This window comes from Gossypium raimondii, chromosome 6, assembly GCF_025698545.1.
Source record: "Gossypium raimondii isolate GPD5lz chromosome 6, ASM2569854v1, whole genome shotgun sequence".
Lineage (NCBI taxonomy): Eukaryota > Viridiplantae > Streptophyta > Magnoliopsida > Malvales > Malvaceae > Gossypium > Gossypium raimondii.
In genome coordinates this window covers 49,688,612-49,760,700 of record NC_068570.1, presented here as the reverse complement: position 1 = coordinate 49,760,700, position 72,089 = coordinate 49,688,612, and the positions used below count along the sequence as shown (strand labels likewise).

General features: G+C 34.3%; 2 protein-coding genes across 3 annotated transcripts; both read left to right on the top strand.

The window, feature by feature from the left end:
- Positions 1-27,157: 27,157 nt before the first annotated feature.
- Positions 27,158-41,010, top strand: LOC105772935 (cullin-associated NEDD8-dissociated protein 1). Of its 2 annotated transcripts, none has more exons than XM_012594448.2 (29): positions 27,158-27,252; positions 27,756-27,848; positions 28,011-28,180; positions 28,340-28,550; positions 28,918-29,083; positions 29,629-29,758; positions 30,772-30,886; positions 31,009-31,166; positions 31,257-31,380; positions 31,462-31,512; positions 31,586-31,668; positions 33,631-33,715; positions 33,790-33,891; positions 33,979-34,077; positions 34,831-34,941; positions 35,093-35,176; positions 35,293-35,433; positions 37,094-37,186; positions 37,283-37,404; positions 37,490-37,652; positions 37,737-37,976; positions 38,266-38,505; positions 38,591-38,767; positions 38,878-39,024; positions 39,139-39,255; positions 39,766-39,934; positions 40,241-40,318; positions 40,403-40,541; positions 40,717-41,010. In XM_012594448.2, exons 2-29 carry the CDS (start codon positions 27,813-27,815, stop codon positions 40,811-40,813), a joined length of 3,648 nt encoding a protein of 1,215 aa, XP_012449902.1. In that variant the 5' UTR covers positions 27,158-27,252; positions 27,756-27,812; the 3' UTR covers positions 40,814-41,010. The 2 variants fall into 2 exon arrangements, with proteins under 2 accessions (XP_012449902.1, XP_012449901.1); XM_012594447.2 differs by having other exon boundaries at positions 27,167-27,252; positions 27,751-27,848.
- Positions 41,011-46,295: 5,285 nt separating this feature from the next.
- LOC105772046 (uncharacterized) lies at positions 46,296-47,285 on the top strand. The gene is made up of 2 exons (XM_012593393.1): positions 46,296-46,649; positions 46,755-47,285. The coding sequence occupies exons 1-2, from the start codon at positions 46,296-46,298 to the stop codon at positions 47,283-47,285; spliced, it is 885 nt and encodes a 294-aa protein (XP_012448847.1).
- Positions 47,286-72,089: the final 24,804 nt, after the last annotated feature.

Sequence of the window (72,089 nt, the reverse complement as noted above, 5' to 3'; positions counted from 1 at the left end):
TCCAAAAAAAAAGTAAATAACTCTTTAGAGTTTAAGTCTTCTAGCTCTAAGATGATAAATGATGAGTTAATGGATAAGGGGATTCAAGAAGAAATTCAAGAGTTGGGTGAGGAAAAATTAGAAATCCCTTGGGAATTAATGAGGTCATAGAGGAGCTCATCCCCTTAAGTACAACCTAAATGTTTTAAGGGATGTAGATGTAAGAGAAGTTGATAGTGGGAATGTGACTGTTAATAGGATCGAATATTGCATAGGCGAAAGTATGAGGGAGCCCATCCAAGGATAGATGAGAAAAGTAAGAAACATTTAACTAAGGCTCAATTACCTTTGTGTTACTCTAGAATATGAAGTGATACCTCCAAAAGTAGTAAACAAAACCCCACCATTTCCGTCTAGACTAGAAGATAAGGAGTTTAGTAAGTATGCTAGGTCTTTTGAGATATTCCAATATTTAATGTTAATTTGTTGTTAGTTAAGGTATTGGAAACAATTTCTAATTATGCAATTTTTTTAGAGATCTTACTTATAAGAAGAAGTTGTAGGGGATACTTATAACAATCTTAATCAAGAATATAGTGTCATTAATAGTATAAATATTCTGCCTAAGCTGTATGATCCAAGTAGCTGTTGTTCTACTACTTACGATTAGGGAAGTTGATTTAGGAAAGGCCTTAGGAAATTTAGGGTCCAGTCTAAAGTTAATGCCCCTTTTCCACATGCAAACGGCTAAGGTTGGATAATTTAAGGGCCTTTTTTATAATTTTACAATTAGATGATAAATCAATTTTCTGTCCATGTGTTGTCTTGGAAGATGTTACAACGAAAGTACAACACTTCATTTTACTTGTTGATTTCATTGTGTTAGATTTAATGAATACCTTGAAATGCTCATTATCCTAAAGAGACCTTTCCTTGCCACTACCAAGTGCTAAATTAATGTAGAGAATGGGGAGTTGATTCTTAGGATAAAGTGGACCAATTAGTCTTCTTTAGATATAAAAATGCCTAAAACCATGAAATTAAGTGAGCAGTTTATAGAGAAAGACCCCTATTAGCTAGCTAATAAACCCAAGGTTAAAAAAACGAGAGATTGAGAAATGGTTTTGTTGCTAGGAGCTTTGGATGGACATTGTGAACTCTAGGAAATCTGATCATACTTGTGGGAAGCATGTAACTTTTTTAGGTTTTTAGGAATTTTTTCTATTGAGCAACAAAAGACGTATCAAGTTCTCGGGGACTAAACTTTGTTTTTTTTATAGAGGTGATATAGATCTCTCTAAGTTTGTAGCATACTCTTGATTATTTCTTTTAGTTTAGGACTTGGTGTAGATTTATTTTCGTGAGTATTTTTATTTCTTTTTCTTATTTTGCAACAATAAAGGAGACAAGTGAGGAAAGGGTAGAGGAAAATCACATGGCTAATAACATAGCCTTGGACAACGTGATGCATAAAGATTTAGGTTATGAAATGCAACACTAATTGAGACCCATTATGGCATTATAGTATCTCATTTGTAATGTAGTTATGGATAACATTGTGTCACTTTATAAAGGTAAACACTACTATGACTGTAGTCAACATTGCGATGTCAAGGTAAGTTATCATGCGACCGTGGTAAAATTTTAAATTTTGATAAAATAGTGGTAAGTGTTCTGACACTCTAGAAAGGAGCATTACAACAGTGCCATGATGTTACAAGGGAAATTTGGAAAAAAAATACTATTACAACATCACGTGTAGCAACATAAGGAGTCAATCGTTGCGATGCAGCAATGGTGAAATGCTAAAAAGGCCAAAAAATAGGCCTTGAAATATTTTATTTTCTTCATTCCTCTTTTTCTATTCATTCTTAATCTTTTCTTCACTATTTCTGCTATACTTCCTATTTTCTTTTGTGTACAACCAGCAACAAGTCGTTGATTTCAAAAGGTATTTGATTGTTCATCAATTTTCATATATTTTCTTTCCTTGAATAATGTGTATAAGTTTATTATTTGTTGTGGCACCTAAAAAGGCCACAAATTTTAAGAAGATAAAAGCTTCTGAGAGCTCGAAAAAGCACATGTAAGATACATTTAGGCCTTTCAACCCTAAGAAATTTACAACCCTTAGAGCCCAAAACCATTTTATAATAATTTCAATATAAAGCATGGCATACCCTAACATGGGTTCAATCTTACTTCTATTACATTGATCCCATTTTAAAGTGAGTGAGAAATAATTACTGTGTCAAGTTTTGTACACACCCTAAGGAAAATACAATTCTTCCATTGGTGAGGGAATTTTACTTGACTCTCCATTTTTCTAAGAACAATAAGATAATGGTAAAGGAAAAAATAGTATATGCTTCTCCCAAGGCTATTATTAAAAAAAGATGTGTACGAAACCTTTAAGGAAGAAGAGTTTGATTACGAGATGCTTATTAATTACCTCACGGAAGATAGGGAAATGGGTTGCATATAACTATGGTAAACCTAAAAAATTAAACAATCATCTTGGTGCTTGCCAAAATATGGATGTAACTTGTTTACTCGAGTATTACCGACCTTAAACATTCTGATGTCATAAGAAACCAAGTGTTCCTCTATTACCACATTTTGCAATAAGAGAAAATCAAGTTTGAGACAATGCATCAATGAGAAAATGGAGTTATGCGCTATTGGAAAGACTGCAATATTATTGTAACTCCTCAAACTTGACCTAGATGTTATGGTTGAATTTCGAAGATCACATTGGCCATATTGATGGCGCACAAAATAATTTAGCCATTTTCTCTTAAAAATCATCGTTGCTAAAAACGTCCTTGTTAAGAAAATCAAATTTTGTTTGAAATTTTTATCTTTAGAAAACTCAAGTTTTGATATTTTTTTTTCAAATTGTGTTGTACATCAATTAAAACATCACAGTAGATAATTTGCATATCTAAAACTCGTTTGTCATTTTCAAAACGTCGATTTAATATATATCTCATAAAATTTCAATTTTGTGAGCAGATAGTGTTGAGTTTCAAAAGCAAAGTATTGGATTTTGAAAACACCCTTGTTGGGCCTTATTTGACTTAGTTATGAAAAATCCATAAAAAATTGTCAATTCCACAATCTCTTAAATGATAATTTTAACACCTAAATCATGCTGACAAATCCAAAATCAAAATAATCCAAAGTCCAAAAGAAAATCCTAAGCAAAAGTCCACTGTAATAAAAACACATCCCCAAAATATTGAGTACCAAAATAATATATTTTTCTAAAAATGACCGAGAGCACCTCTATAAGCTGAGCCCGTCCAAACCTCGATTATTATCTGAAAAGTTAGAACTAAAAAGGGGTGAGCTTTAAAAGCCTAGTGTGAGATCAACACAAATATAATCACATACGTATCAAAATATCAATCTCATCATATCAATCATCATAATAATCACAAGTTCTAATACTAATACTTATGCATGAACATTTAGATGCATACTTTAAAAACGATGCACATTTTATAAAATTTCCTACCCATCTCTGCTACACACCATATATCGAGTTCCCCAGAACTCGTCCATCCAAAACACCGTTTGTAGACAAGCCACCACTGATTTGCAGAAAAAGTGCTACTGATTTGCAGATAAACTGCCACTAATTTGCAGATAAAAGGCCACTGATAACACTGATGTGGACAAGCCACCACTGAATTGCAAATATACTGCCACTACTTCCACCTTTCACAAAATCCCACCCCATGCATGTGATATGACAAATTTTCACTTATAACAAATGTAGATCACTTATACACTTATGCATGTAAACATGCTATCATAATCACTTAACACATAATCATCACTTTTAACATGTTTAATATGCTTTTCACATTAGATCATAGCTCTTGATTTATCATACACATATACATAAATTGCACATGTTTAAAGCATCACATATAACACATAAGTCATATATCACATATCATCAGCCTGAAATCTACACATACATCATAATCATAATCAAAAACATAAACATATCGATTGTCATGCGTTTCACAGAAACACTTGGTTAGAATCACTTACTTGGTATCCATCTCGATAAGTTATACAACTCTTCATGAATATTTAGATTATTCATATTTTTAATATAATTAAATTATTAATAATAAAATATCGATGTCACACAAATAAATGGTATCGATCCCACACCTTAGATTGTAGATCCGATTAGCCTCAACCCTTATTAATGGTTTCACTCGATCTATCTCACAAGACGATCTATCACATAAGTAACATGTATTACTATGGATCTTTGAAAATATTTTGTCACTTAAGAGTTCTATCACATATAGGCTCAACATAACTTACCCCACGATCGAAGACTCTCGAAAGGAGAATAATTTTTTATGCGAAGTTATGGGTCTCCCCTACGATTATTGTTCAGCCCCTCAAAGAGATACGAAGTAATCTTAGTGCCATAGTACATAAATAAATAATAAAGTATAACTATGACTTATGGAACTATACCATTCTGCCATGTTAAGGAAACACTGGGAAAAGGGTTTTTACGACCCAAAATGATCTTTACTTACACTTGATTAAGTCAAATTGATCAATGAATCGAGAAGGAGTGTTATCGAAAAGTCGAGCAATCTAAAAAGAATTATTACAATGAAAGAAAGAGTTTGATTAAATTAAAAAGACAAACGACACAAGGAGAGGGAAAAGAAAAGAAAGATTTTTGGTCAGCAGCGGCGGCGGCTATGGTCTAGTAATAGAGGAACTATGTTCGACGGTGGCTAAGTGGCGGTCCAACAGTGGTGGAGTTATGTGGTACCACGGCGGTGATGGCAGAAGAGAGATGAGAAGAGTGGATGTGTAGTGACCACAAGAGGTGGTGATTAGTGGAAGGAGGTTTAGGTCACGGTAGGGGAAGAAAAAGATTATTAAAGGAGTAGTGGTGGTAGTTGGCAAAAATAGAGAGAAAAAGTTGAGGAAAGAAATGAAAAATGGAAGAAAGTGAGAGGGAGAGGGAGTATGGACGATAATGGAAAGGTGGAATGCTTGGTCAACCTTGGCCAGGTTTAATATATCTTGCAAATTGGTAAGATGTGAGGTTATGGCAAGAGAGGGGGACATGGAGTAAAAAAGGGATCGCGTACCCCCTAACTATGGCAAGTTTGACCTTCAATGGAGGAAACAAATCCTCCTAATTATAGTGGTAGAGGAGGATGGCAATGCTCATTAAACATGAGGAAAAATTGTCAAAAAAAGTTAATTGAAGAGTGTGAACAATAAGGCTTGAACCTTGAACCACTAAGATATATAAGTAGCTACTAAACCGCTAGGCCATTATTTCCCTAGATCTCAAACTTTCGCAAATAAAAAAAATATGAGATGAAATTTGCTAAGGGTTTGAAACAAATTTGCACCAAATAGAAATTAAGGAGAGCGAAGCGGTTCGAACTCAAATCATCAAGGACAGCTCCACCACTACTCAATCACTATAATTGATATTTATTTATTATCAAACGAGTAAAAGATTTTCTAAATAAAAATTTAGTCGTGACCACTCTCAGTTCATTAACTCAATTTAACTAACCCAGTTTTTAGGATGTGACAATTATGTTTCCCACACACCATTATCACCTTGTCCAAGAAGAAAAGAGTCGAGATAAAGTTTGGTGAGTCATAATTAAAGTCGAAGGTAATCATAGATGTCAAAATTTACAATTCCTATATTGAGATGTATCGGGAGCAAATGGATAAGCAAACCAAATTGAAGAAAAAGCTAGAAAGGGGAAAGAAGAGTTGCAATTAAAGGGTTTTGGGATTCTTACTACTCATTGGCCACCTTCGTTACGAATTCTTCTACCGAAACTGAGATATCAAAGGCCTGCCCAAAAGAAGGAAGCTCAAGAGGCGATCATCAATGTCAATTTCCAATACTATGCCTAAGTGGTGTCCATCCTTGAAGCCATAACCAACCAGTACATCCATTTTTACAATGTAACATCCCCAATACTCCTTGAGTCGTGAACAATGTCAAATCGAGAGTAAATATATTAGAATTTGAAAAGGTCATAAAGATAATTGAAAAGGCTTGTATGTTATGAGAAAAAAAATCTGAGGTAGTGATTAAATTGGAAAAAGTGAAAAGTATTGGGGCAAAATGAGAAAATTAAATGATGAAATGATTAGATTGAATTGAAGGGAAAAAATGAGAAGGCATTAGAGGTGAAATTTTACCAAAAGAGAGTATGACTCACGAATGGTATTATAGAGAAAGTTGAGGGACTAAATTATCAATATTTAATTTAGATAATTATGACATGAATAATGATTAAGGACTAAATTGTGTGAAATTGTGATTGGTTAGAATATTTTAGAATGATTTTATTTGTACTTGATGGTTAAGTTTATAAAGAATGAAAAGAAAAAAATGGTTATCATCATCCTTTGTGTCGTCACCTCTAGGATTATGAAAACAAACTTTTAAAAATTTTACATTCTGGTCATTTTCCACCATTTCCAAGCCTTTCAAGCTTAATTCCTTTGGTTTCCTTCATGAAATTTTAGTGAAATCAATAGGGGAGCCTAGTAATTATCTTAGTTTCATGGTAAGTGTATCCATAGTTTTCTTGGAGGAGTGAGAATATAAGAATTAGGCTTTGATTACAAAAGATTAAGGTAAGTATGATAAGTTCTTTATGAATTTCATATTAGATTTTTAAAAAAGTATATATATGTTAGTTGATTATAATTTTGATGAGCAAATATTGTATATATTTTTTATGGAATGAATAAAAGAGAAGAGAAGTGAACAAGAAGTTGGTGACAAAGGAAAAGAGATAGCTAAGGAGTGAAGGAAGAAGAAGGAAGTATTTCTCAAGTCTTTGGTTGTAAGTACAACTAGAATTTTACTTAACCTAAATAGTTTTGATTAGTATGTTTAACTAGATATATTAATATTTACATGTTTTTAATAACTAACTATTGTGTTATGCATAAATAAGAATTTTTTTAAGAATGATGGAATTAATGATTTAATTCCATTTATTAAGTGAATTGTTATAGTAAAATGAAATAATAATGAGGAAAAGACTTAACTGTAAAATGTGTAAAAATGCTATGCGAAATATAATTGTATTCGATAGTGAATATGAAATATTATAAGATAGTTTGATATATGTTATATGTTATATGTCAAAGAAATATTATTATAGTGTTTATTGAATTTTTATGACAATGACTAAATTGAAAATAATTCAAAAGTATGTAAATTTTGTTTTGAAATGTAAAAATAAAGTTGATTCTATTATATTTACCCATGTAGACAAGATATGAACTAGTAGGATATAAATGACATGCCATTAGGAAACATTCAGCATGCTCTTTGTTTTGTTGAAGCACTTTGATGCCATTTTGCTCCGCTAAAGCACTTTAGTGCTATTATGTTATGATACTGCACTTCAGTGCTACTTTGTTTTGCTATTGCACACCGGTGCATCTATAAATTATTTTTGTATATCATGCATGTTCTGTTATGTCTACATTGGACATTTTTTTAATATTAAAGACAAGATAAAGTTATGGTTAACATATCATGTTCATGTATTAGTGAAGGGAATGATAGTGAATTGAATCATATTGAATGAGTTAAAATATGAAATTCTAGTTCAATTAAGTTCTAAACTGAGATGGCATAATATTTTTGTACTTTTTTTACATTTATTTAATAAAAAGGTAACTTTAATTCTTGTTATACTTATTAAGCTTTCACAAGCTTCCCATGTTATTTTCAATGCGTAGGTAAAGTCGTGAAGTGAAGACTTGTCGAGGATCAGTCTTTTCATATCTTATCACATCTTAAAGGCTTGGAGAAGAGTATGAAATCTCCTCTATTTTGATCTAAGTAAATGGCATGTACATAGGTTAAACCATAGAGTAATAGAGTGACTAGATTTCTTAATATTTGTGTAACTTGTGTTTTGGATGGAAAATATAATGTATTATATAGTTTATGAGTTCTGGTTAATGTTTGGACTGATTATAAACAAATTTGATATGGTTTAGAAGTGTTTGAAAGTAGAAATTTCAAGTCGCTTGTCCCAAGTCTCGAAACATGGGAACTGTGTCTCAAGACATAAAAACTTTGAACCTAAAAATGTAATACCCTTTGCCCGACTCGATTGTCAAGTCCGAATTACGGGATGCTATAGTCACTGTCGTAGCCATCAAGCATACTATAATTATATCATTTACACAAACATCCATGTCTTAAACATATTTATAATATAACATATAATTAAATTCGAGCCTTAATCAAGCTTACGAAAGCTCTTTTATTGACCTAAGCACGAAATAGGACCAAATTGTAAAGTTTTGAAAATTTATGGCCGACGTCAAATTGTCATGCCATGACATCAAGCCACTCGATGTCATGATGTTACATACTGTCAATTGATGTTGTGACCACATCCCAACATGCGAATGTCGAGAGTGTAAATTTGTACAAAAATATAAAGATAAGAGTTAATTACGGTATCTGCAAGCGAATAGATCAAATTGTGATATACTTTAAGTGTTACAACGGAATACTGGTAAGTATTCCAAGGATCGTACCTAAGGGATTGCAGATTAGAGAAAATCATTATTAAAATAATCACCCAAAATAATTACTAATCTAATTAAGTCATGAATTAGTAGTGCCGATTTAGAATAAAATAAAGATAATAATTAAATTAAACTAAATTAAAAGCTACTCATAGGTTAAGTTATTGGATTTTCCTAGTCCTAGTGTCGATAATGCGAACTCTCCAGCCTAGAATCCATTAAAACCCTAATTATTGATTGAGTCAATAGTTACTCTTGATTTAAGTACTTACCATCCTTAGCTACGAATACCCTCTAGGTCTCATCTTCACTAAGGATTACCATTTAAGATACCCTCTCGGTCTCACCTAGGCATACGGATACCCTCTCGGTCTCACCTGTCTAAATCTTCTACTAGGGGTGTCACTTCCTATTAGATTAAGTTCTCTTGAATAAATACTTAATCTTAGATGATCATTTACTTAGCTAATTAAATAGTTTAAGAATTGAATCATACGAGATATTGATGAAGAACAAGTTATTCTAATATTTATACAAACATTTGATCAAGAATAGCAATGAAAGAGAAATAAATAAGAGAAAAGGAAAAAGAGAATGACCATTAATAGATCAATAAAAGCACGATTCCAGAATAATCTTCCCTTGCAATTGTCTCTCCACCAGAATAGAAATCTTTGATTAAGCGAACATAAAATAGACTAAGTAAAAGCTAAAAACTAATAAAAACCTAAAGAATAATTTTTGTTAAACTATTTTTTATAGATTACATGCATTATGACCTAATTAGGTCAAGTAAAGATGGCTAAGCATATTAATTAAGGTTGTGCAAACAAAAACACCCTCAGCTAATATTTGGCCTCATCGTAGTGGTATCGCAACACCCTCAAGCCTATGTCGCGACATCAAAGGTAGTATACTCTTTTTGGCACGTTCAGGTCGGTGTTTTAACATCCTATAGTGTGTCGTAACATAGCAGATAGAATGCTCTTTAAGTAGTCTGGAGACAACTTAGGTGTTGCAACATTGGAGGCAGTCCACTAGCTCTTTAACCTGAATTTATGTCCTACACACTTAATCAACATGTTCGTCTTCCTTTAGGCCTAAATTGGCCCAGAAGGTAACCTCCTCCAAACGTGCAAACGTTTAGAGTAAAAATCGTGCAAATAAAATAAATATAATGAACTGCGGTATTTGCAAGCAAACATGTTAAATTGTAATATAGAAGTGGTACAATGAAACACTCGTAAGTGTTCCGAGGATTGCAACCAAAGGAGGTTGAATTAAATCTAAAATGATAGTAGGTCTAAACCATAATCACTAAAAATTATATTACGATAATTGATACTAAAAATTAAGTTCATAAATAAAAACAAAATTATTAAAATAAAGTTGACAAATGAAAAACTCTCAAATAACAAGTAGAAGATTAACTCACTTTAGTGGTTGTAGCTAACTTCAAAATTCAGGTTTTATTAGTGAACTAGTAATTAACTAACTAGTATTACCTCTCGGCCTCTACTATTAATTAATCAACCAGTACCCATTTATATCTTGACCTCACTTTCCTAACTGGGATAAATCACGATTTACTTGGCAAACTTATCTCTCAACCTTGTTTAACCTAGATTACTTCCTAGGGTCTTCAATTACTCGGCAAACTTATCTCTCGACCTCATTTAACCTAGATTACTTCCTGGAATCGTCAATCTTAGGGTTTAAGCACACATAAATTTATACCAACTAATTCATATGGGAAACCCTCATTCTTCCGTTAATCACTTCCACATCCGCTTGTTAGTCTCCCTAAAGGACTTAGCTACTCATGAACACAATTTCTACATTCTCTAAGTTTAAATCAATCATGCACAAACATACAAATAAATTAAAACAATATAAGGATAGAAATTGCTTCGTTTGATAATCTAAATGTGCTTAGATCCACGAAATCCTTTAACAACTAACAAGAGATTGTCGTTGACAAGAAAGAGGTGAAAGAAAAATAGAAAAATACTTAAAACATAATCTTGGACTCAAATAGAATCCAAGTTGAAGAAAAAGAAAATAAACTATTTTGAAAATAAAATAAAATAAAACCTAATTTAAAACTTGATTAAAACTAAATCTAATAACTAAACCCTAAAAATTGGCCTCCAACTGACAACCCTTTTGATTGAGCATAAGCCTCCTATTTATAGGCAAAGGTAGTTGCTTAATTAGGTTTAATACAAACCTTAATTACAGTAAATATTGATTGAGCGGATGGGAACACCTTTCATTAATTTTTTCCCCTCCATCAGCCCTGTGTTGCGACACACAACTTCAAATGTTAATTTTGAAATTGGCTCAGTTGTTTTGTGACCCCGGAAGTTTGTGTTGTAACTCGACTATCATTCTTGATGCTGTTGGGAATAAAAATAGGTTTCATGCGCAGTCAATGGAGCTCATTGAGACCACTTTAAGGCTGAGATTGGCCCAATAGGTCAACTAACTCGAAATATTGAGTAAAAAAGCTAATTTTAGAATAATTTAACTTTAAGCTAGGAAAACTAAAAATGCAATAAATGATACCAAAATATCTAGAAAACAAGCTCATTAAGTGTCAAAAAGTACCTAAACTACCACTATGATTTGTGGTAGGTGAAATAACCCCACACTTCAGTCGTTGTTTGTTCTCAAGCAAACAGAAAAGAAAACAAAAATAGATAGAAAAGAAACCACATAACTTAAACAAAAGTACTTGAGCATGTTTAGTACACAAGATTGGAACGGAGTGATGACAATAGGAAAATTTGGTAAACAAATAATTTTAGCTAGATGTTTAAACGAGTTACAATTTTCACATTAAAAAATGCTAGTTCAATATATTACAACGCAAAAAAGTCGAAGTAAGTCAAACATATCTTTTGATGAAACCATATGTTTGACTTACTTTGACTTTTTGTGTTGTAATATATTGAATTAACATGTTTGTTGGAATTACTAATACAACATTTATAAGTACAAGCTAGAATTTGTACCACGTTTTGAACTCTAATACAATATTTATAAGTACAATCAATTCACGAGTATTTGTGCCAATATGAGTGAGATTTTCTCAATTTCTCATATTTTCAATTTAATTCACTGTGATCACTCTCACTCTCTTGGCTTTTATTTGTTCTATACTTTTATCACATTTGCTTTGCTTTTAACCTTTACAATGCTTTTGTTCACACATTAATTTTTATTTTAAGGCACACACTCGTAAGGATTTTATACCGTTTCAATAATCATGGATTTAATTACTAATTATTCGAATTTAAACAAGCTAGAAGTCAACAAACATATATACCTACCCGTAAATACCTATGTCATTTGGTACATTTAACTCATTTTCCTATTCACAGTTTAACAAATTGAACTAACTAGTTCAAATGCAAACAACATAAAATTGTTTATTCTCAGGCTAAATTTACAATTTAAGCAAACAAACTATATACATGCTTCTAACCAATTACTTGTATTTCTACGAGCTCAAGCATAGACAAAACATAAAAAAAACAAGTCTAAAAGTTTCTAAAATTAAACATAAATAATAATAATTGAAAATGAAAATTCTATGTCAGCCCTACACTTTACTTAGCACATTGTCCGTATTGTGCTCAAAATAAAATTAAGGAACGAAATTACCCATTTTGGCGTGTTAGTGTTGCGATTGTTGTTGGTTCGTCTTGCCCTTTCTGGTTCAGTTTCGAAATTTTGTGGCATCAAATGTAGGGTTCTACATAGAAAACACATTTTTTTTCTTTTTTTCTTTTTCGTTAATTAAAATAAATAAAAATAAAATCTAATTAACAGCAGAAAAATAAAAATCATCCAAGTTTAAATATTTACAACTCCTAGGAAATAATAAGAATTTCATTTTTAGTCGAAATTAGGTTTCGGCTCCTTCACCACCTTTTCCTTGCCTCAATTTCGACCCGTAAATGTTTTAGTATCCCTCTTACTCAAAAATTGGTTGGCCTTTATCTTCTTAGATTGCGCATTATGACTCATTTTGTCGATTGCCTTCCAAATTAGAACACCTGATCGAAGTCATATGTTGGGAAAGGGGCATCATCATCGTCGCATCTCTGGTCGTCGTTATTGGCTTCCTCTTCCTCCCCTTGAGACTCATCAGATGGTGGGAAGGGAACATATTTGTTAGGTAGTGGATTTGACACTCGCATAAGAAACCTGTGTACGTATTCAATCCCCAATGGGGTCATTTCCTACATCTATCGAAACTCCCACTCCATATCTAACAAATTTGTTAGGTTTGTCAACTGAGACATTTTTTCTTTGCTCTTTCTCTTTAGGGATGGTGGGACATCCATCTTTTGCTTACGATGTTTGTTCTAGTCAGCTATCTGTATTCGCTAAAGTTCCACGAATTGCCAAGTGCTCCCTTCGTTAGTTTTACAAACTATTCTGTTGTTAACATAGGAACCTTTGCCCGTTTGCATAAGGTAGTCATAAGATGTGGGAAGTATATTCCCCATTTCTGTCCACTAATGTAAGCTAGCAACGCCTAATAAATCAAACGTCTCACGCATACCTGTCTTTTCTGTAAAATAGCATTAAGCAAAATTGCTCGAAAGGCGGTGATGTTATAGATTTTATGTTAGGGAGATGTAGGTGCAAATTAATTGTGTCCACATCTTGGTCATCAAGAGCATACTGGCTTGATGAAATGTAATGGGGATATTCGTGCTAGCCCCATTAGTAAGGTAATTTATTATGGAATCCATATCTATGCCTCTGTACATATTTAAATCAACACACATCCAATGCCAGTGTGAGATGTATCACTATACACCAGATAATCCTTACCCGATTTAGGCTGAATCAAAATTGATGCCTAAATCAACATAGACTTTAGCTTTTCAAAGCTAGCTTGTTGGTCATCAATCCACTTAAACGGAGAATTCTTCCTTAACAACTTCGTCAATGGAGCAACAATAAGAGAAAACCTCTCGACGAACCTTAGATAATATCCAACTAACCCTAAGAAAATCCAAATCTCAAAAACTTTCTTTGCTTTCCTCCACTCTAGAATAGTCTCAATCTTCTTCGGATGCACACGAATACCTTTCGTCAATACAACATGTCCCAAAAACATCACTTCCTTAACCCAGAACTCATATTTACTCAACTTTCAATAAAGCTTCTTTTATATGAGAATCTGCAGAACAACTCTCAGATGTTTATCATGTTGGAAAAAATCCAGATTGAAAACAGTTTTCTTGCACAGTGAAAAATCAAATTTTTGAAAACTGACCCGATTTTTGATATTTATAACAATAAACCTTAGACCGAGATCATACTTGTGCTTTCGGATAAGCGGATCCTTGAAGTTTTTCAATTTTCAACCAAACGATCTTCTCTACTATTATCATACCACGAATTGCTTCTAGTGTGGGCTCGAACCAATTGAATTAAAACGCAGAACTAGAAAAAGTTTTCTCTCCTTTTGGGGTGAAAATGAAAATTCTCTCTTCTTAATAGAAACTATTAAAATTGTTATTCTGGAAAAATATATTTAAAAGTTGAGAATAAGCTCTCTCTATTTCTTAGTAGAATAACAATCTTTTAAAAGTTGTGTTCATAGCTCTACCTATGACATCAATTTGTAAATAGAGAAATTATAACCCTTGTAGAGTTGTAAAGGTTTATTTTAAATAAAAAATAACATCCTACTTAGAGTAAGAGAGGGGTGAATGACTTACCCTTGTATTTCTACTAAGGTTGCTGCCTCTTCATGCTATATGAGAGGTTTTGGGTCTCTCTCACATCGGATCCAATTACAAGTACTTCTGAGACACTAGGGTTGGTAAGTTAATATTAGACGAATCCAGGGCCAAGACACTGGTAAGAATTTAAGCATATACTTAGGTATTTATGGAGAACGAGGGATTATATGCTTGTGTATTCCAAAGGAAATCTCACTCCTATCGGGTATATTGATTCTAACTTCCAAATGTGTTAGGATTCAAGAAAATTGACATTGGGTTGTTTTTTTCCTAAACAACGGGTCCATAGTCTGAATGAGTGTGAAGCAGGGTTAGACTGCTAACTTCACTATAGAGGGTCGAATATGAGGTATGAAAAAACTATGGAACTATAATAGTATGGATATAGCTAAATCCGAATTAACCACATAAGGACAAAAGACATAAGGAAGACAGTAGTGTTTGACGGAATGGTAGACATAGTCAAATATCACATTTGAGGAAAAACCCTTGGATTTTTTTGACCAAGCCTCTTATAGCTAGATAGCTCTTTAGGAAACATATAGAGGGGCACAAGAATGTGAAACATGACTTGTAACAACCCGGTTTTGACCCTAATCGGAATAGTGGTTTCGGGACCACAAATCTGAATTAGAAAAATATTATTAATATTATTTTGTGTGATTATTTTGTGTGCATTTGATTGTGTGAAATTTTCGTGTTTTAATTTCGTCGTCTAAGTGTCCGATTTGATAAAAGGGCTTAATCGCGTAAAATGAAAAATTAGGGGTTAATTATAAAAGTACCTAATTGTTGTTGTCTTTATAATTTAGAGGTTTTATTATGCAATTAGTCCACTATGAAAGTTAGTGGGTGGCAAAGGACTAATGTAACCTTATTATATATGTTTTATATATATATTAATAAAGGTTAATATAGTAAATTAATAATAAGATTAATATATGTTTAATATAACAAATTAAAAGGCCATATTCTTCATCTTTTGGCGAATTGAAGAGAAAATAAAAGGGTTTAAAGCTTGCTTCATTTCGCACTTTCAAGCTTTAATTAAGGTATGTTTTTGCTTGGTTTTGATGATTTTCACGTTTTTGATATCGTTGCTTTGAATACTACCCGACCCATGCTTGAATTTCTGATTTTGATGAATATTTTGAGTTATGCCATTGATGAATATTGTGATTTGTGATGTTGATGATGAATAATGGAAGATATGTCTTAGATTAACATGATTTGTCTTGGGATTTTTGATGAATTTGAGTATTTAGGGCTAAATTGTGAAATTAAATTTTTGGAGGACTAAAATGTGAAATAAATGAAATGCATGGACTTGTATGAATACAAGGAAGATTCGGCCTAACTATGGTGTTGTGAGATTTTGTGTAATTTGTGTTTTACGCAATAGGGACTAAATTGCAAAAGTGTAAAATGTCCTGGGCAAAATGGTAATTTGCCCATTTATGTGTTTTGGATAAAATTGAATGATTTGATGAATAAAAGGGTTAAATTTGAATATGTTTAGATCGCGAACTGAAGAAAACAGAATTAGATCGGGGAAAGTCGAAAGTAATCGAATAGTCGATCGTGTCTGCGGATATCCGAGGTAAGTCTATTAGCAACTGAAAGTTATTAAGTTAATATTTATACATGCATACTCATAGTATTTTATGTTGAGCTATAATTTAAAGTATATTAGTAGAATAAATTTTGAAGTGTGGATAATATATGTATATACTATGTTCGAATATACAAGTATGATCTTGTATAAATTCATGGTTTGAAATGAAGATATGAAATGTAATAAAAAATAGGTGATGTTCGAGAAAGCATGAATATAAATATGTAAATTTCTTTCTTGAAATTAGGTAAGAGAGATATATATACATACATACGATAGGTCAAATATATATATATATATAAGTTTTGGAGTTTAGTTAAAGTACAAATGTTGTATATGTATAAATTTGTGGTATAAATCAAAGGTATGTATAACATTTATATATATTAGGTTCGAATATATGTATATATATATACAAGTATATACAAGTATAAAGTTTTGGATTGGATTTAAAATACGTAACTTATAGTTGTATATATATAGTTTCGAATAGGTATATATATATATATGTGAGATATAATTTATAAGTAAATGCTATATTAGAATGAGCATGCTTACATATATGTATATGTTCTTTTATTGAACTTAAGTAGGACATTTATATAAGTTTATTTGAGGTTTGATTATGCAAGATTGTGTGTATTTGTTCTTGTAATGAATTTAAGTATGAAATTTTATATATGTATGTGAAAGTTTCGATTATGTATGTATATTCATGTAAAAGTTCTTGAATGGAAGTGATGATATGAAATTATTAGTTTGAATCATTATAAGGTGGTTGAATGTAATACAGACTTTACGTCTAGCAGGCTTGATGCCGGTGAAGTAATTCAGACTTTACGTCTAGCAGGCTTAATGCCGGTGATACATTTCGGACTAAATGTCTAGTAGGCTAAATGCCGGTGTACTGAATCAGGCTTTAAGCCTAGCAGGCTAAATGCCGGTGAATCTGTTTTTAAGCATGTGATTAAGTGTACAACTATATGATTTTGGATATATTTAATTGATAAGTATATTTATATATAAATTCGACTAAGTGTGTTGGATGATTATATATATATTCGGCTTACGCATTGGCAATATATATATATATATATATAAGCTTGGGAGAATGCATTTGTTCATATGTATTAGATTTGTATTGGTTTAAAGTTTATCATTAGTATACATACACATTCGGTTATGATAGGTGTATAATATATATATATGCTTGATTATATACATTCGGTTGAAATGTTGTTTGGTATAAACATATATTCAATTGATTGCATTCGATAGGTATACATATCTGACTATAAATAAAATGGTCTGAGTGCAATAATGTATGAATGTTAGTTAGTCGTATTGGTTGAAATCTCAGTGAAATAGATTAAAAGGTTATTTTATTTATATATTTATATACATCTATTTATGCTGTAGACTTACTAAGCTATAAAAGCTTACTTTGTTTGTTTTTGTCCATTTGCTTTTATAGATTTTGGAGACGCGTTACGAGCTCGGGGATTATCAGCATAGTCCATCACACTATCGACTTCTTTTGGTATTTTGTTAAATATTTGAACTCAATCTTATGGCATGTATAGGTTTGAGTACGATGTTAATTACATTTTGATTGTAAATTATAATAGCTATGCAAAAGTAATTAAATTTCCATGTTGTGATCAGTTTGGTTTTAAAAATGGTTGTGTTTGTTCGGTAATGCCTCAAAACCCTAATTCGACAACGGAGACGGGTTAGGGGTGTTACATTTTATTGGTATCAAAGCTACGGTTTAGTCGATTCTTGGACTAACGTAGTATGTATGAGTCTAGCTATACATGCCATAATTTTTATACCGGGATAGTGTGATGACTGTTGACATCTAAAAATGTGTTTTCGTATAGTAATGGATCCCGAACGAGCTGTAGCCGATGATGTTGAGAGTATAGCGCCTGCTCCCGCACAAGGGACAGAGCCGGTAGATTCTCGACCGACCTCGAGTAACCAGGAGGGAGAGGCTAAACAAGCCTTCTACCAAATGATGAATGACTGGTTTACTCAATATGTCCGAACTAATCCGGTTGCACAACAACCTCCACCCCCGACTAATCCACCTTCGATTCCTGTTATACCTCAAGTAAGTGATCCGATGAGATTACTTAAGCCTCCTGTTGACAAAATTCGAAAACACGGGGCCGAAGAGTTTAGAGCTACTGATGATGATGATCTTTGAGCGAAAAATTCGCTTGATAATACTATTCGAGTGTTTGATGAGTTATCTTGCACCTCGATGAGTGCTTGAAATGTGCCATATCTTTGCTACGGACACCGTGCATATCACCGGTGGAATACACTAGTATCGGTGGTTCCGAAAGAGCGAGTGACACAGGAATTCTTTGATTGAGTTCCGTAAGAAATACATCAGCCAGAGATTCATTGATCAGAAACGTAAGGAATTTCTTGAATTGAAACAGGGTCGTATGACAGTGACAGAATATGAGCGGAAATTTGTGAGACTCAGTAGATATGCTCGAGAATGTATTTCGACTGAAGCTATCATGTGTAAAAGATTTGAAGATGGGTTGAATGAAGATATTAAACTGTTAGTTGGTATACTTGAGATAAAAGAGTTCGTAGTACTTGTTGAACGAGCTTGTAAAGCTGAGGAGCTCGGAAAAGAGAAGAGGAAAGCTGACTATGAAGCGTAAAAGATCATTTAGTAAATCATTTCAGTCGACCTCAAGGAAATCCAGAGAGGATCATAGCCGATCTAAAGCTGCTGCAGGGTTTCCTAAGTATGATCGAGATCGACCCCCTGTGAGTTCACGAGCTACTTGATTACTAAGCGTTGGTAGTGTTCGACAAAATAGATCAGAGTGCAAGCATTGTGGGAAATGGCATCCTGGAGATTGCAGATTTCATGATCGGTCTTGCTTTAAGTGCAGTTCAAAGGATCATTTCATTCGAGAGTGTCCGATGGTAGCTGAGCAAAACACTGTGCAAAATACCAGACCGAGTAATATGCCAGTACGAGGTAGACCGCCGAGGCAATTGAGTAATGTAAGTGGTAGTCATAGAGGAACAAAGGACACGGCAGTTCGATCTGAGGCTCGTGCACCTGCCAGAGCATATGCCATCCGTGCTCGGGAGGAGGCTTCTTCTCCAGATGTTATTACCGGTACTTTCACTCTTTATGATACTAATGTTATTGCATTGATTGATCCTGGTTCGACTCATTCTTATGTGTGTGAGACTTTAGTATTCAGTAAGACTTTGCCTGTTGAGTCTACTGAGTTTGTAATTAAAGTATTGAACCCCCTGGGCCAAAGTGTGCAAGAATTGTCCGTTGATAAAATAAATTGCGTGTTTAAATAAAAATGAAGGGAATGAATAGAAAAAGAGAAATGGGAAACATTTAGGAATGATTATGGTTTTCTTTGAAATGGAGAAATGGAATCATTTGGAAATGAATGTAGGTTTCCAAAACAGGAAATGGAAATAGAAATTTGCAATCCTATATAGGATTACTTAAAAAATGATGGAAGAATAAGTTTATATTTTTGGACTGTTTTGCAGCCCAAAATGAAAATAAATTATTTAGTCATAATGAATATGTTAGCTTGAGACATAATGTATTTTCTCAAAATTTTAATAGGGTAAAATTAAGGTGAGAAATTTATTTAATATGTAGATATTAAAGTTTATTTTGGGAAATAAAAAAAATGAATCTGGTTGGATCATATTATAGAGTACTGGATCAAAAAGCACAGAAAGTACTCGTAATTAGGCCCGATGTGAGAGAGGCCCAAAACCCCTCATATAACATGAAGGAGGTGACAACCTTAATAGAAATATAAGGGTGAGTCGTTCACCCCTCTCCTACTCTAAGTAGGATGTTGTTTTTCTTTTTAAAATAAATTTTTACAACTCTACAAGGGTTCTACCTTCTCTTCCTATAAATAGATGGCATCAATATAGCTATTAACACAAGTTTGAGAGATTGTTATTCTGCAGAAAAATATAGAGAATTTATTCTCAACTATTACAAATATTTTTTAGAAATAATAATTTTACCGATTTCTATTAAAGAAGAGAGAATTTTCGTTTTCACCTAAAAAAGAAAACTTTTTCTAGTTTTGTGTTTTGGTTCAATCAGTTCGAGCCCACAATCGAAGTAGTTCGTGGTACGAGAATAGCAGAGAAGATCGTTTGGTTGAAAGTAAAAAAATATCAAGGATCTGCTTATCAGAAAACACATGTGTGTATTCGGTTAAGGTTTATTGATATAAATATTAGAAACCGGGTCGGTTTTCAAAATTTTAATTTTTCGCTGTGCAAGAAAACTATTTTCAAACCAGGTTTTTTCCAACACATTCATCAAACCAAGTGACAATACCAGGTACTCATAGTGCTTATATCGAGTCCTAAATGGACTCTTAGGCACATTCAACTCCTTTACCTTTAGTTGATAATACCCAGACCTCAAATCAATCTTAGAGAACATTGTTACTCCTCGGAACTGGTCGAACAATTCACCCATCCTTGGCAAAAGGGACTTGTTTTTAATGGTCAACTTGTTCAACTATCGATAATTGATGCACAACCTTAGTGTTTCATCCTTCTTCTTAACAAACAAGACCAAGGCTCCACAAGTTGCCATCCTGGGTCTTATGAACCCTTGATCCAAAAGCTCCTAAAGTTGAACTTTAAGTTATTGAGTTTTTCAGATGTTATGTGGTGGGGGGAAATAGACACTGGTGCAAGTCTAGGAAACACCTTAATTCTGAACTCAACCTCTCTATCAGGTTGTAATCCCGGTAATTCCTCGAGAAAAAAATCCTTAAAATCCTTTATAGTACGGATAGTATCCACAGCTGGATTACTCATACCTGCATCCAGAACATAAGCTAAATACATCTCACAACCCTTTCGAATCAGTTTCTCCACTACTATTTCCGAAATCACATTAGACAGATAATCTATCATTTCCACCACCATAACAATCTCTTTCCCATCAATTGCATTCAGAGTCACTCTCTTAGTGGCACAATCCAAACTCACACTACGCTTAACCAACCAGTTCATTACCAAAATCAAATCAAACTCCCCTAAGGGTAACTCCATCAAATCAGCCAGAAGCACCTCACCCTAAATCTCAAACGAACATCTCCTATAGATTTTATTAACTACTACAGATTGTCGCAACGGGCTCACGACAGTAACATCACTAACAATTTCCTCTACCCGAATTCCCAGTTTATCAAAACCATACTAGCAACTTAGGAATGAGTAGAACCTATATCAATCAAAGCAAAGTACGTCATAAAATAGATTATAAAGGTACTTGCTATGACATTAGATGTGTCGGATCCTCTTGATGTCTAACCACATAAACCAATGATGGTTGTCTAACTTCAGTCTTGGCCAGATTTTGACCTGGTGCTTTCTAAACTTGACCTATAATACTCGTCGCACCAGTTGCGACTCCAGTACCACTAATCCTACCTTGAACAGGATCCCACAAAGGTAACTGCCCAGAACCCTGAGCCATAACTTGCATATGATTAACCAGATGTGGAAAACCACGATCTAGATGAACTACCAACACCACTTCCTGCAACACTTTGTTGGAACCTGCCCTCCTTGCCCGTTTTATAGGTTGTGAAAAAGAGCCAGTAGGACCTAAATCCTTTTTACTCAGAGTCCTATCCTTATCACATTTTTCCTTCCCCTTTCGTTTAATCTCCTCTACAGTCTTAGTTTTCCAAACCAGAGTCTCAAACACCCTCTCCTGATGCGGTGCAACTTGGACCTTAAGACCATACCTTAGCCCATCCTCAAACCATACACACTTACTCTGCTCAGTAGCCTCCATACCTGTGGCATAACAGTTCAACCTCAGAAACTCAGCCTCACACTTGACCATTGTCCTATCACCCTATTTTAGCTCAATAAAATCCAGTTTTCGAGCCTCAACATACCTTGTACCAATGTACTTCTTTTAGAAGGCCTCCTAAAAATAGTCTAAAGTCAAACGTTCAGCTTGAGTACCTCTCACTACATACTGCCATCAATGGTATAACTCATCCCTTAGTAGAGATATTGTACCCTTCAGCTTTAGTTTTAGGGTACAATCCATATCCTCTAAGATCCTTTTTGTAGCCTCCATCCAATACTTGACCAAAATTGGGGTTGTTTCAGCTACACCCTTGAACAATTCGGCTCCATTAGCCCAAAGTCTCTCAATCACCGATCCACGATTACCTAATCAAGACTGGGTTCCAACAACATTATAAAGCACACTCAACATGGCATAAGACAATGCATCATCACCCCTATCATAATTTCCACCTCTAGTGGCAGATGAGTCCTCTCTATAATTGGCCTCTAAAATTTGAGTATCACTCTGAGCTGCAGGCGAGTCGACTAGAGCAGCTTGACGCAGCTTGCCTCGAGTTCGCCTACCACAGGTGCTCATAAAAAATCCTTGAATATCTAAAGTTTAGCATATATCTACAGTTTTTGAAAGTACAATAGTTAGTTAGGGACAACATTGGAGTCTCAGAATTATTCAAAAAACATTGTAAAAATTATATGTGGCATGGTACTCGACAAAACCTCTTTAAAAACATGCATGCAATCTTTACTAAACCAATTGTACTCTGATACCATCAAATGAACCTCCCTAACCCGACCCAGATGTTACAAGTGAATTGTGAAGATTATATTGGCCATCAAAATGGCCCAATAATCAATTTAGTTTCAAAAACACATATTTATTTACTTCATTTTATAAAAGCATAAGTTTTTAGTTGTTCTTTCATTCAATTTAAATTCTATATTATAAAATATTACTTATAATTATTTTAAAAACATTTGACAATCTTGAAATGAATATAAAAATTCAACTCATGGTTCTATTATAAAACAAGCACCACATGCATGTTTAAATAAAATATTCATTCTTGTTTGGTTTTAAAGTCACCGTTATTCATAGCAAAATCTCAAAAAAATAAACCATTATCCATACCCATGCCAGAGTTCTTTATAGAATAATTATACAGTCCCAAAATTGAGTTTATGAAATAAATTTAAATTATGTTTTCAAAATTGATAATAGTGCTCCGAATGCCGAGTTCGAACCCTAACCTCAAGAGTTATTTGAAAAGATAGGAAAACTAAAGGGTAAACTATAAAACATGTGCACTAGGCATATAAAGTAGTAATTAATAGAATACAAGCATGCAGTACAAAGTATAAAGCATAATCGCGATATTCACAATATAGCATACATAACAGTTTATTAGTTTCGCGGAGATCACATAATTCAATAGTATATATATGGATGACAATGCAGTTTCGTACCTAATCCATTCGCTACACACCAATAAGAGTTCTCCAGAACTCATCCAACCTTATACACCATAACAGTAGGAGCATAAACTTATGTAGATATACCACCAGTAGATATGCGAAAAAATTGATAGTAAATTTACAGATGAACTGCCAGTAGATATGTGGATAAACCGCCAATAGATTTGCAGATGAACTACCAGTAGATATGCGAATAAACTACTAGTAGCACTTCTTTCTTTAACAACCCAAACAACAATGCATAGTATGACAGATTATTAATGACAATAATGGTAACAATAGCAGTAGTAACAGTAACAGATTATTAGTTAAGCAATGACAGTATGTGGCACCCCAAACCACATACTGCAATCCAACACATTGCAATCCAACCATCACACCAATTTAAAATATGCTTAAATAAGTAATTTTAATCAAACAATCCTAAAACTTGCTTCGATCATCGTAATGCAACAAAAAAGGATTAAGGGTAAAAATGTCATTTTTACACAATGTAAATTTAAATATGTAAATAATAAATTTGGACCAACCTGTGTCCTAAGCATTTTATTTTAAAGTATTCGTAAAAATTTGATTCAAAACAATATTTAAAACTCACATAATTCTAAAACGAAGTTTAAGGACTAAATCGTAATTTTTTCAAAATATTTGAAAAAGTTATTTTGAGAAAATGAAGCTACCCTACTGAAATTCAAGGGATGAAAGTAGGATATGAAAATTCTAAAACATGTTTTTCTAATCACATCAACAAAAATCAATTTACACTAAGAAAAGAAGCAAACACGTAAACACATGTGAACCATTACTTAGAAACCCTAGCATGTAACTTGCGAACTCCTATCACCAGACACATGCGAACACCTATCACCACATACCTGCGAACCCCTATCACCAGACACATGCGAACCTCTATCACCAGATACCTGCGAACCCCTATCACTAGACATTTGCAAACCCCTATCATCAGATACATACGAACCCTATCACTAAATACCTACGAACCACTACCACCAAACACATGCATACCCCTATCACCAGACACATGTGAACCCCTATCACCAAATACCTACGAAACCCTATCACCAGACACCCTACGAACCCCTATCACTAGACACATGCGAACCTCTATCACTAGATATCTACAAACCCCTAAGGCGAACCCCTTAATATAGTTGATAGTTTAACATTTATCTACCACTTCTACATTTTCAAGCATATTTCAAGTTGTATAAACACACAAATAGTTATAAAAGTCCTTAAAAAGTTCATAGAAAGTCCAATAACAAATCCAGATCAAAAGTAAAATCTAGTCCCTCAAGTTTGCACTCTCATTGCCATTTTTATGAACCAAAAACCATATTACATGCACAAATAAAGATGCCTCTGCCTTTAGATCACCAACTTCTTCACTTCACCACTTCACTTCAATTGTGTCACTACAAAAATGTTCATAAAAGAGTGTGAGCTTAACCAAGCTTAGTGGGTATTCAAGAGGCTACAATAATCCACAAATACATGAGTTAAAAACAAGCATGCTAGACATAATTAACACATGGCATCATTAACATTATATCATATTGATACATTGGCTACTTGTGAAATGAAAATACATGTTAAAACAATCATTAGATACATGGATCTCCATTACCTCGTACTTGACTAATAAAGTCCATATCAGACCCATAAAGTGTAGCATGAATCTAGCACTCTCCTATATATCAACATGATCCATGAATGGATCAAGGCTCTATATTCCTTTATCTCTCCACATGTCACAACATCAAACTCATACATGAGTACTCAAGTCCTACGGCATGCCAACTATATCCAATGTTTTCACAGGTTCATAAGGCCATTATATCCCTTTCACACATTAATTTTTTGGTTTTTGCACACTCACACATCACACTCATATCACTTGTCACTTTCAGATAATGCACCTCATATGCAAACACTTTGCTCAATGAGCCAAATACACTTTCATTTCAAATGTGTGTGCATAAGACCAATTGTTCATAAGGCATATACAGTCATATATTCAACACACATATTCACATCATACACTTGCACATATAAAAACACATGTAAGCTTGCTTATAAAATAAAAAAGTTCAAGTAAGAACACTTACTCTTAGGACTTAGATTAGATGATTAGACCACCTAATCCCCATTTAACTCACTACTTTGCACATCAATTATAGCACACAATATCACTCACCTTAGCAACTTGTTTGCACAACAAAGCTCAAGTAAGCTTTTTGACTGCCTTCGGATGTACTAACATCCAGAGTGTGAGTATTGCTACAAAATAAATGAAATTGAGACGGTGTCTGAGTGCAATTCAAATAAATTTTAAAATTTCTTTATAGCTTATTTTTATTTGTTAAATTATTTTTATTTAATTAGTTTTATTTTTAAAATGTTATTATTGTTGATTATCTCAGCTTCCTTTTGAAATATTCTGGCTTTGCCCATGTGTGATAGAATTTCTAGTTATTAATAATTTGTTATGGGTGTAAAATCTATCTATTAGTTTTATATTCAAAATTTAATAAAAACACTATTAATAAAATAATTATTATCATATTTATAAATTTAATTTTTTATTATAAAAAAGATTTTAACTTGATAATGATTATCATATTTAAAATAAAATCATACTTATATATAAAAAGTTATATTTATTTAATTAAAATTTGTAACTAAAAAACTTTGGTTTTATAATTTTAATTTATCCAATTTATTCAATTTTATAGATTTACAATTTTATTAATTAATAATATATTATATTATTTTCTATGTAGAACTTTTAATAGATATGATCAAATTAATTAATTTCACATTAATATACTATTATATTAATTAATATTACTTTTATTATTATAAAATGATACTAATAAATTATCTTTAATGTCAACTAAGTAATATAATTAATAATAAAAGGTATTTTATTAGTTCAAAAGTTTTTCCAAACTTATATTTATATATTATAGATATAAATTATATGATTTATCAACTTTTTGGCGTAAAATGTTATTTGATTAATTCGCTACTTAAAAGGAAAAAATTAAAAGAAAAAACCTTAAGGATATTAATTTGGTTAAGAGTATGTACAATAACTTATTAACATATTTTATTTCATTGTTTCAATGAAAAAATATTAACTTATGAGTTAAGTGATCGAATTGTAAATTTATCCGTTTTATGTCTAATATCGATTAGAAACTTAATAGTTAGTGATCAATTTATAATTTTGAATAGTTTAATAATAAATTTGTAACATTTTGAAATTGAGTGACCAAAGTGTAAACTTACTAATAGTTGTTTGAATATAGATTACCTTAACTTTTTCTTATTTAAGATTAAGTTAAATATTTTAATTATATAAAATAAAAATATAAAATATCAAATGTAATTTCTTTTAGTCCCTTTAAAAATTTGAATATTGAAGTTAATATCATGACTAAATTTCACTTCAGCCCTAAGATGATAAAATTTCTTTATAGTCCATTTAAAAATTATGAAATAATATGTTAATATAGTGATAAAATTATACTTTTAACCTCACTTAAAAATATAATTTAATCTTGTTCCCTTGAGATAAATTTCTAGCTTTGTCCCTGGTTACTGTGAGTATTTTTTTATTTTAAAATGTCATACTAACAAATTAAAAAAATAGTATTAACAGTTTGATTTGAATTTTAAAATTTAAAAAGAGAAAGATAAAATTCCGAGAAATAAAAGGATAAGGACTAATATCCAAAATTTAGAAGAATACAGGGATCCATGAAATATTTTCACCTTAAAAAATACATAAAAATCGATTTTCACTAAACCCACTGGTTTTCATTAAATAGCGAAACAGATCAAACAAAATATAGAGGAGAACTCTCGTATCTTCGCTTCTGTTCTTTTTACTCTCTGTGCGTCGCTCTGGTACTTAATCTAACAATTACTTTTAATACTTTTCACCTGTGATTTCGTATTATCAGCCGAATCTACTGTTGATTTGTTTGTGCACTTATAGATTCTTGCTTGTGTTTAATTGACTAGGTTTTTCACTTTTCAAGAATTCAAACCCACACTTTAAGAAAAAAAATATATTTTTTGCATCACATTGTCTTTGCTATATCTTCTAGGTTTCTAATCGTTTTCAATAATCTCGTTTTTTGTTTATTTATTCATTTTTTTGTTTCCTTTACTCATTCTGTTTTAGTTGGTTGTCTTTCAATAATGCAGATTGAATATTGTTTTATTTTGTTTCAGTTGTGTTTGACAATTTAGGTTATAAACGTTTTACTTACTATTTTTTGGTCGAATTTGATCTGCTTCTTAATTCTTTTATTTTTAAATTTGTTTTTGCATATATAATATATTTTTTCTATGAAGCTCTTACCCGCTTTCATTTTATTTTTCTGATTTTTTCCATTTCAGTGCAGATTTCGGCGGAATAGTGTAAGTTGGCTTTGAGATTGTTGGAACTTTACATTGTAGAGATGGCAAATTTACAAATGACCGGTATTCTAGAAAAGGTATTATTATTTATATTCTGTTTTAATCTTTTTTTCCAGTGTCCTCTGTGCTTGCTTCATCTCTTACAGTTTGCTCAGCTTTATAGATGAAAGAAAAAAGAAAGAAAAAATGACAAAGGCTTATCTGATATTGGTTTGTAACTTATTAATCTCTTCCTATAGATGACTGGAAAGGATAAAGATTATAGATATATGGCTACTTCTGATTTATTAAATGAGCTAAACAAGGAGGGCTTTAAGGCTGATTCTGACCTTGAGATAAAGTTGTCAAACATTATCCTCCAACAACTTGATGATGTAGCTGGTGATGTTTCTGGATTGGCTGTCAAATGGTAAGCTTTTTGTTCTCTCGGGTAGTGTTTTGCATTAACAAGTTTGTATAATTTAGGCATCTTTGTACGCTATAATGCTAGACTAGTTTACATCATGATTTTTCCTGGTTCTTGTATTTCATTGTTTTGAGTTTACTCTGATTTTAACTTTTATTGCAGTCTTGCTCCATTGGTGAAGAAGGTTGGTGAACCAAGAGTTGTGGAAATGACCAATAAACTCTGTGAGAAATTGCTTAATGGCAAAGATCAGCACCGCGACATTGCAAGCATAGCTTTGAAGACAATCATTTCTGAAATCTCTACTCCATCTCTTGCACAATCTGTTTTAATTTCTCTGTCTCCTCAACTAATAAGAGGAATAACTGGCGGGGCAAGTTTCTGAACACAGCTTGTCAACGCTCTGTGATTTATATCTTCAATAAATTTCACTATGAAAGTGTTTCTTTTGAAGTACTGTTTTAGTTTCTTATTTCAGTTAAGTTCCAATGTGAAAGTTTAATTCCACAAAGATTTATGGACAATAATATTTGCTTGATAAATTTCTCAAAGATACTTCTTTTACAGTTTCATCATGCTAATCATATATAGGGCCTTGACTATGGGATGAACTTTAAGGCTGATATCAATTACTTTGGTACTGTTGTCCTTGTGCAATGAAAGAATATGAAAATTGTTTTTCTTCTGCTTGCTTTGAATATTTTGTATTCATAATTAACTTATTATTAATATTGTTGCAGGGGACTAGCACAGAAATTAAATGTGAATGTCTTGACATTTTATGCGATGTTCTTCACAAGTTTGGAAATCTAATGGCAACTGACCATGAGATACTTCTGAATGCATTGCTATCACAATTGAATTCCAATCAAGCTAGTGTTAGAAAGAAGACAGTTTCTTGTATTGGTAAGATGTGCTGAATTGAAACAAATTTGTTTGTTTGGCAATCCTTTTTGTTGACTTTTTGTTTCTTTAAACTTGGTTTTGATGTGCTCGAACTTATATTTCATTTTGGACTTTGGAGTCTTTTGTGGAGTAACAGTTCAATTAAAGCCCTCTCTTCATGTACTAATTCTGCTTCCTATGGAGAAGGCTAGATGCCTTCTATTTCTTGTTATTTAATACATGCATGCTAAAATGGAGCAATTAGTAGAGGTTTGACTTCCTTGATACTTAATATAATGTTTGGTATTTATGACAACTGTAAGGAATGAAGAAAAAAGAATTGATGAGTCTTTATATATGTCTTTTAGGATGTCTATCATATTTATTTAGTTTTGTACAAAGTATGCTAAGGACTGAGGGGAATCGGGGAAGGTGAATTTGCAAGTGTTGGGGATCGAAGCTCAGCATTGCTGGAATCCCAACTCCTAGAGGAGGTGGCAATATCATTTGGATAAGCTGACATTCTGTTTTTGTAAATTATTGACTAATCATTCTTTTGTTTTCAGCATCTCTTTCTTCAAGCTTGTCAGATGACTTGTTAGCGAAGACAACCATTGAAGTTGTACGAAATGTAGGAAGTAAGGGAACAAAATCAGAATTGATCCGCACGAACATTCAAATGATTGGTGCTTTGAGGTCATTACCTCTTTCGCCTCATACTGCTTATGAATGAAGTTGCTATTGTTTGAAATTTGTTAATAACAAGGATAATTTTTATTGGAAGAGTAAAATATTGAACCCTTCTTAAGGTTTGTAGAAAATATCTTTAATGCCCCATAGGTTTTGAAGAATACCTTCTTACTCCCCCTGTTTTTTACCAGAAAACAATATCATTGGGCTTCAAAAAGTAATATTGTTAATTATGAAGTTAAAATGAAAAGATAAACACACTCCTTTCACTTTTTCTTATCTTATTTATTTTAATTTATATTTTCTTTTCTCTTTTACCTAGATTTCTTTTTACAAAGTATAATATTTAGTTAATTCTAAAACCATCTTATTATCTTGTCCTATTTTAATAGAAGTTATATTCTAATTTAATTACATATTAAATATATTAACAATAATCTATAATTCAATTATATATTAACTTCATGAATGAATCGATATATCAATTATCTTCAGTTAAAATAAATTGATCCATTAATCTGGGAAAAAGAGTTGTGTTAAAGAAATTGATTAGAACCAAAAAGAAAAAATTGGAACAAGTAAAAGGAAAACGAAATGTTGGTATTTTCAGTATTTAAAGTGATTTTTGGACAAAAATTAGTTTGAATATTAGAATTCTTAGATCTCTAATTTTTAAAGAGAGATAAGGAGTATTTTCGTATCAATGGAGGTAAGCTTATTTTCAACAAAACTGCATGGATGGCATTTTTTTTTTCTAATTAAGTTATATATGAATATTTGTATGGATTTTTTCTAGGTTTGAATGTTGTAAATGCTCTACCCTCAAAGATTTAAATCTATAAAGACTCCATAAAAATAAAAATAGCAAGGGTGGCATGGTGCTAGAAGAACAACCATTTGCCACTATTGTTTTTATCTTTGTGGAGTCTTTATAGATTTAAATCATTGAGGGTAGGATTTCAGTGTTTTCTTATTGTTATATGTGTTGCTAATGAAATATATGTTATCATTGTATTCAGCCGTGCTGTTGGGTATCGTTTTGGACCTCATCTTGGAGACACTGTGCCAGTGCTTATTAATTACTGCACAACTGCATCAGAAAATGATGAGGAGCTAAGAGAGTATAGCTTGCAGGTGTTCTATATGGCTTTGTATCTTAGAGGGTGTACTGTGCTTTAGTGCTTGATAAATTCTTGCGGGGTGAAATTTATAATTTAATAATTGAGTTGCTCATAACGGTCAAGTTTTGCTTTCAGGCACTAGAAAGTTTTTTGCTTCGCTGCCCTAGGGATATTTCGTCCTATTGTGATGAAATTCTTCACCTTGCTTTGGAGTATTTAAGTTATGATCCAAACTTTACTGATAACATGGAGGAAGATACTGATGATGAGAATCACGAGGAGGAGGAAGAAGAGTATGATTTTTCATTTGCTTCTGGTATGATTTATGTTTATGTCTGCATGAAAGACAGGTTTTTTAGCTCCAGCTCTTTATTGTTTTATAGTGAGAGTGCAAATGAATATACCGATGATGAAGATGTAAGCTGGAAAGTTCGAAGAGCAGCTGCTAAATGTTTAGCTGCATTAATTGTTTCTCGCCCTGAGATGTTATGTAAACTGTATGAGGAGGTATATATTTGCCTTTTCTGTCCTGAACTTCTGAGGGTAGTTCCCGCACCATTTTAAAGATGTTATTCTCTCTTGGTGCAGGCTTGCCCTAAGTTAATTGATAGATCTAAAGAAAGGGAAGAGAATGTCAAGGTAATGTTCAGGCCATGGTATATAGATTTCATTCTTCATATGGGTTTGTTTATCAAAGAATAACATATGGCAGATGGATGTTTTTAATACGTTCATTGAGCTACTACGGCAAACCGGAAATGTGACTAAGGGACAGACTGACATGGATGAACTGAGGTGAGTTTCTCATATCATTTAAGCACCAAAGATATTATTATTTTCATGATTTTCTCAATTTTGTTTACACTTCAAGTTTTTTGTTTATTATTATTGGTGCTTGTTCAATCTGGAGTGACCTGGATTTGAAATTCATAGTGGTTGGCTTAAATTTGAAATGACCATTACATTCATGACTTGATTTGGATCCTCAAATGGCTCGGAATAAGATCTTACCTAACTCCACCATTAACTTATAGCGAGGATAATCTTTTATTTTCTTGATTAAAATTTGTAGATTTAAGAAAATAATGAATACTACCCAAATTTGTGTTGATACTTTGTTTTGGTGCATTCGTTGCTAATATTGTATTGAGGATAAACTAGGTTGACCGATTATTTTGAAGTTGACAAATGTTGATTGGATTGGATCTCAACTTCAACAACTCTTAATTATACCTGATCTGTAATTGTTTTAGAATTAATCATTTATTCTTATTATTATTTTTTAAAATTTATAGTTTTTTTGACAGCATTCAATTTTTTTTTTTTCAAATTAAACTTGATTCGAAGTGGAATTGAAACTCTATAAATGTTAATGGATATAAAAATGGTTTTAATGGTTCTACATGAAATATAATTGAACCTTAAGCCTGCCTAAAACTTGAATGATCTGAAACCTGCTTGAACCTTGAATGATCTTGACCTGAGATAACTAGAGCCTTGGGTGTCCTTAACAGATGCATTCTGAACATGAATTGATTTAAACTTTGGAAGAATTGGAATAGGAAGGTTTATCTGGCTTATTACTCTGTTTTGTTTGCTTTATAATCATTTGATTTATCTTTGAACTATGGTTAAGAATTTTAACACAGCCTTAATGAAATAAAGTCCTCGGATGCATCATTTTTTTATAATCTGGTATGGTGTTATAATTTTTCTATTGTCTTCAAAATCATTTAATAGAAGTTCTTGAAAACTGCAGGCATCTATTTTCCCTAGTTACTGCATGCAAATAATGCAATTTTGCTCCCCTGCATTGATACAGAACTTTATTTGTACACCTGAAGTTCTTATCCTATACCTTCAGTTAGTATTAGGAGTTTAAAGGTGCTGAGCTCATCATCTGTTCTAAGTTAATATTAGTAATTGTCTTTGAATTCGTGTAATGGAATTTTTGCTTCCCTGCTTTGATACAGAACTTTATTTGGATTCCTTGAAGTTCTCATCATCTCCACTATGTTAGTTTTAGGTGTTTAAAGAAGTTGAGCTCATCTGATATAGTTCTGCTCTTGAGCTTGACTCAGATAAAAATACTTGAGGCTTAAACTCCACAGAGCTCTGCCTACCCTTTTTCTTCTCCTTGTGATCGACAAAAAAAATAATCAAGCTATGTGTGCGCAAATTCATTAAACCCAATTATCATAAGATTGATTAACAGGCTCGAAACTTGAGCTTGAACTTGAATGCAACACTAAACTCAAGTTTGAAAATGTGAAAGTAAATATAGTACTTTATTTATCTATGAATAAAATATTAATTTTTAAAAGTTGTCATAACTTGAGCTTTAGGTCGGTTCTACTGCAAACGAGTCTAGTATTACAAAGCTCTAAGTCACTCATTACTTGAATGGCTTAGGCTTAATCTTAGATCAATTGCAAATGAGTTGAGTTTGAGCATTAAGTGGCCTAGCTTGAGTTCCTCATGAGTTGCTTTACTCATTTAAACCTGTTAATTATCATTGCTGTTATTGTTTTTGTTCATGATATTATCATCAATATTGCCACTTGTCTTCATCTTCATTATCATTAAATTTAGGGTTTGAATTCACTATTTAATTAACTTTAACCAGATGAGGAGCTTTATTGGCTGTGGTATTTATCTGTAATAAAAAAATTTCCAATACTGTTGTGGTTGCTTGTGCCTTTTCAGTCTGATTCATTCTTGCAATTTTATTCACATATAAATGCTATTTTTATGCAGTCCAAGATGGCTATTGAAGCAGGAGGTGCCAAAAATTGTTAAATCCATAAATCGGCAGCTACGTGAGAAATCTATCAAGACAAAGGTAAGAATTCCTTACATACTTTGCAGGATATTGCATTTTCTTTATTTTTGCATAACATATAATTCTATCTACAGGTTGGTGCATTTTCTGTTTTGAAAGAACTTGTAGTTGTCTTGCCAGACTGCCTTGCCGATCACATTGGAACACTCATACCTGGAATAGAGAAGGCGCTTAATGTATGACTTTCACACTTTTGGTGTGTACAAGTAATTTAATTTAATTTTTTTCATCCTTCCAAATACTTCTATTTGTAAATTTTCCAGGATAAATCTTCTACTTCAAATCTGAAGATTGAAGCACTTATATTTACAAGATTGGTGTTGGCATCTCATTCTCCTTCCGTTTTTCACCCTTACATTAAGGTAAATTATGTTTTGGTTTATGTGGATGCTCAAACCTCAATGCTTTTGCGATTCTCATGAGAAAGTTCATTCACCTATTTCTTTTTCCTTTTGGAAGACATTCACCAATTGTTTGAGAAAGGCTTGCATGCTTGCTTTTTGAATATAGAAGATTAGTTAATAGCTAATGCTGTCCTTTCACGCTTCCACCTCTCTTACTGGGGTATTTGGTTTCCTGTAACTAGGAGAAATATACAAAAAGTGAAACAAGGAAAGCTCTTTACTGGCATAACTAGATAATGCCATTGTGCAACTCGTAGAACTACAGTCTTTATATGTGACATGAATATATTTTTTGGTTAAATCTTTTCAATTTCTAACTTCATATGATCTTCCAGTGATGTAAAGACTACTATGTTAAATTGGCTTGATGCTTCTTTGTTGTCTTTATATCCTCCAGTTCTCTTAGTCCTGGATTGGCCATTTTTGCCTAAAACAATGTTGAGAAACTGTGTTAATCCATGAACAGTTTGATATCTGCTTAAAACTGTTATAAAAAGTTTCGCAGCTGCTGTAATTTCAGTTCCTTTATCTGTTCTCAATAATGACCATGATGTTTTATCATTAATTATTTTTGAATTTTGGGTGTCTTGATAAGCTTAACGTGTATACAATATTCCTGAGGTCATAATTCTTCCCCTTTTGTTTTATCTTGCTTTTGGTGACCAATATTTATTTTTTCTATGATAATAAGTTGGTAAATATGTCATTCAGGATCTTTCTAGTCCTGTTTTATCTGCTGTTGGTGAGCGTTACTACAAAGTCACAGCTGAGGCATTAAGAGTATGTGGGGAACTTGTTCGCGTAGTGCGCCCAAATCTTGAGGTGGAACCTTTCTCTTGCAATTTGAGATTCCGTTTAACAATTTTCTTTTTTGCTGGAACAAGTCTTATCCTGATATAAACCTAATGTTTCTATTTTGGTAATTCCATGTTTCATTTGAGTTATTGATTACAATTGTGATTGTTTGTTGCAGTGTTTTGGTTTTGATTTTAAACCTTATGTCCACCCAATCTATAATGCAATAATGTCTCGCTTGACTAACCAAGATCAAGATCAGGTAAGGAGAGTTTAATTAGTTTTCCTCCTCCTGTCATGTTTCTTCTGAGATGGATTTAATTGTTTTTTAGATTAGTTTAATTAATGTTATGTTTTTAATCCTATTTCCTTTCTCAGGAGGTTAAAGAGTGTGCTATTACTTGCATGGGGCTTGTCATTTCTACTTTTGGTGATAACCTTGGAACAGAGTTACATGCATGCCTTCCTGTACTTGTTGATCGAATGGGAAATGAGATAACCCGCCTTACTACTGTGAAGGTTAGTTGCTTTCCGTGCTTCTGATAATCATTTGTTTTAGTTGAAGCATTAGATTTATACGACGGATAATGTCATAAATGGCACCTATACTTTAACCAAATGTTCAATGTGTCTACTTTTAAAATGTCTATTTTGGTATCTTGGATTAACACTGTTAATATGTGGCTAGACAACAAATAAAAATTCAACACGTGGAGTTTTAAACCATGTCAGTTGTCCATATGGCAATAAATATAATATGCGGCATTTGAGATAATAAAAAAGATGAAAATGAAACAAAACAAAACAAAAAAACCTGCTAAGGGGTAAAAGAGAAAAATCAAAAGCCAAAAGAGACCCTTGCATGAGAAGCCTGAAACGAAAGAAGATAGAAAAGCTCATCTTCTCCAATGTTGTGAGAGAACTTGAAGCCCTAGGCCAAAATTTGCAGAAAAGCTCATCTTCTCCAACCTTTCAAAAATTGTGCTAGATTATAGCTCTTCTGTTCCTAAAATATATTCCAGCTTTTCTGTATACTTTTAAATTTTCTGCTTTTTATTTAAAAAAATTCTTTTTTTTGAAAAAATTTAAAAGAATTTCCTTAAAAAATAAATTTTCTGTTTTTAAAGTTCTCCGACTTTTAATTTTATATAAAATAAATTTTCTTTATATGTATAAAAAATATATATTTAATGATGATGTGGCAAGATGAAGTGGCATTCGTATGCATTGCTGGATGATGGCTGTGTCTGACATGTCATTTAGTGATATTAAGCCTTGGTGTTAGATTGACACACATGTATGAGACTTGTCTTTTTTGAATTATTGGTACCACCATGGAATAGGTATATCTTATAGGGGCCCTTTATGAGATTATCTCTTTTGTCAAAATACTGGCATGGTATTGTTGGAATGTGTGACACTTATCACAGCCTTTTGTCTATCTTACTCTGTAATGTAAAAACTTTTGTAACTTGAACTTAATTTTTGTATTCTATTTTCTTGGAAGTCCATTGTGAATCTTCTGATTGCGAATCTGTTTGGCGTCTCGATTATAATCCTGGATAACTGATTATATTGCCTCAATGGGGAATTGGGTTAACTTTTATGTATTTATATTTGCGTAGATGACTTTTAAGCTGTAGGCTTTAAGTTTTGGTGTGGTGCTGTTTTCTCCGTACAGTCCATGCAAAATTTCATTATGAATTCTAAATTCTAAATTCAATGCTGTGTCTATAGATAAGTGGTAATCTTTTAATTGAAAAAATATTGGTGATGGAAAAATTAGTTACCTTGTGGTTGCTTTTGTTCAAGGCGAATAACACTTGGCTCCATGTTAAGCTACGGGAGTTTAAAGGCTTTAGCATAGTCAGTTTCTTGGAACTGATAATATCCAATTGAATGATTTTTCTTCTCCCCAAATTATTCAGACTGAAATAAATTAAGGACTCTTTTCTTACAAATGCATGTTACTGGCTGGGTTGCACTATGATATATTTATTGTAATATCTTTGTCTATGATTTTTTTTTACTGAAGTTTCTGATTTACGATTTGTTGGATGGAGCACATTGGTTTAATTTTGGATTGCTTATTACCTCTTTGGCTGCATATGTTCAAGCTACTTTTTTTTATTGCTCATGAAAGTTTTTGGCCCCATAATCTGTCCAATTCTGAATCTAGGCATTTGCTGTTATTGCTGCTTCTCCACTCCGGATAGATCTATCATGTGTTCTGGAGCATGTAATTGCAGAGTTGACCGGATTCTTGCGGAAAGTATGGAAGTTTGCATCTTGTTGAATTAGTGAACTGTTTTATTGTGGTACTTATGTAGTTATGTTTGATCCAAAATATCCTTGGTCTGGAAAACAGGCAAATCGGGCTTTAAGGCAGGCAACACTCGGGACACTAAATTCATTAATTGTAGCCTATGGAGATAAAATTGGCCCGTCTGCATATGAAGTTATCATTGTGGAACTTTCAACTCTGATTAGGTTCTGTTCCTACTTTACCTTTTTTAGTTTTTTTGCATGGTTATATTCGTTTTGAGGCTTCCTAAACCCTTTTTCTCTATTTTAGTGACTCTGACTTGCATATGACGGCTCTTGCCCTTGAACTCTGCTGCACCCTAATGGCCGACAAGAGATCTAGCCGAAATGTTGGTTCTGCTGTTAGAAATAGAGTTCTTCCTCAAGCACTGACATTGATCAAGAGCTCGTTGCTGCAGGGCCAGGCACTTTTGGTATCTCCTTTTCAATTTAATGAGGTTACATCTGCTGTAAAATCCTTTTTTGTGTTTACAGGCATTCATTGTTGGAAATTTCAGGCTTTGCAGAATTTTTTTGCTGGTTTGGTGTATTCGGAAAACACTAGTTTTGATGCATTACTGGAATCTCTTCTTTCTAGTGCAAAACCATCTCCTCAATCTGGCGGTGTTGCAAAACAAGCATTGTATTCAATAGCTCAATGTGTGGCTGTTCTCTGTCTCGCTGCAGGTGATCAGAAATGTTCATCTACGGTTAAAATGCTCACTGACATCCTTAAAGATGATGGCACAACCAATTCGGTATTTTCTCTTTTACCTATTTTCCGAGTTTCTTCTCGATGTTTCTGTTGTATTGCTGTTATTCTTGCCAGTAAATTGACAATGGGCTAGTGTGTGTATTACTTATTTATTTTGATGTTATTTCTTTTCTGTTGGATTTGGATTCTAGTAATTCAAGCATGGTCTTATTTCTTTTTGTATTGATACATTTTTTTTCCTTTTCCTTTTTTGTGTTTGTCATTTATTTGTATCTGCTGCTTCAAATCGATCTTCTAACATTGTACTTTATGTATGTATATATATTAAACAGCATCTAGCCTTGCTCTGTTTGGGGGAGATTGGGAGGAGGAAAGATCTGAGCTCGCATGCCCATATAGAGACTATAATTATTGAGTCCTTCCAATCTCCTTTTGAAGAGATAAAGTCTGCTGCTTCTTATGCTCTTGGCAATATAGCTGTCGGGAATCTTTCCAAGTATTTACCTTTCATATTGGACCAGATTGATAACCAGCAGAAGAAACAATACCTGTTGCTTCATTCTCTTAAGGAGGTATGTTTTCTTGAAGTGGCGCTCAAACCTAACCAGATATTTTTGTCTGATGCAGCATCTATGTTAATGTTAAATTTACTTGCAGGTTATAGTAAGGCAATCTGTAGATAAAGCAGAGTTTCAGGATTCAAGTGTTGAGAAAATTCTGAAATTACTTTTTAACCACTGTGAAAGCGAGGAAGAGGGGGTCAGAAATGTGGTGGCTGAGTGCCTTGGTAAAATTGCACTTATTGAACCTGTAAAACTCATTCCAGCACTTAAGGTATTTCCACAACACAAGTCTGATGCCCTTTGTACTTCTGCCGAGCTTTTGTCATGTGGGTGTAATTTAATAGTGCATTTGTTACTTTAAAAATTTTGAATTTCTTATAGTTGAGAACAACCAGTCCAGCGGCATTCACTAGGGCAACAGTTGTCATTGCCGTAAAATATTCTATTGTTGAGCGGCCAGAGAAGATAGATGAGATCATTTATCCTGAGATTGCTTCATTCCTTATGCTTATCAAGGATCAGGATCGAGTGAGTACCCTTCTACTCCTGATGAATACCCAACAGGAAATAAAAAAGAAAAGCTTTTATGTGGTTTCTTATATTTCTTGACTTATTCTTGTTTATCTGCAATCATCAATGCAGCATGTTAGGCGTGCAGCTGTGTTGGCTTTAAGTACTTTTGCTCACAATAAGCCTAACTTAATTAAGGGGCTACTTCCTGAATTATTGCCGCTTCTCTATGATCAAACGACTGTTAAGGTAGCTAAAAGTTTACATTATGATGATTTTGCTGATGGTTTGCTGTTAATTAGGTTGCTAAATTAATTTGCTGTTGACTAAAACATTTGCATGCGACAAAACCCTGATTCTTCTTAATCAATTAGCAGTTTTTTTATTTTATTTATTTATAAATGTTGTTACTTTATGAGGTGTCCCCTAATGGTAACTTTCTGGGTTGTATTTACTTTTTTACCTTGCAAATCTTTTGGTTTTCTTTTGTTTAATTCCTGTAACTGTCAAAATAGAAGAGGGATTCTATCAGAAGTTTTAGCTTATAATTTGTTAACTTCGAGGATTTGGTCTCCGAGTTATCTATCATGATTTTTCATTTCTGGTGTAGGGCTACATGGTTTCATTTGTTAATCTTGTTTGCTTCTTTCCTTTTTATGCTTGTACTTTTCTACTTGTCCTATTCTTTTCCACGTTCTCCATTCACTGGTAGGCATCCCTGCATTTTCTTATGTTATTTTAAATTCTGGCCTGCTGCAGAAAGAATTGATAAGAACTGTTGACCTTGGTCCCTTCAAGCACATCGTCGATGATGGCCTTGAGCTAAGGAAGGCAGCGTTTGAGTGTGTAGACACATTGCTGGATAGTTGTCTTGATCAAGTGAACCCCTCATCTTTCATTGTTCCGTACCTTAAATCTGGACTTGATGGTGAGTTGCCTCCCCTTTGTATTGTGGTTATAAACCTTGGGATTAATAATTAGATGACTAATTATTATACCAATTAGCTACTTTTTTAAGCATAGGATAGTTTTATCATGAGCTGTACCTGAAACCAAAATCCGATGTTGAAAATAAATTTAATTATTATGTCTTGAATTATTCTCTCGGCCAAAAGTCCATATTTATTCATTATTCACAAATCTTATGGCAATAATAATTAGGTTATTTGTCTCAAGATAATACATTTTTTGCGTTACATCATTATACTGATTTAGATTTTTGGCTTTTTGCCAGATCATTATGATGTTAAGATGCCTTGCCATCTTATCCTTTCAAAACTTGCTGATAAATGTCCATCTGCTGTATTACCAGGTGGGTGATCAGTGAATTATCTTTACCGAGATTCTGATAATTGTTTAATTTTCATTTGTTTATTGTCTCAAATTTGATATTCAGTGTTGGACTCACTGGTGGACCCTCTTCAAAAGACAATTAATTTCAAGCCCAAACAAGATGCTGTCAAACAGGAAGTAGATCGTAATGAAGATATGATCCGTAGTGCTCTTCGTGCAATCGCATCCTTGAACCGAATAAGGTTTTGTACTCTTGCACATAATCGAGTGCAATGATTTTCCTTTTCACTCTTGACCTTTTACTAGGCAATTGAGTTTTAAGATTTTAAATTGATGGCTATATGTATGCAACTGTCTTTCTGATTGTCAATTGTTTTTGTGTGCCAAGTTGAATTATATTTTTGCTTTATGTTGCAGTGGGGGAGATAGCAGTATGAAGTTGAAGAATCTCATGAGTGAAATATCGAAATCTCCAACATTATGGGACAAGTATTACTCCATCCGGAACGAGTGAGGTAATCTTCTAATTGTGTAAAGTAGGTAAGGTTTGATCGGATTGGATTTATATCCGAAACCAGGGGAACATTGTTGTTGTGAAAGATGATAATTGTTGGATATTGAGTTGGTTCATGTATGATTGCATCCTGCAACTGCATGCTTCTCTTTTATCTTCATATTATAGAATAATATTTTGGACCTTCATTCTCTCAACCATTCCTTCATGCTAAATTGCAAGACATTTCTCTCCATTGGTTTTTATTTTCATCCGTCTTACCAGAGTGATATGGGTTATTTGTTTTGGGGTGATTGTGTTTACTCATTTTTAATTTTATTTATATTTTCATGAATAAAAGGATACCTGTGTTTTAAGAAAAATTTTGATGGCAGTGAAGTGGGTAGGGCAGATGTTAAATTCACTGTTACTCCGTAGCTGACATGCTTTGCTCTATCTCTATCTGCCTTATAATTGTTAAAGCCACTATAACTTCGATGTATTCATTTTCAATTACTTCATTTCATTTCAATTTAATATTTGCTAGTGTTAATATTTTCAATCTTTTAGAAAGAAATATTTAAAATTATTCAAAAAGCATTTAAACATAAAACAAGAGTATTTTTTTAAACTCATTACGAATGTACTCTTGAAATAGTTATATACACAAGTAAAAATATAATTTTATACAGTGGAGTCAAGCAAATACTTTAATTGGTTTTTACTTCTCCAAAAATATTTGCTTTCCCTTGGGTTCACTTTTCAGAAGAAAGAAAAAAGCAAGCTTCATTTGGAGAGGCTGGTTAGAAATCCATAGGATGGTTTGGATTTTGACTTCTTTAATAAAGGTCATGGTTAACATTTTCAATAAACGGAGGTTTTATATTTGTATTTTTTTCACTGATATTTTAATTTGGTTTTTGAATTTGGAAAAGTAGAATTTTGATTGTGGGACTGAGGTTTTGTCGTTCCATTAGGTATAATTTTAAAGTGTCTTATCATTAAATTTGTATATATTGTTTTTAAATTCAAGGATTATAATGGACTAAGTTGTAGAGTTTAAGTATTAATGTGGTTTTCTTTTTAAATTCAAAGATTATAATGAATTTAGTCGTTGAATTTAGGTATCAATGTGGAAAAAATATATAGTTGCTGAAATTTTCAAAAATTAACATTATAAACTATTGTGATTTTCATTTTTCTTGCCGTTTTCAATGGGAAAGAGTTGCATTGATTTTCCGTTTAGTACATAAATGGCGAAAAATCATTTCAACCTTTTTCTTTCTTCCATCTTATCAGCATATCAACTTTTATCAAACTCTCGAACCGAGCGCAGTATCTGTGCGTGACATCACATTATTTGCTCAAAATTGGCCGCCTAGTGTGTTGTATAAATTCGAGTCATTCTGGGTTGTACGAGGATATTTAAATTTAAAAGTGCATTTGGATTTCAAAATACATGAAAACAAAATGAGTTGTTGAGGGTCGGTTCTTTCGAAATTTTTTTTTTAAGTATTATTTGTTGGGTAATGGATTTGACTTTCAATTACTGAAAGTATTTTCTTCATGTTAGGATTATGTCTTCAATTTTAATGAATAACTTGTACAGTTTACAATGTCCAGTATACGAAGGGGAAGTCTCAATTGATGGAACTTGCAAGACTCGAGAGAAATGCTAAAAACATGTGAATAACAATTAAAAAATTTGAGTGTGGGGTGACTAGAACACCAACTTGAGATTTATCAATTGCTTTCATCTTCTCTTGCATTTATGTGAACTCTTGTGAACATGATTGAGGAGTTTGAGAATTTTAATTGGTTGTACATACTTATTAGTTCAATGCATGTATTTGCTATGTAATAGCCCAATTTGTCCGGGGACCATTCAGAACAAACAAAAAAAAATTAAATGTTCACAGTCCAAATACTTGGGCCCAACGTGGCCTAAACCGTTTTAACATAAACTACCCAAATTTAACCTAACCCCAAGCCCAAATACTAAACCCAATTGGCCCAAATGCTAAACCCAATTAACCTAACCCAGCTAATGTGCAGAAATAGAAAACCCTAACAAACTTGTGTGCCGCTCCTCACTCGCACAGCAACTAGCCGCATGCCACCACCACCGCACCACGTTGGTCCTCGTACCGCCAGCTGGACTCTTCCGTACCTGCAGTGAGGACAAACGAACACAGGCTCTGCCTTCGTACGTACACCACCGCCACGCACCACGCCTCCACTGCGCCATGTCATCGTATGGTCGTACCTGCAAATAGAGCAAACAACGCAACACACAAGAGGAAATTGTATTTTTCATATTCATTTTTTTCTCGGCTTATAAAACAAAAGGCGAGACCTTTGTAATCGTTTACAGACACATGCAATATCAATATACACAAAAAGAATAAAAAAAGACTGAGTTTTTGAAGGTGATTCTTCAAAGTTTTCTGTTCTTTTTTTTTTCTTTCTGTCATTCGGTTCTTTTTCCGATTCATATTTCTTTGCTTTTTCCTTTTTTATCAAACATATATAAGAATAGATATAGAATAAAAAGGGAGAAATTACCTTTTAACAGCGCCATTGGATCTTCGCTCTCTCCGTTGCCGTCGGAGTCTGGGCGGAGATTAATTGGCATTCGAATGGCCAGATTTTTAAGGGGTGAGCGGCTAGGGTTTTGGCCAACCTGATTTAGGAACTGCTAAATAGAGGTTTAGATTTCGGCTTTAAAGGGATCATAGAACGGCACCGTTTGAAGCCTGATTCAATAGCTTCAAAACGGCGCCGTATTGGCAATGCAATTCACCAACCCGATGACCTGACCCGGATGCGGCGAGATTCGCTTGTTCTGGCATGGGGAGAGATATTTGCGCGATCGGTCCATCTCTTTTCTGATATATTTGAATCGGTTTCCTTCATTCCTTTCAATTTACCCCCCATATTTTGCTTTTGTTTCATCCTGACCCAGGTTATATGCTGCGTTTTGGAGGGATGGGAATTATTTCCCACTTGGTCCCCCAAGTTATCCGCGCATCGCATTCGGCCCCTTTACTCTATTTTAGTTACATTTGGCTCTTCTAATTCTTTTCTTAATTTAATTTAGTCCCTTTCGTTTTTTATTAATTTAATAATAATATTATTACGATTTGTTAACTCTAGTATTATTTGTATTATTATTAAACTGTCCATTTCATATACATGTTAATTATTTAGATTAACGCATGTATATTATTTGGTATATTATACATATATTTTTATTTACTTTAAAGTCCATTTTAATATTATGATTTCACATAGTATTTTCTTTTATCTTCCTTTAAATCTATTTCAAATCCGTATGTATACATATATTGTGTGTGATAAATTTTATGCATATGATTTGTTAATAATTTTCGATTTTCGCTTTTGCATGCTATTCATTTTTTTGTTTATTTCAAGATTATTTACATTAATTTACTCGATATTCTTTTTAATTCTTTAGCTTTTGGTATTAATATCTACCAACGTATAATATGAGATTCTTACCATTGTTATATTGTATTGTTTATCTATATTTATTGATTGTTTGACATTCATTAGTATGCGTTTTAGTTTATGAATCCCCATCTCGCATTGTACATCATTATTCAATTTTTTTTTTCCGTTCAAAAGAGTTACGTTTAATATCAATTAAATATCAAAACCAATTTATTCAAAAACTTTCAAGACAATGCAAATTTCGGTGTTTGGAATCTTCGAAAGAATTGAGCCCTGACGTATTGGGTTCCAATTTTCCTCGTTCAATCTAAATAATCGAAGATTTTCTTTAATCAAAACACATAAATAAAAACTCATTCTCGGGAACTCGATACGTTGTGTCCTGATGTATTGGACGTGACATGTCGTTTTCTCGAAATGAAGATTTAAAAAAAAATGATAAGAGCTATATTCAATGCTAGGAATTTTGAGAAATTGTGCCCTAACGTATTGGGTTTCAATTTTTCATCTGACTTAAAGCAATTGAATATTCCTTTTTAATTTCACCGCAAGAGTTTTGAAAATCGAAAGACAAGCTTATTCTCGAGGACTAAAAACATCGTGTCCTAATGTATTGGGCATGAAATTTTATTACTCTGAGACGAGAAGGTCTTTGGCATTCGCCTCGATTTATCCAAGCATCTTTTATAAAATTAACATTAATAAAAAAAGGAAGGATCGTATTCAAATTCTCGACACTAAGACATTAAACAATCAATTCGGTACCAATTTTGGGCGCTCGAGGGTGCTAACCCTTCCTTGTGCGTAACCGACTCCCAAACCTATTTTCTCAAAATTCGTAGACCAAAAAATGGTTTTCAAGGTGATCCGATCACACCTCTTTAAGAGATCGGTGGCGACTCCAATTTTCATTTTTAAGTCTACAACTAAAATTTTTGTTTTTCAAAAAAATGGTTCCGACAGCTTGGCGACTCCACTGGGGATATTTAGAGAGTCAAGCCGCAAAATTGATTATTTTTTTTATTGTCAAAAATTAAAAATTTGATTTGAAAAATTACGATCCTCCCTTTGCACTTGTTTGTATGATCACTGTAAATCGAGTTTTATATCTTGGCTTCATATTGAATAAAAACTGTTTAGTCTTACCCTTTTAAGTGGAAGTGAGTAACTAGTCATTCGTGAGGTTTTCACCTCTGTGCAGGATAGTGGACCGCTTCCGGGATACATCCGTACCTATGTCTTCGTGAGATTTTCATCTCCGTGCAGCCATAGGGAAATGTATTCCCTTGAACTGAACTCGGTTCGTATGAGCCTATAATGGGTGAGGACAGAGGAATCTGTTGGTTCGGGTACCTCAACTTTAGAACCGAGCTACATATAGAAAAACCTAGGAGCCCACCCTTGATCATACTGCGGAAACCCTAGCGGTTGCCCCGATAGGTGTTTGATTCCTTTTTTACTTACTTGAAGTTGTGTTTTTATGTTGCACTAACTTATGGTGTTTTTGTTATGTTTGAATGTCATTTCATATTCAGAAGAGTATCGATTCAAGTTCGATTACTAAATTAGAAAGCTTGGCATGAAGAACGGATTTCTTGATAAAGTAGAGGACAATGCTGCTGTCCATATGTGGTCAGAGAAAACACAATCAGAGAAAGGAGATAGTCTAGTCGGGGGGTACATGTCTGAGTTATGGAACTACACCCGTATCAGTGTAACGCAAAATAGACTTCAGGAATTTAAGGTAATATGAGATCATTGGAATGACGAAAATAAGCAATTGTTCAACTCTAGTTATGGGGATTTGCCGTATCTACTCGACATTAAGGTAGACGAACATTTGTTCCGGGCCTTCGCTCAGTATTGGAACCCCGCATATAGTTGTTTTACCTTTGGAAGGGTTGATTTAATGCCCACTTTAGAAGAATATGCAGCTTTGCTTCGTTGCCCAAAGATCCAAGTTGATTAAATCTACTCTAGAGCCTTTAATATCCCAACCTTTGTAAAGAAGTTGATGAACATCACTGGAATGAGTGAGAAGTGGGTCACAGAATGGATCAAGCAGAAGGGGGAAAGCAAATGCATCCCTTGGAAAAGCCTACAAGAGCTGATTTTAGCGCACCCTAATGCGAGGAAAAAGATCGACGTCTTTGCTCTGAGCATTTATGGGCTAGTAATTTTTCCTAGGGCCCTAGGGCACATAGATGAGGCGACCTCAGATCTCTTTGACCGACTTGATAAGAGGGTTACGCCAGTTCCGGCAATTTTGGTAGAAACCTTCAGGTCACTGAATGCATGTCGAAGGACGGGTGAAGGCAGATCCATCGGATGTGTGCAGCTTCTACTTGCATGGTTCCACAGTCATTTTTGGAAAATTGATAAGGTTTCGTATCAAGTCTTCTCTGAAAATTATTCGCCATTAAAAGAGATAATAGCTACACCAAGGAGAGATGACATCTCGGAAGAGAAATGATTGGTCATTCTTCAGAATCTTCATGAGGAGGACATCGAGTGGAGAGCCCCGTGGTTGCTTCCTGATGAGATCTTGTACCGATGTGGTAATTTTGATTGGGTCCCGTTACTTGGAATCTGGGGAGCCGTTGGTTATGCTCCATTGATGGTGCTAAGACAGCACAGGCCAAGGCAGTTTATACCTGCAACCCAACGCTTAGCTGAGTTTGAATTCTCATATAAAGACAATCGCTATAAAAAGAAGATTCGAGAAATAACCAGTGCATGGGACCAAACTCGACGGATGAAGAGATTAGCCGTAGGCCCGATGACGACTCTTGAATATAATGAATGGGGGGTTAGAAGAATCAATGATAATATCCTAAGATCAGGTCAAGGAGACAGTCCATCGATAGAAGAACATTTGCGGGTTGTTCCCTCTGAATTGGAAATTATCAAGCAAGATTTTGAGAAGAGGAATGCAGAGCTTGAAAAAAAAGATCGAGTAGTTGGAAGAAGAAAAGATGCACTTGGGATTAGATGTGGATGTTCAAAAGTTAGAGACTAAGAAATTAAGAAAATGTAAGAACAAAGCTGAGGAAGATCTGGACAGTTTGAAGACAGACTATAAGAAGTTGAGGTTATCAATAAGAACTGCTGGGCTAGGGAAAACTCTAGAACAGTGGCGTCAAGAGATTTGGGAAGAAAAGATCAAGGTTGATGGATGGGAAAATAAATTCTGAGAGGTTCAGGCGTGAAATAGAGCTTTAGAGAAGAGTTTGTCAGAGAACCAAAAGGAAAAATGTGAACTAAAAGGTAGAGTGGCTGAGTTAGAAAGAACTCTTCATCAGTACCAAAGTCGAAATTCCGCGATGGAATTGATAGCGAGCTTGAACAAGATCGAAGAAATGAAAGAAAGAATAGAAGAGTTGGAATCGGCATTGCGAAATTGTGAAATCCGGACTGAGTACCTAGAAACCAACGAAAGTCGTCAGAGGGAGCAACTTCACCACTTTCAGAATCAAGTCGAAAATAGAGATCGTATCATGGGAGAAGCTGTGGTTCAAATTCGAGAGGTAGCTGATCACCTGCAGACTTTGGTGGTACAAGCCTATGCACTGAACGTAAAGTATGAGCTGGAATCAAGTCGGGGACAAGAATTAGCTTCGTTACTTAGGAAAATTAAAGTTCTCAGCACTAGGGCAAAACCATATATGTAATCTATTTTATGTAAAGAATTTTACTTTCTAGTAAAGTTTTCTAAATGAAATTGAATCAGAATCGACGCTTCTTTGCATTCATGCATTCACATTACATTGCATCATATGCATTAGAGTTCACTGAAAGACCCTAATCGGTTAAAATCATTATAGCTAATCTGGAAACCGAAAAAAGCTCACCAATTAAGCACCAATACGGTACTCGCTAGAAAACTAAGGAAATGGACCAAAGATTAGAGAAATTGGAGCAAATGCAAAAGGATATGCAAGAACGGTTACAAGTACAAATGCAAGAGCGGCTAGATAAAATCCAAGAAGACATGATGGAAAAATTGATCAAAGCTCAAAAAGATACGATGGCTGAATTGACCCATCTACTGACGGGAAGAGTAGACAAGGGAAAGGGCCTTATGGCCAATCCTGGAGAAGGTAAGGAGGATCCATTGTGTTCTTCGGGTTTTACTCCACAAAATGTACAAACCCAAGCTGAAAGATACCCAAGAAGACCGTCTGTTACAATTAGGCCGCAACAATTACAAACTGGTGTCATAATCCCCACGATTTTCCAGGGAGGATTTAGTTTTAGCCCGGGAGATAACCCAATTAATCCTATTATTCCTGATTTTGATGAAACAGCTGAAGAAGGAAAGGCGAACGTGGAATTACCAAAACAGTGGGAAGATAAGTATAAATGGTTGGAGGAAAAATTCAAAGCCTTGGAAAGAACTGATAGTAATCAGGGAATTGACGCTAAGGATCTAAGCTTAGTCCCAGACCTAGTACTTCCTCCCAAATTCAAAATGCCTGAATTTGGAAAATACAATGAAACTAGCTGTCCCGAAGCCCATATCACCATGTTCTGTAGAAGGATGACTGGCTACATTAACAATGATCAGCTGCTAATACACTGCTTCGAAGACAGTTTGGTAGGGGCAGCGTCCAAGTGGTACAATCAATTGAGCCGTACCAAGATTGGTTCATGGAGGGACCTAGCTCAAGCATTCATGAGGCAATACAGTCATGTGACAGATATGGTTCCTGATAGAATCACTTTGCAAAACATGGAAAAGAAGCCAAGCGAAAGTTTTAGGCAGTATGCATAGAGGTGGAGGGAGGTTGCAGTCCAGGTTCAGCCACCCCTCTTGGAGAAAGAGACGACAATGCTCTTCATTAACACCTTAAAAGCCCTGTTTATCACACACATGATAGGAAGTGCCACCAAAAGCTTCTCTGACATAGTCATGAATGGTGAAATGATCAAAAATGCTATCAGAAGTGGGAAGATTGATGCAGGAGAAAGTAACCGAAGGTCAGTTTCAAAAAAAGAAAGGAGAATGAGGTAAACAACGCGAGTACATATAACAAAGATTACTCAAAGTCGATTACAGTGAATCAACCGAGAAAGGTGACAGCCAAACAACCAGGCTCATCAAGACAAGAATCTGGAACAAGGTAAAGCACTGAGAAGCTCCAGTTTATGCCAATCCCAATGTCGTATAAGGAGCTGTATCAGAGGTTATTCGATGCACATGTTGTTGCCCTTCATTATCTAAAACCCTTACAACTGCCGTACCCTAATTGGTACGATGCGAGCACGCAGTGCAACTACCATACCGGGACTATGGGGCATTCCATAGAAAATTGCATAGCCTTCAAGAAACTGGTTGAAAAGCTGATCGGTATGGGTGTTGTCAAGTTGGATGATTCACCCAATGCAGAAAACCTATTGCCTAATCATAACGTGGTGAACATGATGAGTGGAAACATAAGGAGAAATGTTAAGACAGACGTTGTAGAGGTAAGAACCCCTTTGAGATGGGTCTGGAAGGAGATGAAAAAAATGGGGTTAATCATTGCAGATTCAGAAAAGAGTTATGAACAGAAAGGGAACTACTGTGAGTTCCACCATGAGATAGGACACTAGATATAGGAATGTACAGAATTCAAAACTTTGGTTCAAGGCATGATAGATAACAAAGAGACGGAGTTCTATGAAGAAGTTCAAGAGGAAGGAAACATATGCACATCAGAATTAACGGCGGGAGTTCCAAAAGCTAATTATCCTGTGGTCATCATTTTGTGACCTAAGAATAGTGAAGTTAGAACATATATAACGCCGAAGATGATCATTCAGAAACCGATAACCTTCTCTTACAAAGATAGCAAAAAAGTCCCATGAAACTATGAATGCAACACAACTGTTCCAGGAAAGGAGACTTTGGCTGCTATGACAGAAAGGGATCAAGGTATAGGCTTTCACATGCGTAATGGGAAATGCTACGACTTGATAAAACCCCAAAAAACTGACAAAAGAAGGAGTTTCGACAGAAAAGCAAAAGAGAGAAAAATCAATCGTGCCTGAACCGTTGATCAATGAGCCAATAAAAGAAGAAGAAGCTAAGGAAGTCTTAAAATTTCTGAAACACAGTGAGTACAGTGTTGTGGAACAACTGTATAAACAACTGGTGCGTATATCAGTGTTATCTCTACTCTTGAGTTCTGAGGCACATCGAAGTGCGTTGATGAAAGTATTGAATGAGACGTATGTAGCTAATGACATTTTAGTCAATAAGTTGGATCGGTTGGTCAACAATATAAGTGCTGACAATTTTATCTTCTTCAATGATGATGAAATACCTTCTGGAGGTAGGGGCTCAACTAAAGCTTTGCACATTACCACCTGTTGTAAAGGGTATACGTTGCCGAGAGTTTTAATTGATAATGAGTCTGCATTGAATGTATTGCCCCTGTCCACCCTAGATAGACTACATGTGGATAGCTCACATATGAAGGCATGTTCGAATATAGTGAGGGCATTTGATGGAACTGAAAGAAGTGTCATGGGAAGAATTGAGATTCCGTTGATAATTGGCCCAACCACTTATGAGGTAGACTTCCTGGTAATGGATATCAAACCTTCCTACAACTGTTTGTTGGGAAGACCTTGGATACACTCGGTAGGGGCCGTGCCGTCATCACTTTATCAGAAGTTGAAGTTAGTGTCAGAAGGTCGATTGGTGACGATAAGTGCTGAAGAAGATATCATCGCGGCAGTAACTAACAATACACCATATGTAGAGACTAATGATGAGGCACTAGGATGTTCTTTCCAGTCCTTAGAATTCATGAACGCAATGTTTATTACCGAGGGAGATAGAATCCCGGTACCAAGAATATCCAAGACCACGAAGATAGGTCTGCAGTTGATGGTAGGAATGGGAGCCTTGTCAGGAAGAGGTTTGGGAATGCATCTACAAGGAAAAGTTGAGGCACCAGTACTGAAGGATAAGTTTGATCGCTTTGGCTTGGGCTACAGACCAGATATGAAACAAAAGAAGAAGGAAATAGAAAAGAGGCAGGAGAGAAGAATGACATGTTTGAGCGGAAAAGAAGTCAAGTGGGAGCCTATGACCTTTCCCCACATATCCGATACTTTTGTATCGAGAGGGATTATTCATCCTCAGAGAAGGATATCGGTAAAAGAAAGCATCAATGAGATGTTGGAAAATGTTCACATCGACGCAATTCATGAGGACACAGATGAAGAAGGGACCTTATTGGATATCCGTCCCTATGAACCTGGGAGTGTTTGGAATAACTGGACTGCAGAAGAGATACCTGAAGTTTTTAAAGCCTTCCCAGAGTAATATTCAGAACACACTTGTTGTTTCAGCCTAGAAACAATATGAATTCCTTTGTGAAATTGGCTTATGTTCGAACATCATTATCTTAATGAAATTCATCTTTGCAGTTATTTGGAACAGATATTTCCTTTAAGATTCTTTCATTCTTTTATATGAGTAATTACTATGGATTCTTTCATATTCTTCCAAATAATTCTTTCATCAATTTTATAATTATACCATACGAATAAATATACTTAAAATTTTCACATTCTTTGTATACTCCTTGGTACCTGTAACAGGTCTCCAAGTATCAAGGACATGAGTGACTCGGCTATGGACTCAGAGAACCCTTTTGAATGAGACATGTGTTTAGAGGGATCTCAGGACTTTGAAGACGACATATATAGTAACTTATGTCCAGATCTGTTGAGGACGGTAGAGTAGGATGAGAAACAGATCCTACCTCATAAGGAGGTGGTGGAGATTGTGACCCTAGAGGAAGGAAAAGTATTAAAGATGGGAACACGCATAACTGAAGAAACGAAGCGAGACCTCATCGCATTACTTCAAGAGTTCAAAGACATCTTCGCATGGTCATACCAGGATATGCCTGGTCTCAATACAGACATTGTAGTACACCGTCTTCCTATAAGAGATGATTACAAACCAGTTCAGCAAAAACTCCAGAGAATGAGGCCTGATGTTGTGCTAAAAATAAAGGAGGAGGTTCAAAAGCAGTTCGATGTTGGATTCCTACAAGTGGTCAAGTACTCAGAATGGGTGGCCAACATCGTACCCGTCCCTAAAAAGGATGGGAAGGTACGAATGTATGTAGACTACAGAGATTTAAATAAGGCCAGCCCGAAAGATAATTTTCCCTTGCCTCACGTCAACACATTGGTGGACAACATGGCAGGATACTCATTATTTTCTTTCATGGACGGTTTCTTGGGATATAACCAAATTAAGATGCATTCTGAAGATATGACGAAGACCACATCCATAACCATATGGGGAACCTTCTGTTATAGGGTGATGCCATTCGGGTTGAAAAATACAGGAGCTACATACCAGAGAGCCATGGTGACCCTTTTCCATGACATGATGCATAAAGAAATAGAAGTCTATGTCGACGACATGATTGCCAAATCTCAAACAGAGAAGGAACATGTGCAAGTCTTGAGAAAGTTGTTTCTAAGATTAAGAAAGTTCCAGCTCAAGCTCAACCCAGCCAAGTGTACCTTTGGGACTAGGTCCGGAAAGCTTCTGGGGTTTGTAGTCAGTGAAAAAGGGATTGAGGTCGACCTAGACAAACTCAAAGCAATACAAGAATTGCCTCGACCGCGTACTCAAAAAGAGGTTCGAGGTTTCGTAGGGAGATTGAATTATATTGTTCGGTTCATTTCACAACTAACTGAGAAATGCGATCCCATACTTCGTCTTCTGAAGAAGCATAACCCAGGTGTATGGGATGAAGAATGTCAGAAAGCTTTTGACAGAGTAAAGCAGTACCTATCCAGTACCCCAGTATTGTCACCTCCTAATCCGAATAAACCGCTGATCCTATACTTAACGGTGTTTGATAAGTCCATGGGGTGCGTGTTAGGTCAACATGACGAGACGAGGAAGAAAGAGAAGGCGATATACTATCTTAGTAAAAAATTCATCGACTGTGAAATGAGATATTCATCTATTGAAAAATTATGTTGTGCCTTGATCTGGACGACGCGAAGATTGAGACACTACATGCTCTACCACACCGCTTGGCTAATTTCAAGATTAGACCCCTTAAAATATATGATGGAGTCAACTGCGTTGAATGAGAGGATGGCTAGATGGCAGATTTTGCTCTCCGAGTTCACATAGTCTATATAAGTCAGAAGGCTGTTAAAGGGAGTGCAATAGCAGACTTTTAGCCAGTCGAGCTTTAGAAGACTATGAACCTCTGGATTTTGATTTCCCAAATGAAAACTTGATTTGCGTGGCAACTGCTGAACAAGGTTCTCAAGAAAATCATCCTTGGAAACTAAATTTCGATGGAGCTTCAAATGCCGTAGGAAATGGGATTGGGGCAGTCCTGATATCCCCAATTGGAGACCACTATCCTTTCACCGGTAAATTGGATTTTGATTGCACAAATAATATGGCCGAATATGAAGCGTGCATCATGGGCATCCGTGCAGCTATAGAACATAAAATTAAGGCGTTAGACGTATATGGGGACTCTGCGTTGGTAATATACCAACTCAAGGTTGAATGGGAGATGAGAGACCTCAAATTAGTCAGGTATCGAAAGTTGGTCCTCGAATTGACGGAAGAGTTTGATGACATTACTTTCCACTATCTCCCACGAGATGAGAACCAAATGGCTGATGCATTAGCCACTTTAGCTTCCATGATCAAGGTGACCAAGCTAGAAGATATGAAACCTATCCAGATGACCAAATGACTGATGCATTAGCCATCCTTGGTACCAAGACATATTACAATATGTTAAGAATCGCGAGTACCCTGAGCAGGAGACGGAGAATGATAAGAGGGCATTAAGGAGATTAGCCAGAGACTATGTCTTAGATGGAGAGATTTTATACAAAAGAGGGAATGATCAAGTGCTACTGAGATGTGTGGATAATGTGGAAGCCAAGAAAATCCTAGAAGAAGTCCACGAGGGCATTTGTGGAATGCATGCTAATGGATTTACGATGGCTAGACAGATTATGAGTTTCAGCTATTACTGGTCCACCATAGAAGGAGATTGCATCAATTATGCCAAGAAGTGCCATAAATGCCAAATCTATGCAGACAAAATACACGCACCTCCGTCACCTCTTCACGTTATGACTTCTCCATGGCCTTTCTCCATGTAGGGAATAGATATTATCGGGCCCATATCGCCAAAAGCTTCTAACGGGCATCGTTTCATTTTCGTGGTTATTGACTATTTCACTAAATGGGTAGAAGCTACTTCATATGCTAATGTCACGAAATTAGCAGTCAGCAAGTTCTTGAAAAAAGAGATCATATGTCGATATGGAATGCCTGAGAGAATCATATCTGACAATGCACTGAACTTGAACAATAGCACAATAGCGGAAGTCTACAGTCAATTCACAATCAGACACCACAACTCGTCACCGTATCGCCCGAAAATGAATGGTGCAGTAGAGACAGCTAATAAAAATATCAAGAAGATTGTAGGGAAAATGACTGAGACTTACAAAGACTGGCATGAGAAGTTACTATTCGCTCTTCTTTCCTATCGAACATCTATTAGGACGTCTACTGGAGCAACGCCATTCTCTCTAGTCTACGGGGTGGAGGTAGTATTACCCATTGAAGTTGAGATCCCCTCTCTTCGCGTGCTAGCTAAACTAAAGTTAGATGAGGCTGAATGGATTCAATCTCGACACGATCAGTTGAACCTAATAGAAGAAAAAAGGCTAAAAGCCATTCACCATGGACAGATGTACCAGAAGCGAATGATGCGAGCCTATAACAAAAAGGTTCGTCCCAGAGAATTTTATGAGGGGGACCTGGTATTGAAAAAAATCCTTCCTCTACAAAAAGACTTTAGAGGGAATTGGATGCCAAATTGGGAAGACCCTTATGTCGTAAATAAGGCCTTTTCAGGAGGAGCTTTGATTTTGAGCTAGATGGATGGTAAAAGTCTGACCAATCTAGTAAACTCAGACTCAGTCAAGAATACTTCGCATAAAAAGGAGAAAAGACCAAGGTGAAAACCCGCAAGGGGCGCTTTGAGTTCAAGAAAAAAAAAGAGATTAGTAGAATGGAGAGGCCAAGGTGAAAACCCGCAAAGGGCGCTTTGAGACCAAAGAGGATTTGAGCTGAAAACCTGAAAAGGGCGTCTCAAATTTTGGATCAAAAGGGGGTGCGAGGTGATCAGAACGACTTGAATTTTGACTGAATTGGGGCATGAGGGGATCAGGACGACTTGAATTTTGACTGAATTGGGGCATGTGGTGATCTTGTTATACCTGAACCAACAGGAAAGGGTAGGTGACATCTTGGGGCATCGACAGAGCACTATAGATCTTCTAAACACATGTCAACCTCAGAAGGGTCTTCAGAAAGTTTGTACAGAGAAGTTCAAGCTGCGATATCTGGGACACGTAGTCTCCCTACTATTTATGTTGAATTTGTTGTTCTTGGAAGACTTCATTTCCAATCAATTCATTTGTTACTATTTTTGATAGTTTATTCATTTCGAGTTGTGTTCTCAAATCAATATTACTTTACCCATCTTTACATTCTTTTTGTAAGCATGTTGCATTAGAATAATGATTAATGGACTAATAAAACTTTCACAAGGGAAGTTCCGCATGTTACTCCAGAAGTTTCTAAATAATAAGGGAACCTGAAACATGACTATTGTTTAGAACGCACCAGGTTTAAAGGTTGAAATATTTAAGAAAGAAAAGTCTAAATTAAAACCGTCCCTTTAGATTTTATTAACCAAGCATTAATTGAACAAAATGACAAGATGTCATGTCGGTGATAAGGCTTCGATGAGCAAGCAGGCAAGAATCACCATGCAATAAAAGGGGTTTCCTTAGAGGGGAGAAGCCTTCATTTGTGCATAAAGAGCTTCACCTTCTCTATCCTTGAATTGAGATAGGAAAGGATTGAAAAAGCCGGACTTTCTACTCTTGAATTACAGTGAGAGAGTGATGGTACAAATTTTACGTCCCAGGGGATTATACTTGGAGGTTTATAGTGGGGGCAGTCTGACTAAGTGTTTCTTCAGACAAGCCAACTGAGCAAGAAGACGTTGCAGCACGTCAGTGATAGAGCCTTAAAATTTGAGTAATGGTGACCTAAGTGATAAAGAAGGGTCACTCTCGAAGAAAAACAACATTCTACATTCATTCAAATGTCATACACGTCTAATTAGGAACATTTGATTCATTCTGAGCATGTCATCCTAATCACTAGGCATAATTAAGTCCATAAATGGATTATACAGGTCATGTTCCCCAAAGAACGGAGCAGACCGAAGATAGCAAGTCTTGCCTTCCTGTACTGACGGCGAAGCCGGTAGAAGATTGCAAGTCCTATTTCCCAGACCAGCAGTGGAATAGGTTGAAGATTGTATGTCCTATTTCCCAGACCAATAGTGGAATAGGTTGAAGATTGTATGCCCTATTTCCCAGACCAGTAGCGGAATAGGTTGAAGACTGTATGCCCTATTTCCCATACCAGGAGCGAAATAGGTTGAAGATTGAATGTCCTATTTCCTAGACCAGCAGCGGAATAGGTTGAAGATTGTATGTCCTATTTCTCAGACCAGCAGCGGAATAGGTTGAGGATTGCAAGTCCTATATCCCTGACTAGCAGCGGAATAGGTTGAAGATTACAAGTCCTATCTCCCTGACCAACAGCGGAATAGGTGGAAGATTAGTCTCTATACCTCTGAAGATGTAGTAAGATGGAATGAGGCTACTAAAAAAGAAGAGCACCAATGTCCAGTATGACAGGGAAAAATGGACCCTTTTTAGTCTTTGCTTCATTCCCGTTACACGAAAATGAGCAAAGAGGGGCAGCTGTAATAGCCCAATTTGCCCGGGGACCATTCATAATAAGCAAAAATAATAATAATTAAATGTCTACAGTCCAAATACTTGGGCCCAATGTGGCCCAAACCGTTTTAACCTAAACTACCCAAATTTAACCTAACCCCAAGCCCAAATACTAAACCCAATTGGCCCAAACGCTAAACCCAATTAACCTAACCCAGCTAATGTGCAGAAATAGAAAACCCTAACAAACTTGTGTGCCGCTCCTCACTCGTACAGCAGCTAGCCGCACGCCACCACCACTGCGCCACGTTGATCCCCATACCGTCAGCTGGACTCTTCCGTACCTGCAGTGAGGACAAATGAACACAGGCTCTGCCTTCGTACGTACGGCACCGCCACGCACCACGCCTCCACCACGCCACGTCACAGTACGACCGTACCTTCAAATAGAGCAAACAACGCAACAGAAAAGAGGAAATTATATTTTTCATATTCATTTTTTTTCTTGGCCTATAAAACAAAAGGCGAGACCTTTGTAATCATTTACAGACACATGCAATATCAATATACACAAGAAGAATAAAAAAAGACTGAGTTTTTGAATGTGATTCTTCAAAGTTTTCCTTTCTTTTTTTTCTTTCTGTCATTCGGTTCTTTTTCCGATTCATATTTCTTTGCCTTTTCCTTTTTTATCAAACATATATAAGAATAGATATAGAATAAAAGGGAGAAATTACCTTTTAACAGCGCCATTGGATCTTCGCTCTCTCCGTTGCCGTCGAAGTCTGGGCGGAGATTAATAGGCAATCGGATGGCTAGATTTTTAAGGGGTGAATGGCTAGGGTTTTGGCCAACCTGATTTAGGAACTGCTAAATAGAGGTTTAGATTTTGGCTTTAAGGGGATCATAGAACGGCACTGTTTGAAGCCTGATTCAAAAGCTTCAAAACGGCGTCGTATTGGCAATGCAATTCACCAACCCGATGACCCGACCCGGATGCGGTGAGATCCGCGTGTTCTGGCATGGGGAGGGATATTTGCGCGATCAGTCCGTCTCTTTTCTGATATATTTGAATCGGTTTCCTTCATTCCTTTCAATTTACCCCCATATTTTGCTTTTGTTTCATCCTGGCCCAGGTTATATGCTGCGTTTTGGAGGGATGGGAATTATTTCCCACTTGGTCCCCCAAGTTATCCGTGCATCGCATTCGGCCCCTTTACTCTATTTTATTTACATTTGGCTCTTCTAATGTTGTTCTTAATTTAATTTAGCCCCGTTCATTTTTTTATTAATTTAATAATATTATTATTATGATTTGTTAACTCTAGTATTATTTGTATTATTATTAAACTGTCCATTTCATATACATGTTAATTATTTAGATTAACGCATGTATATTATTTGGTATATTATACATATATTTTATTTGCTTTAAAGTCCATTTTAATATTATGATTTCACATAGTATTTTCTTTTATCTTCCTTTAAATCTATTTCAAATTGTATGTATACATATATTGTGTGTGATAAATTTTATGCATATAATTTATTAATAATTTTCGATTTCCACCCTTGAATGCTATTCATTTTATATTTTATTTCCAAGATTATTTACATTAGTTTACTCGATATTCTTTTTAATTCTTTAGCTTTTGGTATTAATATCTACCAACGATAATATGAGATTCTTACCATTTTTATATTGTATTGTTTATCTATATTTATTAATTGTTTGACATTCATTAGTATGCGTTTTAGTTTATGAATCCCCATCTCGCATTGCACATCATTGTTCAATTTTTTTTTGTTCAAAAGAGTTACGTTTAATATCATTTAAATATCAAAACCAATTTATTCAAAAACTTTCAAGACAATGCAAAGTTCGGTGTTTGGAATCTTCGAAAGAATTGAGCCCTAACGTATTGGGTTCCAATTTTCCTCGTTGAATCTAAATAATCGAAGATTTTCTTTAATCAAAACACATAAATAAAAAATCATTCTCGGGAACTCGATATGTTGTGTCCTAATGTATTCGACGTGACATGTCGTTTTCTTGAAATGAAAATTTAAAAAAAAATGATAAGGGCTATATTCAATGCTAGGAATTTTGAGAAATTGTGCCCTAACGTATTGGGTTTCAATTTTTCATCTGACTTAAAGCAATTGAATATCCCTTTTTAACTTCACCGCAAGAGTTTTGAAAATCGAAAGGCAAGCTTATTCTCGAGGACTAAAAACGTCGTGTCCTAATGTTTTGGGCATGACATTTTATTACTCTGAGACGAGAAAGTCTTTGGCATTCGCCTCGATTTATCCAAGCATCTTTTGTAAAATTAACATTAATAAAAAAAGAAGGATCGTATTCAAATTCTCGACACTAAGACATTAAACAATCAATTCGGTACCAATTTTGGGCGTTACGAGGGTGCTAACCCTTCCTTATGCGTAACCGACTCCCGAACCTATTTTCTCAAAATTCGTAGACCAAAAAATCGTTTTCAAGGTGATCCGATCACACCTCTTTAAGAGATCGGTGGCGACTCCAATTTTCATTTTTAAGTCTACAACTAAAATTTTTGTTTTTCAAAAAAATTGTTTCGACATGCTACATCTCCAAATAGATTTAGGTAGCATTAAAAATTTAGGATTCGAGGATTTGATTGATTTTAGAATTTAGATTTTAAATTTTAAAATCAGCGAAATTGAGTAATAAAAATTATTAATTTATTAGATTTGTATTTTGTAATAAATTTGAAAACTTTTAAAATACTGTTAAATTTAATAACTTTTTGGTATATATTATATTAAATCTTAATTGATTTGTTCTTAATATATATACATTTCATTCTTAACATTTACATAATAAATAAAATTGAAATTCATATAATAAATTAAATTCAAATTCATGATTATAGAATAAAACTAGTATTGTAGGCCTTGTTCCTATCCAAGGTACACCTTATCTAAACCCGGCTAAGGAAAATATTGTCCAAGGCCTGACAGGGTCCACCCAAAGTTTTCCCTCTAAAAATAAAGGAAAACTATAGGGTACATTTGAGTATTGAGCTACAAATTGGGTGATGATTTCGTAGGTGGTATAAACATTTCGGCTTGAAAGCTTAATTTTTGTTGAAAGAATCTTCAATTATTTATAGATACAGATAAAAGGACAGTTATTAGATGCCACTTACTTTTTTGTTTCTTGAAGTAGATGCCACTTACTTGAAAAGACACCAGTTGGAAAAAATAAAAGTTGCATATATATTTGATAATAAGTCACATATATAGATAATGGGTTAATTCTGAAGGATATACTTTTTATTTATTTATTTAATTAGTCTTTTAGGTTTTTTTTTTAAATTAAGGAAATAGGTCGATTTTGGAGAGAGTGTAAAAGCGCATCCAATTGAGTATGCATCTAGTTGGGCGCGTTTTCCACCAACGGTCATTTTCTCAATGCCTTTTTGAATGTTGGCAACGGTAAATTTTTTAAGGGCCTAACAGTACTTTTTTTTCCTATAAATGCTAGGCCATTTTTCATTCTTTTCACTCAAATCCAATTCTCTAAATTCTTTCTGAACTCTCTACTCTCTGAATTTTCTCAAGTTTTGTTCTAAATTTTTTGATATGCTTTAAAAATATTATAATTATTTCCTATATTATTCGTTTCGATTAAATTTTCACAAATGACAACCTCTCTATTCGTTTTGATGACAAGTACATTTTCGCTGCTCAAGCGATAGTGGTAAGATGAAATTCTACATTTTGTTATTTTCAATTAAGTTAAATTTAAAGTTTTTTTTTATTTTTTTAAAAAATATTTTAAATTAATTTATTTTGTCAATATGCACTTCATTTAATACAATTCAAGATTCTCTTAAACATTTTCTCTTGATTTGTTATTCATATTTATCTTTCACATCAAGTTTATTGTGTTTATAAAATCCATGAGGAACTAATCCTCTTATAGGGGATTAGCGAGTGGATGTATGACTAATTAATTGTTGTGCATGGATTTCTTAGCGGATTAGCTATTTGGGAAATAAAGAATTTAAACCCTAGGCTTGATGACCCTAGGAAGCCATTTAAGTGCAAATTAACACAAAATTGGTACGGCTTATCCGTAAATACCTTAGCCCCGAACCGGTCTGGACTGTGAGGTCGAGAGATAAGTAGTTCTTGCCTTGTATACTATATTACAACCTGACTCGTATACTTGTAGATACCACTTATTTCATATCTTTTGTGTAGGTTTTTTACTTTGGATGTTAGTACATCCAGAGGCGGCCACCCGACGGCTTAAACCTTGTTTTAACTCTATATAAACCTTAAAAATACAAAAAGTTTCAACTTAAAAACACTATTAATTAGTTTTAAATTCTTATTAGCCTCTAACTATCTTAAAAACCTTAAACCTTAAAACCTTTTTTCTCTTTTTTCTTGCAATTTGCTACTATTTTCTTCATTTTCTCAGTGCATGAATAATAACATTACACTAATAAGGAACGTGTAAGGAATTTTTCAAGAGGAATCGAAAGATTTCAACCAAGGTCAAGGGTTCCAACCTGAATTTTACTGTTCCTTTGCAGTCTTTTTTATTTATCTTGAAATATATTGCTTGATGTTTAGTTAGTTCGCCTAGTTAAATTTTCTATTAAAGATGCCTCCTAAAAAATCCAGAAGGACTAGCGAACTCGAACCATCTGTGGTTGCAAACCCTTCAAACTTTTCAAACCCTTCAAACTTTTCAAACCCAAACGTCGAAGAATTATTTTTAGAACTTCAAGGAGAGACGTATATACAAGAACAAGGGTTTTGAGCCATCGATGATTCTATGCAGGGAAATATGGGTATTGGTTCAATACCATAGGTGGGAACATTTTTGCGTAACCTCTAAGACTCTAATGTAATCCCAGTAGTACAAGAATTCTATGCATCTCTTAGGGACCAAGAGTTTAGGGGGCCAGAGGGTACCAATTACGAAACTGTACCAGTACGAGGGAAAGAAGTGCTCGTTACCCCTAAAGCGATTTGTGAATTTTTTAACACCCCATATTCTAAAATTAATTTTGTGGAGGGTTGACCGACTCTGGATGTACCAATGTTCAGAGTAGAAATCCTGCACAAAATATATTAAAAGGAGGTATTCATAAGTATACGGGTCAAGTTGTAATATAGTTACAACGAAGTTGATGAGTACTCTGAGGATCATACCGAAGAGAGGCGAGCACTAAGTTAATTCTAACATAACCACAAATAGATCTAATTAGTACTTTAAATAGATTATAGTACGATGAAATATAAATAAAGGTTTTTGGGATTTTTAATAATAATAATAAGAAAATAAATAAATATATAACGAGTAATCAAATAGTAGAATCTGTCAAATCTGAGCATGGGTGATTAACTTACTTCGGTAATCATAACCAACTATTGCTTCAGGTTTTCTTGTTCAATCAACTAGTCAATACCCCAGTAAGATCTTTCGATCTTCCATTAGAATAATGAGTCAACAAGAACTACTTATATCTTGACCTCACAGTTTAGACCAATTCTGGGTTAATGTGTTCACAGATAGGCAATACTAATTTTGGGTTAATTTCCACCTGAATAACTTCCTAGGGTTGTGAAACCTAGGGCTTAAGTTTTTCCTTTCCTAAATGGTTGATCCGCTAAGAGAACCCTACAAAACAATTAATTAACAATACCTCCACTCGCTAATCCCCCACAGGAGTATTAATTCCTCATGGATATCATAAACAATACTTGATATATAGAATAAACATGAATAACAATTCAAGAATCTAAAATTTATAAGAAGCCTGATTTGTATTGAATAGAATGCTGAATCCTCATAGAGTTTGATCAAGTTCACAAATCTGATATATTCCGCAAAAGTAAAGAAAAAAACTGAAATAAACCTAAAGCCTAAGAAAAGAGAGACTAAAGACTAAAACTAAGAAGAAAATTATACAATATCAAAACCTGTCTATAACATGTGTTAAATGAGCCTATTTATAGACATAGAGTGGCCATCGTTCTTAAATCTAGGACAGCTACCGTCTTTGTGCTTAATGTTTGATTGTGCGGACAAAAATACCCCTGGCTTATAATTATTTCCCGTATAGAGGTGATGTCGTGACACACTAGGTTTTGTGTCGCGACATTGAAACATGTTTCAGCTTCGGGGTATCTTCAGAGGTGTGTTGCAACACCAAAGGCAGTCTTGAAATTCTTTTATTATGCTCTCTGTGTTACAACACAGTGACCAGTATCGAGTTAGTACACCTTCTAATGGTCTCCTGCATCCTCACAAAGCATATTAGCTCACCTTTAGGCCTCATTCGCCCCTTAAGGTCAATAAAAGACTCAAATTACATAATTTATTAAATTTAGATAGAATTACGAAAAGTTAACTAAAACTTAACCAAAGTGCTTATATTCAAGCTCCTAAAGTACGAAAACTAGTTTAATGTGCTACACAGAATTACGATATATCAAACACTCCACACTTAAGTTATTGCTTGTCCTCAAGCAAAGAAAATAAAAACAATAAATGAAAAGACGACCCTTGAACAAGTATGATAAAATGTTAGCTTTGGAGCACATGAATAAGCATTTCATATTCACACATAATCTTGGCATGATATATAGTTGACTTACCACTTTTGATATCAAACACCAAAGTTCAGTATATTACAAAGTATACAAGCATTTAGGGTTTCAAATGTAGGGATCCATCAATAAATTATACAAGTAATTTGATTATCCTAGTAGAATATAAACAGTCGCAAATGCAATTATTCAGTATGATTTCAAGTTGTAACGTTTTAAGGCTTGTAACGTTTTGAGGCTGGGGACAAGAATGGAGTTCAAGAACAGTAAGCATCAAATAGTTTCAAGCACAAAAATAGTTTGGCACATGATATTGTCCCCTATTCTCCTCCTCTTTCCTTCATTCTTTCTCCTTATAGGAAATCTCAGCATCATATAGTAACTATGGTTAGCTCACGAGTGTTAGTTCACTTAATGAACGAGTTTTTTTATTTTTATATTTTTGTGACATTGTGACTTTTCCTTCTTTTTCACAGTACCTTACTTACAAATGCTTTAATTCTTTTCATGTCTTTTTTTCTACTCGTTTAATTTTCTTTTTGCATTTTTTGTTTTGCACTTTTAAGCTAACCTATTTTTACAAAACCACCATAATGTATCTACCTAACCCTCAATATTTATGGCTAATTGATAATCATGCAATTCAGGACCAAATAAAAGGGTAAGCAAAAATTATTATTTTTTCCTTGGGTTTTGTATAGAAGTTCATCAATAATTATTTTCTGGCTCAAAATAGGTACTAAGGATGAACAAACAAGGGTTAGCTTTTTGACTTTGAATGTATACCAAAAAATGCCTTAGGTCATCCCTAGATATCTTAATATTCACAAATTTAGACAACCAAATAATAACAAATTCAACAATCTACAATTCATACCAAAGATTTCCTTGTATTATCTATATCATTCGGTACATTTAATTACTTAATGCCTATTTATAGTGTAATATATAGAACTTAATAGTCTAATATTTAAAAAATTAGAACCACATATCATCATGTCAAATTTACCATAAATACAATCAACCTATGTATATGCTCTTAACCAATCACTTGTATCTCTAAAAGCTGAAGCACACAATCAACAAGAAAAATAAAAGAAAAGTGTAAAAATTAAACAAAATTTTCTATGTTACCTCGCACACTTTAGATAACACATTGTCCTCAATGAATAACCCTGAAAAGATAAGGACAAAAGTTACCCGATTGGTCGTGATAGTTCAGTAGGCAATTGGTGGGTGCTTCCTGCTTTGATTGTTGATAGTTCTCACTGTTTGTGTTTCTACTATGTGGGAATTTTGTAAAAAAATTCATAAATATATAAATTAAATTCTAGTCGTTTATTAAATATGACTAATTATAATATCCTAAAAATTAACTTAACTTTCCTAACCTAATTTGAACTTAAAAAAAATCCTACTAAATGTTTAAAATTATCTTAATGTATTATTCATCTACCTTTTGGAGTCCTCTTTTTCTCCTCTCCTTCTTTTGTTTTCTCTGTAATATTATATACTTCTTATAGACATCACCTCCAAGCATTTTCTTTAGAGGAATCATCTCTTTATCTAGCTGCTCCATAGGCACTCATGCTCTTTTACATAATTCTGTGATCAGATGAGAAAATAATGTTCTTTTTTTTTTAATTTCGTGCACATTTGATCATATTTCGATATATCCATGTACCAATGCGTACTTGCTTCTTTTGCAGGATGACATAAATTAAAATAACTTTGACTAGGCTAATATAAGAAAGATCAGCTGTAGGCCAAATCCTTGAACACACAAATTTTATCCATATTTTTGCTTTTGGAGTCATTAATGCTTGGTTGAATGTCTCAGGCCTTACTGTTCCTGTTTGATATGTCTTTGTTAAAAATATCAAAATCTCTTCATTGTCTACGTTCTTAAATTCTTTGTGATTTGTTTTGTACAAGTAACAATGATAATAGTATGGAGCATAGTAAAACTGACAAATACTTCTTTTAGTTACCTAAACATTAACTCCTCTGACTTTAATAAAGGTTTGTATATCATAGAATGGTCTTGTCGCTTCCCTTTCTTTCAACGCAAGATGAAATTCCTATACCATGGGTATTACTGTTGGTTATTTAGGTGGTAAATAGAAACTAGTCCATTCTCTTTCTGTTGCAATCTCCCACATGCCTTTACAATTTCTCATTAATGGATCAAATCCTTGTTCTTGGATGAATGTGTAAGGATGTAGTTGTTGTAGATATTCATCTATTCGGCTTTCCTAGAGTTCAACAGATGGATTCATGAGGTTATATCAAAATTCTTTTCAAACCTGACTGGGTTGTAGTGGTTCTTTTTGAGGCTGTCACAAAGTTGAACAGAGACAAAGGAATCTTGTTTTCTCCACAATGATTTATAGGTAATGAGAAGAGTGATATGACTTATTATCTTTGAGAAATACATCAATACACTTTGAAAATGATAATTGTGTTAGGAAAAGTATTTCTAACAGTTAGAAGGTTAAAGAGTTATAAATTTACTGGATTTTAATTATAGAGACATCAGTGGTTAGTTTAAATTTGAACAACATATTACACAGGTTTGTCGCAACATCTTTACGGGTGTCATTGATGCCTCCACGTCGAAGATAGTTTACTTGTTCCAAATTTCGTGCGATGTCGTGACATGATGTGTTGAGGTCGCGACACTGAGGGCAATTTCTACTATGCTCTTTTCTTGCTTCATTGTTTTTTGTTGTGTCACTTATTTCATCCGTGTCCTATTTTTTTCAATTGGTCCTAGTTTCTCTTTGGGCTCTATATAGTTTTGCATTGTAAGGCCTGATTACCAATGTATTCCTTTGTTGTCCCTTCAAAGTAATGTTTGACTCTCTAGCCATTTATAAGAAAAATTTGACCTCCCTTTCCGATAAGTTCTATTGCCTCATAAGGTGTCACATGGTTTATGGTATATGGACCAGTCCATCTTGATTTTAGTTTGCCAGGGAATAATTTTAATCTTTAATGAAATAACAACACTTTTTTTTGTCTAGGTAGGAACTCTCGTTTCCTAATGTTTGCATCATGCCGAAGTCTGCTCCTTTCTTTGTATAATTTAGTGGTTTCATATGCCATGAAACAAAATTCTTTTAATTCTTGTAATTGAAATAGTATTTCTTTCTTTGCTAGATCTGGATCTAAGTTCAATTCCTTGATTGCCTAGTATGCTTTCTTTTCTAATTCAATAGGTAAATGGAAAATTTTCCCATAAACTAATTTATAAGGAGGCATACCTAACGGGGTTTTGTACGTTGTTAATAAGCCCATAATGCATCATCTAATCTTGCTACCCAATCCTTCCTACTTGGATTTACTGTCATTTCTGAAATTCCTTTAATTTCTCTATTGGACTCCTTTGCTTGGCCATTAGCCTGAAGATGGTATGATGTTGTCATTTGATGTCTCAAACTGTACTTGGTTAAGGCGACTTCAAACTGTTTATTTCAAAAATGTGATCCTTCATCACTTATCAACGCACGAGATGTCCCAAATCTAGCAAAAATGTTCTTCCTTAAAATCTCACTACTACTCTAGTATCATTGGTAGGTAATGCTACAGCTTGTACCCATTGAGAGACATAATCAACAACTAGCAGGATGTACTGGTTCCCAAAAGAACTTGGGAAGGGTTTCATAAAGTCAATTACCCAAACATCGAATACCTCTACTTTGAGTATCCTGATTTGTGACATTGCATCTCTTCTCGATATACCTCTAGTTCTTTGGCATCTCTCATATCTTTGTACGAATTCATAAGCATCTCTGTTCATGGTCGACCAGTAGAATCCTGACTATAGTAATTTTTGAGCTATTCTTTTTCTTCCAAAATGTCTCCCACATAAGGATGTATGACATCCTTGTAGAATATTGTTTATTTCGTCTTCTGCTACACATCTTCGTACCTATTGATCTGTACATTGCTGGAATACATAGGGATCTTCCCAAATATAATTTTTGATTCGTGGATGATCCATTTTTTTGTTGCTGATTTACCATGAATTACACTATTATTTACACCCTTTTTACACATAACTTTAGCTTGTTTAATAGTTAAATTAAAGCATCTTAGTATATATTTAGGTTTTCATACTTAAAGTAGTAAGCTTTCTAGTAGCTTTTATTGCATTTTATATATCTAAATAAGGTTATATGGTCTTGTAGGTCAAGTTGGGAGCTAAAGATGCTTATTCGGGCCAAAATTGATGCCTATGTCACGACACCAAAATATTGATGTCTCAACATCGAAGATAGAAGCCAAAAACAAGTTCTAAAGTGAAATTACCCTCGATGTCGCAACATACCCCTTGTGGTTGGTTGCAACATCAAAGGCCTGTGTTGCAACCAAGCCCTTGCCCAGCCCAAAAACTCTTGCACATTTTAGTTATGTTTTTTAGGAAAATTAGGAGCATCTGTCCTAGTCAAACTCTAAAGGACTTCAAGAATAGTTTAGGCACTTTAATATTTAGAGTTTAGCCTAAATAAATGCCATTGTAATAAGTTGTAACATATAATTTTAAGGGAGACAAAGAATTTACTTAAGGTCTTTATTTCATTCTTAGTTTTTACTTAGGGTATTTTTATGTTCTTGTAATCGGAAGATCGTATTTCAAAGTGAGATTTTCACAAGTGGAGATTTTTCGACACCACATTTTCATCGATAAATCAAGGAGAATCTCTTTTCCTTTATTCTATTCTTTATATCTCTTTCTTTAACATTTTTTAATTGAATAGTTGTGTAAAGATTAGAATCAATTTATGCTTTATACATACCTCGTATGGTGACAATTTTCTAACCTTATTAACTGATTGAAGGATAAAGTTTCTTAACGGATCAGCTGTTTGGGAGATGAAGAACTGAAACCCTAAACTTGACGACCCTGGAAAGTTATTTAGGTGGGAATTAACCCAAAATTGGTATGGCTTGTCTATGAACACCTAAGCCCTGAATCGGTCTGGACTGTGAGGTTGAAAGATAAGTCATTCTTACCGACTCATTATTCTAGTAGACGTATCGAAAGATCCTTCTACGGTATCAACTAGTTGATTGATTAGAACCCTACATCAATAATAAATTAGGTAAAACAATTGGAGTAGATTTAGGTTTAATTTAATTGATGTAGTTTTTTAATATTATTATCATCTTGCTTACATATTAACACTACTAATTCGTGACTCAAATAATTATTTCCCATAATCGGTTTGACAATAGTCTTCCCCTAACTGTAATCCCTTGGGTGCAATTCTCGAAGTACTTACCTACTTCATTGTAAGTATACTACAACCTGACCCATATATTTTCAAAAACCACCTCAAATCCATATATTTCGTTGCAGTATTCATACTCTAGATGTTAGTACGTCTAGAGGCGTTCAGTTGCCATGATATTTGTGGTGGAAAAATGCCCTTAGCGATATAATTTACATTACGTGCATACCATGTAGTGCTATTATTTATGAACCTTTTTTTATGAATGTCTACTCTAAACAACTATTTGTTAATGAAAGTCTATTGTATTTCTTCAGAATCTAGTTGCTTCGGTCATTTTTTATTCTGGATAAATGGTCTGCAATTTGAATTTTTGTTCCCTTCCTGTCCGTTATCCATAATTTAAACTCTTGAAGAAATAATATCCATCTCATTAGTCCGGCTTTTGTTTCCTTTTTCTTCATGACATATTTTAATGTTGAATGGTTAGTGTAAACATAAAATCCATTGGCCATCAAATACGAGCGAAATTTTTCATAAGCAAACACAACAACAATCATTTCCTTTTTGATTGTAGTGTACTTGCATTATGCGAAATTGATTGTCTTACTTTTATAATGAATAGCTCTAAATAAGTTGGTTCTCTTTTGTCCCAACACTGCCCCTATATCACAATCACTAGCATCGCACATTATAATAAAAGGCTCTAACCAGTTAGGATTAATAGTTATAGCTGCAAAAATAAGTTTTTCTTTTATTACTTCAAAAGCTTTGATGAATTCCTGGTCGAATATAAATGGTGCCTCTTTCTGCAAATGTTGATTCAACGGTTTAGAGATGTGAGTGAAATCTTTTATGACTCGCCTGTAGAATCCAGCATGGCCCAGAAAATTTCTCACACACCAAATTGTTATAGGGTTTAAGAGTTTATTAATAACCTCAATCTTAGTTTGGTCCACTTCCAAACATTTTCTTGATATTTGATGTCTTAAAACTAGTCCTTCTTTGACCATGAAATGACATTTTTCCAGTCAAGCATTAGACTGGTTTCTTTGCATCTTGGTAGGGCTTTTTCAAGATTGTCCAAGCATTCTTGAAAGGAATCTTCGTATACTGAAAAATCATCCATTAACACGTCTAATCCTTTCTCTAACATGTAAGAAAAAATAGCAGTCATGCATCTCAGAAAGGTCGTTGGGGGCATTACAAGGTCCAAATGACATTCGTTTGAAAGCATAGGTACGAAAAGGACATGGGAAGGTGGTTTTTTCCTGGTCATTCGGATGTATTGGGATTTGATGATATCTCGAGTATCTGTCAAGGAAACAATAATAATCTTTCCCTGCCAATTTATGAAGCATTTGATCAATAAAAGGAAGTGGAAAATGATATGTTTTTTGTTGCATTATTTAGTTTCTGATACTCGATATATACTCTCCAACCATGGTATTAACTCATTCTTATCATTTTCGACCACTGTCAATCCTCCCTCCTTTGGAACACATTGTGTGGGATTAACCCATTCACTGTTGGAGATAGCATAAACAATACCTGCGTCTAAGCATTTGAGCAATTCTTTCTTTACCACTTCCTTCATAGCTGGATTAAGTCGGCACTGTGCATCTATTACAAGTTTTTTCCTTCTTCTAATCTAATCTTGTGTTGACACATCGCAGGGTTGATTCCCTTAATATCATTGATTGTCAATCCTATAACTTTCTTGTGTGTTTTTAAAACACTTTCTTATGTGTTTTTAAAATACTTAAAAGCCTGTTCCTATTCTGTACATATCTTGATAGCTATAATCACTAGTAATGTATTTTGCTCTGCCAAATATTCGTATTTTAAATGCCTTGGGAAAGGTTTTAACTCTAACTCAGGGAGTTTAATAATGAAATGTACAATTTTTGTTGTACTAGGAATAATTCGTTCTGGTTGTCCCTTACTCTAACGCCACGAATCAAGTTGAAAAGCTATCTGATCGTTTTCCTGTTCAGTATAGTCCCATTTCTCTTCTTCTGATTCATATTCATGTTAAGCCAAATTTATTGTAATTGACTCCAATTTATTACTTTTTTGCTCTTAAATTTTAGATTTTTGCGATTCCCTAACTTTTAATTCTCGATGTATCCCCTAGGTAAATTCATTTTCACTGAGTCTTTTAGTATTTCCATAACTTCCTCTTCTATTTTCCCTCAAATGCTTCCTCCAATCATGGCTTCAAACTTTCACCTGTTCTGACTATCCAATCTGTCATAGAAATGTTGGATTTGTACTGCAAAATGTATGCCTCTTCCCAATACTGACTTGATAATCGTTTTAAATCTGTCCCAATCTTGTCCTAATGTTTTAGCAATGTATTGCTTGAATTGAAATAATTTTTCATGAATACTGAGTGCTTGAGTCATAGGCAAGACCCAAAGAAGGAATAACTGCACAAACCTGTCCATGTAGTAATAGTATTGGGTGGGAGTGCATCTAACCTAGCTTTCACTTTCCTGTCCAACATAAAAGGGATTAATAATAATTTGATAGTGTTTGGTGAAACTCCAACATAAGCGAGAGTGCTGCATATATGTTCAAATTACCGTAGGAAGGCTATGGGGTCCTCTGTCTTAGAATAATTAAATTTAAAATTACTAGAGATCCACGTTAGTAAGGAAGGATATCACAACCAGTCTTTATAAAAAAATGTTACTAACATTTGTGTAACACCCCAAACCCGGCCTAGGAGTTATCGCCGAATCTGGCGGTGTCACATTAAGGTGTTTAGCGTAAAACTTGTTGTTGTTGAAATCTTGAAAATCAATTAATCATTTTGTTATTAAACGGTGATTCCAAAACGGGTTGTTCATTTCCAAGCGTGCATCATTAAAAACTAATCACTTTTAAAAAGTTATAAATTTTCCAAAATCTCATTTATTGCGAAAACATGGTGTCTTTGAAAACAGTTACCTTTTGAAAACCCGTATTATTCTACAACTATTTGTTTATATCAAACTAAATAAATAAAAACCCCAATTTAATGTTTATAACTTTAAAGAGGCCTTTTTACATAAAAATACCCAAATTCAGTTACTTATAAATCAAAAGCTAAAAGCGAAAGCTGATGTAGTTGTGTGGCCACCTCCGAGTCC

Coding starts and splice junctions, on each gene's coding strand:
- LOC105772046 (XM_012593393.1), top strand. CDS start 46,296: ATGAGTGAGAAGTGGGTCACAGAATGGATCAAGCAGAAGGGGGAAAGC. Junction 46,650..46,754: donor ATTTTTGGAAAATTGATAAG/GTTTCGTATCAA, acceptor GTCATTCTTCAG/AATCTTCATGAGGAGGACAT.
- LOC105772935 (XM_012594448.2), top strand. CDS start 27,813: ATGGCAAATTTACAAATGACCGGTATTCTAGAAAAG. Junction 35,177..35,292: donor CTAACCAAGATCAAGATCAG/GTAAGGAGAGTT, acceptor TTCCTTTCTCAG/GAGGTTAAAGAGTGTGCTAT. Junction 39,025..39,138: donor TTATCAAGGATCAGGATCGA/GTGAGTACCCTT, acceptor TCATCAATGCAG/CATGTTAGGCGTGCAGCTGT.